Genomic DNA, 72,089 nt, shown 5'->3' with positions numbered 1-72,089 from the left:
GAGGGGGGAGGGAAGGAGATGGGAGGGTGGAACTCCCCACTGAAACAGGCCCTGCCTGGCGCCTGGGACACTATCCCGGAAGGGGGGACACCAGGAACTGCCTCTTCTTGGGGACCCAGAGGAGGGAACCCAGAAATCCAAGTCCTACCTCTGGCCTGGGCCTTCCTCCCCCATGGGAAATGAGGGGTGGGTAGGGTGTGCTCTGCCTCCTAACTCAGGGTCTGAGAACCAAGGAGCCACAGTTCCTAACTCTCGCACCACCGTCCCCACCCAATGGAGAGAGCCAAGGTCCTCACACTGCCCTGAAGAGGCAAAATGGCTCTTCTGAGCATGCTCAGAGCTGAGATGGGGGAGGGAACCATGGGATAAGTGCAGTGTGGGGGGAGGGGAGACTGGAGGGAGGGGCACTGGCTCCCTCAGCGCTCATACTTACTCACCCAGGGCCCCCTGCCTGGCCTCGGGGTCCACCCACCCAGCAGCAGCTCCAGACCCCCTGCCCCACCCTGCACAGGGACAACTCCTGGCATGACCCAGAACTGCATCTGGACCCGTGGGCCTGGCACCCAGGGCTGTCCCCTCAGCGCAGGAATCTGCCCCTGAAGCCACGCCCTTGAGGTCACCAAGCAGACCTCAGGTTCATAGGTCAGGGGCTCTCCAGGGTCCTGACTGCCCATTCCCCTGGCAAGCCTGCCCCTCTCCACGCATCCTAAGGAAAGCCACATCCTCCGCTGACCCCTGACTTCTGAGCCCTCCCCAGTTCCACACTGGTCTCATGCCCTATGCCCTTCCTGGTCCCCAAGGGTGACTGGCCTTCACCCACCCGCCCATCTGTTCCAGGAATCTAGCCCCGATGGCATCACCAGGAGATCATGGTCAGGGTCTCTGGTTTAGAGCCGGGGCTGAGGTCTACCTCTGGGCCTGCCCCCCCCCCCCCAACCAGTTCCAGGTTGACTGGCTGCACACCCCTCTCCCAGGTTCAGTTTCCTCATCCGTGATTGGGATATGGCAAGAGAGAAGGGGAGTGTAAGGGGCCACCAGACACAACCTCCAAGGGCCCTTGGCTCCCAAAATCCCATCTGTTCCCAGATGACACTCTTTCGCGGCTCACTTCCCTTGGTGTGAATTCTCTGGGGCCAGAGCCTGGGGTCATGGTGAGGAGGCCACTCCCACCAGGCGGGCCTTGGGGTACCAGAGACTGGACCCCAGGGCAAACCTACATGCCTACTTGGTAGAGGCTATCCTGAGTTGCTGGGGGGGGGGGGCGGGGGGGGGGGCAGGAGAGGGGGATGGATGACCCTGCGTGTCCCTGCAGCCCAGGTCAGTGCTGTTGACTGGAGGGTCAACGGGACCACTGCTTAGTTAAGGCCAAAGAGACAATTTGTCACCAAACAATAAAACCTATCCTTCAGTGGGGAGTTCCAACACCCAGTATGGTGCACATGTTTTCCACAGTGACACGCACATGTGTGCGCACACACAGGTAGACCAGTGGCCATGGCCTCCTATACCACCTGCCAGGGAAGTCCTGGCCGCCCAAGTCCCACCAAATCCAACCAGAGGGGCTTTCTCCCCACTCACAGAGGATAGAGGCAGCCCCTGGGGCTGAGGACGGCTGAAAAGGCAAAGACGTTGGTAATTAGGTCCTCACTTTCTAGAAACATCTAAAAACACACACAATACACAATACAAACCTTTTTTTACTCCTGAAACAAAACAGAAAGAAAACTCGTATTAAATGACATACTGGGCTTTGACATCATGGCCACCACAAAAATAAATAAACAAACAAACAAACAAACAAACACTCAAGACAAGCGTCTGATTACTCTGGACAACAGGCGCCCAGCACACAGGCCCGTGGTCATGCTAGACGTTGCCCAAAGGCACCATGACCACCTACCCTCCCCCCCCCCATTGCTGGCATCCACCAAGCTCTGGCACCCTGTGAGAGACAAGGGGGACTCTTGAGTTCCACCCCAGATGAGGCCATTGACCTCTTTCCCACCTCAGCCCACCCCTGCCCTGAGCTTAGGCTGCTGATGATACTCACCACTCAGATCAGATCTGCCCATCCCTCCTTCACGTGGCCGCTGGTCCAATTAGGGCTCAGGCACAGGCCCCATGTGAGGGGTGTGGTAGGAGCTGTGGAAGCTTGAAGCCCCTCCCTGCCACTGGGGCAGCCCTGGCCCACGCCTCGAGGGGGAAAGAGGAAACCACAGAGCCCATCTCCCACCCCCACCCTGCTGCTGGCTGATGGACACCACTAAGGGGATGGTGGACCCCATCCTGACCCCTGACAAGGTCTTCCAGAATAAATAGGATTTGTCTCTGATGTGCCTTCCACCTAACCCTAACCCTAATCCTAACCCTAACCGTAACCTACGACATCGCACAGCCACCCCGCAGCAGAACCCAGGCCTCCGCAGAGGTCAGTTTAGTTCCGCAAAAAGGAATCTTAGGAGAGAGGCCACACACTGTCCACTCCTCTTTTCATATCAAACATCATCACTGAGTGGAGTCAAGGCCTATCCTGAGCCAACAGCACTCCATGATGGCACCTCCATTCCCTTTGTCTCACACACACACTCACCAACCCACTTGCTCCAACCCACTCACCCAACAAATGCACACGCCACACATGCCCACTGCCCCATGAGGTCACCCGGCCTTTGTGCAAGCTGTGTCCTCCTCACAGGAAGGTCTTCCCGAAGGAACAACCACCTCCTGGCGTCATGAAGAACCAAAGTTGCAAAGGTGAGGAGGGAGCACGGGAGAGGGGGGTGTAGAGGAGGCAGGGGAGGAGAGTGCAAGGGGGGTAGGGCAGGAAAGGAGGAGGGAGCCATGACCCCTGTCCTACTCTAAGGGCCCTCTCCCCACCCCCTCCCACGCATGCGCCTGGGCTGGCTGCATGGCTGGTTAGTGGGTTAAGGATGCCACTAGCACAGGGGATGAGCACAGGTCACCTCCCACCAGGTACCCGAGTGAGTGAGGGACACAAACGACAGAGGCCATGGCCCAAGGGGACACTGGTCTAGTGCCCTTTGGGCACCCAGACTGGGCAGGGCTGGACAAGAGCAGAAGCAGGGCACCCGCTGGCAGCTTTCGTCTGAGGGAGGGGACACGGAGCTGGGAGTCCTGGGAAGCCGGACTGTCTCCAGACTGGGCTCCAGGGAGAGGAAGCAGCCGCCTGTGAGGGCCCTCAGCCTCCTGGTCATGGAAGAGCCCTGGGTAGAGGCTAAGGCCCCTCAAGGAGACCCTCCTCCTGTGGCAGCGAAGGGTCAGTCTGCTCAGAGCCCTGGCCCCCTCCAGAGTCCTGGGAGCAATGGGCATGGTCTCCCCAACCCCTGCCCCTCTTTCCTGGGAGCTACATCCCCTCAGAGTGCCCCCTTGCGAAAGCACAGCACAGTCCTGTCGGTGGGAGAGGCCCCAGACAGGCCCTGGTCTCCTTCTGGCCTGTCTGCTCTCAGCCACCCGGTCAGAGGGTGGCTCCGGGCCCAGCCCTGGGGAGTGTCCCACTGGGGACCATAGCCTTGCCCTCCAATGATGGGATCTCGGAAATGGCCCAGCCCCAGGGACCCCTCCAGGACCTCCAGAAGAGAAGGAGAAGAGCATGCTGGGAAGAGACTGGCAGGGCAGCACAAGCGTGAGGGCGTGTCCCATGCAGCCAGGGGTGCGGAGGAGGGTCCGGGGCTGCGCTGGTCGAAGGGGATGAAGAAAGGCATCATCTAGGCGCTGGATAACTGGGCATCAACTCCTGGATGAAGCCGTTCTCACCCCCCACTTACTGACTGTGGCCGCGACCCTCCTCCAGGAAGCACAGCGCAAGCGCCGTGATGGCAGCAGGTAGGACACCTGCTGCTAGCAGTTAGAGGAGCGACAGCAAGGGACAGCCAGCCCAGGTAGCATGATGCCACTGGGGCCCTGGGGCCCAGTGGTACAACCCATCTCGCCCTGCCGCTCCCTCTGCTGGCTAGGGCCTGGATCTCCAAGAGAAGCCCAGGAGACTGTGGGAAGGGACCAGATTGCAGAGGTAGGAAAAATGGAGGAAGGAGGGGGAGGACGGAGGGAGGCGCAGAAGCTGTGAGTGACATCAGAGGTCTGATCCCATCCCATCTGCCTCACCTTCTATGTCTGCAATGGGGCTCAGCAGGCACTTCTGGGGGCCTGTGAGGAGTCATTGAGCCCCACGGGAGCTCAGTCTCCCGCAGACAGAAAGCGGATGAGGGGCTGATTAGGGTTGGGTGAGCGGGTATGGGAGCATGGGGAGAAGCTCTAGCCTGTGGGGTTTCTTCTAGGGGGATGAAAATGTTCTAAAATCAAATGTGTGCATGGTCACACACACAACCATTGAATTGTGCACGTTAGTGATTGGATTATATGTTTCTAGAGATCCCAATAACATGTTGTCTTTAAAAAAAAAAAAAAAAGCTTCCTTTATTCCTACACATATTTCTTGCCCATTATGTCTGCCTTCCCCTGTGATGGCCTCACAGTACACTCACCCACCAACACCACATTCACACAGTCTGGCTCGGGTTTGGAGACCAGGAACTAGCAAAGGCCCGAAGGAGAACGGGGTGTGGAAAGGGGAAAGGGAACACAGATGAGGAGGAGCTCCATGTGATACATAGGTTGGGGCAGGGCTCCATGTGACACATGGGTAGAGGAGGAATTTAGCAGGACACATAAGTGAGGGGCCTCAGCATGACACATGGATAGAGAAAATCCATGTAATATGTGAGTGGGGGAGGAGCTCCATGTGACATATGAGTAGAGGAGGGGCACAGTGTGACATATCTGTAGAGGGTCTAAGTGTAACACATGATTGAAGGAGGAGCTCAGTGTGAAACATGAATAGAGGAGGAGCTCAATGTGATACATGTGTACAGGAGAAGCTCAGTGTGACAAATGAGCAAAGGAGGGGTTCAGTATGACACATGAGTAGAGGGGGTGCTCATTGTGACAAACGAGTGAAGGCAGAGCTCAGTGTGACTAAAAGCTCAATTTGACATGTGAGAAGATAAAGAGCTCGGTGTGACATATAAGTGAAGAGAAGCTCAGTGTGGCATATAAGTAGAGGAATGGATCGTTGTGACACATGAGTAGAGGAGAAGCTCAATGTAATATTTGCATGGAAGAGGGGCTCAGTGTGAAAAACAAGTAGAGGAGCTCAGTGTGACACTTCCATGAAGGAGCTCAGTGTAACACACGAGTAGGAGCTCAATGGGACACATGAGTAGAGGTTGGTTTTAGGAGCTCAATGTGACATGTACAGGAGGAGCTCAGTGTGACAAATGAGTAAAGGAGAAGCTAATTGTGAAACATGAATAGAGGAGGAGCTGATTGTGGCATGTGAGTGAGAAATTTGAGCAGAGAAGGGGCTAACTATAGGAGCTAAGTATGCCATATCAGTGAAAAAAAGGAGCTCAATATGAAACATGAATGGAGTAGGAGCTCAATGTGACACATGTGTACAGAAAGAGGTCAGTGTGACACATGAGCAAATGTGGGGATAAGTGTGACAAATGAGCGGAGGAGGGGCTCAATGTGTGGAGGAGAGGCTCCATATATGTCACAATCTGCTCTTCTTCGGTAGAAGAAGAGCAGATTGTGACATATATGGATGGACAAAGTTACGACATATATGGATGACACATAGATAAGGAAGGGTCTCAGTGCAACATTCAAGTAGAAGAAGAGTCCAGTGTGACATCAGAGTGAAGAAAGAGCACTTCACTCCAGTTGGACAAAGGAGCAGAAGAGAAGCTCAGTATGACATATGAGTAGAGAAGGGATTCGGTGAAACACATGAGTAGAGGAGGTGCTCAGTATAACACATGAGTGAAGGAAGAGTTCAGTATGACGCATGAGTGGAGAAGAGGCTCCATGAGAGATGAGTGGAGGTTAAGCAAAGTATGACATATGAGGAGAGGAGGGACCCAAGAGTGACCTATGGGCGATAAGAAGTTCAGTGTGATATGAGTACAGTAAAGGCACAGTGGATATATGAGAGAAGAAGGAGGTCAGTGTGACATATGAATAAAGGAGATCAGTGTGACATATGGGTAGAAAAGGGGCTCAGCATAACATATAAGTAGGGGCTCAGTATAACATATAAGTAGAGAAGGGGTTCAGTGTCACACATGAGTAGAGGAGCTCAGTGTGACATATGAGTAGAGAATGGTCTCTGTAACACATGAGATAAAGCTAAGTATGACATATAGGTGGAGAGGGGCTCCATGTGTCAATTGAATAAAGAAGTAGCTCAGTGTGACATATGAGTGGAGGAGTGGCTTAGTGTGACACATGAGGACAGGAGAGGCTCAGTGTAACATGAATAGAGGAGAGACACAGCATGACATATTAGTAGAGGAGACTCTTAGTGTGACGCATGAGTGAAGCAGAAGCTCAATGTGACACATGTACAGAAGGAGCTCTGTGTGACAAATGAGTGAAGGAGGAGCTAATTGTGAAACATGGGTAGAGGAGGCATGCAATTTGATGCATTAGAAGAGGAGGGGCTCATTGTGACATGTGAGTGGAGGAAAGGCTCAATGGGACATTTGAGCAGAGAAGGGCTCACTGTGAAACACAAGTGGCAGAGGAGCTAACTATGACAATCAATGAAAAAAAGAGCTCAGTATGAAACAGGAGTAGAGTAGGAGCTCAAGGTGACACATGTGTACAGAACGAGGTCAGTATGACACATGAGCAAAGGAGAGGATGTGTAACATATGAGTGGAGGTTCTATGTGTGACACATGAGTGAAGGAGAAGCTCAGGGAGAAACATAAGTAGAGGAGGAGCTCAATGGGGCACATACGTACAGGAGGAGATCCGTGTGACAAATGAGTGAAGGAGAAACTAATTGTGAAACATGAGTAGAGGAGGAGCTGACTGTGACATGTGAGAAATGTGAGCAGCGGAGGGGCTCACTATAGGAGGAGCTAAGTATGCCATATCAGTAGGAAAAAAAGTTCAATGTGAAACATGAATGGAGTAGGAGCTCAATGTGACACATGTGTACAGAAGGTCAGTGTGACGCATGAGTAGAAGAGGTGCTCAGTGTGACAAATGAGTAGAGGAGGGGCTCAGTGAGACAAATGAGTGAAGGCAGAGTCCAGTGTGACACATGAGAAAAGGAGGAGCTCAGTGTGACATATGAGTAGAGGAGGGGCTCACTGTGAGACAAAGTGGAGGAGGAGCTAAGTGTGACACATCAGTGAAGGAAGAGCTCAGGGTGAAACATGAGTAGAGCCGAAGCTCAATGGGACACGTGAGTAGAGGAGGAGCTCACTGTGATACATGAGTACAGGAGGACCTTGGTGTGACATATGAGTAGAGGAGGGGCTCTCTGTGAAGCACAAGTGGAAGAGGAGCTAAGTGTGACACATCAATGAATGAAGTGTACATGAGTAGAACAGAAGCTCAATGGGACATGTGAGTAGAGGAGGCCTCAGTATAATACATGGGTAGAGGGGGAGCACAGTGTGACACACAATTAGAGAAGGAGTTCAATTACACATAAGCACAGAGAAGAGCTCAGTGTGACACAAGTAGAGGAGGGGCTCACTGTAACACATGAGTAGAGGAGGAGCTCAGTATAACACAGCAATGAAGGAAGAGTTAGGTGTGATACATGAGTGGAGGCGGAGCAAAAGGTGACACGTGAGGAGAGGGGAAGCTCACTGTGAAATATGAGTGGAGGAGGAATTCAGTGTGACACATGAGTAAATAAAGGTATTTGTGACACATGAGATGAAGCGAAGTGTGACTTATAATAGAAACGTGGCTCAGTGTGACACATGAGGATGGGAGGTGTGACATATGAGTGGGGGTGGGGTATATATTACATGAGTAGAGAAGAGGTTCAATATATGCATGATTAGAGGAGAAGATCAGTGTGATATATGAGTGGAGGAGGTACTCAGAATGGCATATGAGTAGAGGAAGAGTCTAGTGTGACCTAAGAGTGAAGAGCTCAGTTGAAAGTAAAAGTAGGAGAAGAACTCAGTATGACAAAATTAGTGGAGTGGTCAGTGGACACAGGAGTAGAAAAGGAGCCCAGTGTGACATATGAGTAGAGAAGAAGCTCAATATGATACATGAGTGCATACAGGAGGGGCTCAGTGTGACATATGAGTAGAGAAGAGGCTCAGTATGACACGTGAGTGCATACAGGAGGGGCTCAGTGTGACATATGAGTAGAGAAGAGGCTCAATATGACACATGAGTGCATACAGGAGGGGCTCAGTGTGACATATGAGTAGAGGAAGTGCTTAGTTTGACACAATTAGAGGAGGGGCTCAGTGTGACATAGTAATGGAGGAAGAACTCAGTGTGATTTAAGAGTGGAGAAGTCCAGTGTGACATAAGAATAGAAAAGAGCTCAATGTGAAACGTGTGTAGAAGAGGAGCTCAATATAACATGAGTGAAGGGAGAGGTCAGTATGACACATGAGTTGAGAAGAAGCTAAGTGTGACCATGAGGAGAGGTGGAGCTCAGTGTACCATCTGAGTAGAGGAGGAGCTCAATGGGACACATGAGTAGAGAGCTCAGTGTGACAAATGAGTAGTGGAGAAGCTCAGTGTGACTCATGAGTACAGGAAAGGCTCAGTGGACATATGAAAGCAGGAGCTCAGTATGACATATGTACAAAGGAGGAGCTAATGTGACACATGAGTACAGAAGAAGCTCAGTATGACATATGAGTGAAGCCTGAGCCCAGCATGGCAGCTCAGTGGAGGAGGAACTCACTGGGACGCACGGGTAGAAGAAAGGCTTAGTGTACAAAACATGAATAGAGGAGTACTTCAATTGACATATGAGTAGAAGGTCTCTGTGATACTTGAGTAGAGAAGAATTTCAATGTGACACATGACTAGGGAAACTCAGTATGACACATGTGTGAAGGGTGGGCTCAGTGTGATAGGTGAATAGAGGAGAGGCTCAAGGTGATATATGAGTAGAGAAGGGGACTCATGTGACAGATGAATAGAGTGACATAAGAGTGAAGGAAAAGTTCAGAGGGACATAAGAATGGAATAGTACCTCAGTATGACATAAGAGTGGAGAAGGGGCTAAATGACATGTGAGTGGAAGATGGGCTCAGTAGGACACATGAGTAGAGGAGAGGTTCAGTGAGACATGAGTGATTGAGGGGCTCAGTGTGACATACCAACAGAGAAGGGTCTGAGTGTGACACACGAGTGAAGGAGGAATCCAATGTGACACATGAGCAAAGGAGGGGTTTATTGTGACAGATGAGTAGAGGAGGGCTCAGTGTGACACATGAGTGAAGGAGGAGCTCAATGTGACACACAGTGGAGGAGGCTTACTGTAAAACACAGTGGAGGAAGGAGCTCAATGTGACACGTCAGTGATGAAAGATCTCAGTGTGAAACATGAGTAGAGGATGGACACAGGGTAGCATATGGGTGAAAAAAAGAGCCCCATGTGACACTTTAGTAAAGGGCTCAGTGTAACATATGAGTGAAGGAAAGACTCAGGCCAACATATGAGTAAGAGGAGGAGTTCAGTGTGGCATAAGAGTAAAGGAAGATCTCTTAAGATCTTCCATAAGAGTGGAAAAGCTCAGTGGGACACATGAGATGAGGAAAAGCTAATTATGACATGAGTAGAGGAGGGGTTCAGTGTGACACATGATTAGAGATAGGACTTTGTATAACACATGAGTAGAGGCTGAACTCAGTTTGACATGAGCAGCATAGGGGCTCAGTGTAACACATGATTGGTGGAGAGGCCCAATGTGACAATGAGTAAAGAAAGAGCTCGGTGTGACATATGAATAGTGAAGGAGAAGTAGAAGAGGTCAGTGAAAAATTTGAGTGGAGGGGCAGCAAAATGAACACATGAGCAAAGGAAGACTCAGTGAGACACCTGAGTAGAGAACAAACTCAGTGTAACATATGAGAAGAGTTGGAGCTCAGTGTGACACATGAGTACAGTAGGTCAATTAGACACATGGGTAGAGGAGGAGTACAAGATGTGTTCAGTGTGACACATGAGTAGGGAAGGGGCTCAGACTGACATATGAATGGAGGAGGAGTTCAGTGAGACATAACAGTAAAGGAGGAGCTCAGTGTGACTTAAGAATGGAGTAGAAGCTCAGTTCGATACATAAGTAAAGGAGGAGCTCAGTATGAAACATGTGTAGAGGAGGCACTCAATGTAACACATGTGTACAGGAGGAGCTCAGTATGACACAAGAGCAAAGGAGGGGTTCACTGTGGCAGATGTGTAGAGGAGAAACTCAGTGTGAAAATCAGTGGAGGAGGAGCTCAGTGTGACACATGAGTGAAGGAGGAGCTCAATGTGACACAAGAGTGGAAGAGAAGCTCAGTGTGATAGACGTAGAGGATGCACTAGTGTGACATGTGAGTAGACGGGCTCACTGTGAAACACAGTGGAGGAGGAGCTCAGTGTGACACGTAAGTGAAGGAAGAACTCAGGGTAAAACATGAGTAGAGGAGGGACATATGGGTGGAAAAAGAGCCCGTGTGACACTTAAGTAAAGAAGGGGCTAAGTGTGATATATGAGTGGAGGAGAGACTAAGGACGACATATGAGTAGAGGAGGAGTTCAGTGTGGCATAAGGATAAAGGAAAATCTCAGTCTACCATAAGAGTGGAGAAACTCAGTGTGACACATGAGTGAAGTCATGGCTTAATGTCTCAATTGAGTAGAGGAAGGTCTCAATATAACATATGGGTAGAGGAGGGGCTCAGTGTGACATATGAATAGAGAATGAGCTCAGTGTGACATAAAAATGGAGTAGAATCTCAGTGTGACATATGAGTGAAGGAGGGGCTCAGTGTGACATATGAGAACAGGAAGGTCTCTGTGACAGGAGTAGAGAAGAATCTCAGTGGGACATATGAGTGGAGGGGCTCACTATGACATATGAGTACAAGAGAGAAGGTCAATGAGACACATGAGTAGAGAAGTATCTCCCTTTAATTACGAATGGAGAAAGGGCTCAACATGACACATTAGAGGAGGAGCATCTTGTTAATTATGAGTAGGGGAGGGTTCAGTGTGACATATCAATAAAGGAGGGGTCAGTGTGACAATTGAGTAGAGAAGGGGCTCAAGGTGACACATGAAGAGAGAATTGAGTTAGTATGACACAAAAGCAGAGGAGGGGCTCCCTGTTAATATGACTAGAGGAGGGGTCAGTGTGACCTATAATGGAGAGTGACCTTACTGTGACACAGGAGTGGAGGTGGAGCTCAGTGTGACACAGGAGTGGAGGTGGAGCTCAGTGTGACATATGAGTGGAGGAGGGGCCTAGTTGACACAGGAACCTAAGAGTGGTATCTGTCCTCAAAAACATCCCAGAGCTGCAGTCTCTACCACAATGCTGAGGTGAAGGTGGGACACCAAGGGTGCCACCACAACCCTACAGGTCCCGAGGCATTCTGTACACACCACCCGATTTCTGATTCATAATCAAATGGAAACAGGCAACTAAACAAGCCTAAACGTTCTAGAGCAGGGGTCTTCAAACTACGGCCCGCGGGCCACATGCAGCCCCCAGGGGAGTCTGATCCTGCCCGCCAGGTTTTTTGGGCAGTGAGCACAGCCAAGGTGTTACAGTAGAAATTAGTAGTTCATATAGTCCGGCCCTCCAGCTCTCTGAGGGACCGTGATCTGGCCCCCACTTTAAAAAGTTTGAGGACCCCTGTTCTAGAGGTTCATCTACCAAAGGTGGAGTTCCCAATTAGCAATCCTGAAACATCTGAAGACCACCAAGGTCCCTAAACTAAGTCCACCCCAATTATTAAAGGAGACCTGTAAGACATCTGAGCCAATACCTTACCCCACAAGTTCAGGCCCCCTCCCCCCAGAATATCTGCAAGGTCTTCATGTACAGAGTCCAAGATTGTCTCTCCAGGACCTAGAAACTTCAAAAATAGATATTTGACAGCCAAAGACATTAAAATCAATAGACAAAACACCATCATGAACACCATCATTTTAGATAACATTAAGTACATTGTAACGGCGCAAAGTAGCAAGGACATAGCTCAGAATTTTACAATAGAACAAATTTTGCTTTACAAACAATTCACAATCTAGTCTTCTATTTTCTGATTTTAGCCCAGAAGCATGACCAGTCCCATCACAGACTAGCCCACCCATCACCTCTAAAAAAACATCTCCCTCAACCAACCCACATTCCTATTCTTGAATTCTGCCTTACATAACTCCAGGGCTTTGCAAGGTCTGTCTCCCCCACAACTACCCCTACCATTCATGCATTTATTCATTCCACCAAATTCTTTGGTGGAAAGAATTTGATCCTTAACCCTCCATTTGAGTTCCTACATGTGACATCCAAGAAACCTGTGTGAGCATCAGGTTTACCATCTATCAGTAAACAAGCGAATGATGTAACCAACATCAAAGGATCTAGGTAGGATTGGCTAATCTCCAACAAAGTAGACAGCCAGGAGGCTTGGCCCAGAGAATGGGATGTGGAGTGAGAGAGAAGCCAAAGCTCATGGAGAGGTAGGAACCCTACCAGGGACCTGGGAGGGGGGCAGGGCTCCTGGCTCCATTTCTGAGATGTCAGCCACCAGCGGGAAAGAAGGCACACCTAATTTCTCCTTTCTGGGCCACCCCCCTCTCTCTGCCTCACAAATAAGTCAGGAGGGCCCTTCTCTGTACCACTTCCCCAAGCCACTTTGGCCCAGGCTCTCTGCCATCCGCCGACTCTTGTCCGTCTCCCCGAGGTGGGCACTGTTTCAAGGGCAACGTCCGTTTCCTCGATGTCTGGCACAGGGCCTGGCACACAGTAGACCTTCACCGAATGTGCAAACGAATGAATGAAAGCCTACCATGTACAAGGCCCTAGAGGCCAGATGAGCCTGAGGCGAGGATGATAGAGGTGAAGCAGATGATGGATGGGTGATGGCGAGGTCCACAGTGATGGAGATGAGGTGCTTCACCCAGGATGACAGCGGCCAAGTGGAGGGGAGGGGAGCCCCAGATGACCCACCCATGGGGAATGAGGGACCAGGCCCTGGGACCTGGTCGTTGTAGGTGACAGTAAGTGGTGCTGGGTGATGGGAGCCATGAGGATGAGCCCATGGGGACAGACATGTGTGAGATGGACCTCCAAAAGACTAGAGTGGGAGGAGGGAGAATCCAGGACCCACACACTCGGCCTGGAAACCTCTGAAGGTCAAGGTGAAACATAAAAAGGCTCTTGAAGGTCACAGTCCAACCCAGTGTCCCATTCAACACTCCATCCCGCCCCCTTGCATTATCACAATATCCATCATGTGCCAAGTTTGGAGAACAATTACCAAGCCCCAGAACCTTGCCAGTGAGGAAAAGTGGACGCCCTATAACGGGGGTGGGCAAACATTTTTGCTTGCATACCCCCTAGAGGAATTTTGAAAAGTCCCCCATCCCCCTCTCCTACAGCCCCTTTTTAATTGGCAAAAGTTTTCATGCCAATCTCTTTTTTTCTCTCTCTCTCTTCTTATAGCCATTTTCAGGGACCTTAACGACTTCAATGTCTTTAAGGCTCATAACATGGCATTACTGTTGCCAGCTTTCTCTAAATTTCTGCAGAACACATTCAAGTAAGCAGACTTATTGGCTGGCTTTTTCACACCAATCTTAAAGAGTTGCACCAATGCAGACTCCTGCATATAACATAACTTTCAAGTGACATACCTAGATAATTGTCAACCTCAGAGCTGCAAATGAAGCTCATTTGAGTTGTCCACTCCCTACGCACTGGCAAGCCAATCAGACAAAACATATTCTCATCAGAAAGTCTGATGTCATTTAGGGCAGTGGTCGGCAAACTACAGCTCATGAGCCATATGCGGCACTTTGGCCCTTTGAGTGTGGCTCTTCCGCAAAATACCACGTGCGGGCGCACACGTACAATGTGATTGAAACTTCGCGACCATGCACTGAAGTCAGTTTTCGGCTCTCAAAAGAAATGTCAATCATTGTACTGTTGATATTTGACTCTGTTGACTAATGAGTTTGCCGACCACTGATTGAGGGCACTTTGGAATCCAAGTCAATGTGTTCCTCTACCTCAGAGAGGACAACATTGGCCTCTGGAGTCTGAATTCCAGGTGGCAGTCACCGGAGTGACAAAGGGAAGGGGGTACCGTGGAGCATGGTGGGAACTGACCTGGACTGTGCAGCATCCGGTCCGAGTGCACAGTTGTTCTCCAGCTCTGAGGCTCCATTGAGGGTGTGGCACAGCAGCCAGTGTCTGGCTCGGAGGTAGCTGGCCAGCGCCCCCAGGTGGCAGACACCACCGGCAGCAGCTGGAGGAGCTGGGGAGACTGCAGAGGCTGGGCACAGGGACCCAGCCAAACTGCGCTCAACCCATCCATGAGGTGTCTCAATGTCTGTTGTCAGCTGCCCAGAAGGGCTGCTGGGAGGGGGGTTGGTCAAAACCCCAAGCAAGGGGGTAGGAGCTGGGGGGCTATGGGAGGGGAAGGCTCCATTCCAGAACACAGAAGGGAAAAGCTAGCTGGGTAGATTGGACAGAGCTGGTGAGGGAGTATTAGCAGCTCATGGGAGCAAGGCCCCACCAGAGCAGCACTGCCAGGAGCGGCAATGGGAGGGGGTGGGACAGTGAAGGGTAAGAGGCTGGGGACTGAGGTGCCCCTCTTCTGCCCACTGTGGCAGGACTAGAGATGCACAGATGGGCTAGTGGACAAAGCTCTGAGGGAAACGTGGCAGGGGTGACTGAGGGCAGGGGTCTTGGGGAGAAGCGGATGTGAAATCCAGGCTAGGGTGTCTGGGGTTAGGGAGAGACCCAATCTGTCTCTCACTTCCATTCACTCAACATCTGTTTCTCTCACACACATACACACAAGCTCACACATGTGCCACATATTCACACACACACACACACACTCACATGCACACAGAAGCACATGCTGCACGCTCATGCACACTCACACACACACACACACACATGCATACCCAGGTACACATGGAAACACACGCACAGGCTGCACATGCATATGCACACATTCATTCACACACACACACACACACACACACACACACACACACAACAACAACACCCAGGCAAGCACAGGCAAACATCTACCCCCAGGCCAGGGTTCCCTGCACACTGAGCCCTCCCTGGGCCAGGACAAAACTTGATTATAACTCAGAAAAATCACCCAACACCCACACTGGGTGCCTACCTGGTGGACGAGTAGAGCTATTACTGTGTTTCCCCGAAAATAAGACCTAGCGCATGGAAAGATAAAACATCCTCTGAAAATAAAACCTAGCGCAACTTTGGGAGAAAAAATTAATAAAAGTCACTGTCTTATTTTCGGGGAAACAGGGTAGTAATCCCCGACCGTGGCCCCGATGGCAGAAGCCCTCTGGGAGCGGCATGCTGGAAAACGCTGGGCACAGGCTGGGCGGAGGGGCAGGGGAGGGTAGGCTAAGGCCTGGCCCTTGGGGTCCTGGTCAGTTCGAAGCAGAGGGAGTTGAGTTCCAGCCTGGGTAATAATAGTTCCAAAAGGCCAGGTCTGGGGTGTCCCTAGGGGCTTTCCTCCTAGACCTACGGCCTTCTGACTCTGGGGCACATAGGCCTGTCGTATGTCACAGGAAAGGGCCCTCCTGACTACAGAAGGTTAACCCCATATCTCGGGAATTCACATGTGAGTCCACCCAGAGCAGCCTCTGCCCCGTCCAAGTCCAAGGTCCCACCCCTGACCTGGGGGACTGACACGCACACAGTCACTGGCAGACACACTCCTTTCATCTCCAGCCAACACCAAGCAAACAGATAAAGTGCTTTGTAAAGTGCAGGTATATAGGTAATAATCCACATCACCCTAGCAGCCCCACCCCCACCCACTCCCACCCCCACCCGCCCCCCACCCACTCCCCACCCCCCTCCCACTCCTCACCCCCCATTACCCACCCCCCACCCCCAGGACATTCTGCCTATAGTGGCCCCTCAGCTGCAACAGAGCTGACAGAGACCACTATGGGCCCTAAACTGAGACCACAGCCACACCCCCAGGAATTTGGTCTTTCCCACAATCCCATTAGTCTAATAACTGTCTCCCTGGGGTGAAAGGGACCCCCCTCCTTTGCAGACTAATCCAGTAGCATCTGGCCTGAATCTGGCCTCACTCTCTGTGCCCATTAGCTGCTGTCCTGCTCCCCACTGTGGTGCCCACTCATCTGCCCAAGCCACCTCCACCCGCCTATGGCTGGCTTCCCTGGAGGCCCTACTTGATAGCTGGGTGCCACGGTCTGGGGAAGGCCTAATGTGTCCCCTGAGTAGCACAGGGAGGGCAGTATGAGGAGAACTGCATCCCAGGTGGCTACTGTGAGGGGAGCTTGAGAGAAAGCTTTGCTGATACCTGACCCTACCACACGCCAGTCCACAGCGGGGTAATGGCGGCCACTGGTCAGGATGAGGGGAAAATTAGAGTCATTTAAAGGAAAGTGAAGCCATGGCATCCCCAGGCCCTGCTTGCTTCCTAAAGGCTGAGCTGGGAGTGTCAGTGAAACCTGAGGTCCAGCTTGGTCCCCTCTGAGAAGGAAGAAGGCTAGGACCTCCTCTCCCTCACTAACCACCACTCTCCCTGACACTGACCCATCCCGTCAAATGGCTGCTCCTTACAAAGTGTGAGTGCTGACTCCCACCAGAGAATGTCCCTCCAACAAACAGCAGCAAGACCAAGTGAGTGGTGGGGAAACTGAGGCCCTGAGGGGGAGAGGCAGAGACAAATTATGGCTGGGCCTGGTTCCCAGGACGCCCAGAGGAAGTTCCTCCCAGACCATCCTCGCGCCTTGTGGTCTGGTCTTCTAGCATGGCCCTGGGTACCAGCAAAGTGACTCTGCCCAAGTGGGTGGGAGATCTGGAGGCAAGCCTTCCTATGTCTGCTCTCTTGATGGGTGACTGAAGGTGATCCACTCAGGCTTCTGGGATCTTCCTAACTCTCAGTGAAATCAGATGCAGGCTGTGATAGGGTAGAGTGGTGCCATGGCCTCCAGAGAGAGGTCTGATCTTAATGAACATCAGGAACCAGCCTTTCTCTCGACCTCAGTGTCTTCATCTGTAAAATGGGGGAGTAAACTAGACCACTAGGGGCCCTATGCTGAGAACATGGCAGCACCATTTGGGATTTGACCTTTCCCACTTGGAGGGCAGGCTCTGAATTGCACTCATCTCTGCCCCCAGAGTCTCAGCACAATGCCTAGCACACGCCCCCAACATCTTGGAGTTTGATGACCTTCCTGGGAGAGGCTGTATAATAACCTCCAATCTATCTGACTCCAGTCAGGAGAGGCTCCACCCCTCCCTCCTGCCACTACTGCAATTCTACTGGGAGCCTGTCTCCCTGACACTAATGACTCTAGGGAGCAAATTTCACATCTTCTTCACATCATCACAAAACTGGCTCATCCGTTTTGCATTTGGCTTCGACTTTGCTGTCTGGACTTCTAGGAAATTAGTAATGAGTGGTTCTAATAATTGTTTGTTCTTAGAACTCTCCTAAAAATAACTCGGTCAAGTGAGGGTGGTGGTGGGGTGATTCAGTCCTCTAAAACATTTCTCTTTCAGTCCATCCGAAGTCTTGAGTTCCAATTACTCATAAATGTTTCTGTGAGCAGAGTTCCAAATTCTAATGAATTTCCAGGAAATGTCACAAAATGATGTTGGCATTGTCAAGATGTGCTCGTTTTGTTTTTTGTTTTTTTGTTTTTTTCAAAAACTCTTGCTAGCTGCTCCCTTTCGTGCAGACAACAACTGCATAAAATACGTCAGTTTCTGGGATATATTATTGGAGCTGTGTCTTAATGGCATAACTGATGATATCGGATTTTCAGAACCATCAGATCTTCAAATTTCAGAGTCAACATGCCCAGAATAATACTCAGCAGTCTCTCCTCGCAAAGTTGACACTTTTCATAGCTTCGCCTCAATGTCTATCCATGACATTCTATGGTTTCTGAGCAATTCAATATTCTGGGCCTTAAAATTTCTTTAATTGTCATCTCTTTCCAACTAAGTAAAGAGTCTGACGTCAACCAAGTTCCTGAAGGAACACAGCTATGGTCAAGGTGCTCAGGGCAAGGTCCCAGCTTAAAGAGCAGCTGCTCTGGAAAGCTGCCATCTTGTCCCCATGTAGCGGGGGAGTCTCCTTTGCCATCCACGCCATCTCATGCCCATCATGATGGTCCAGGCCTGTCCAAGTCCCAATTCTCAATAAACATCAGTTGCTGAAAAGAGCAACCAGATCTGACCAGCCCCAAGACTTCAGCTTCACGCCGGGAAGGCGAGTGGGCGTTTAGCACCTTCCCCTGGCAGAGCAGCTAAGCCGCAGAAATGAGCTTGGGTTACATTCTAGGTCCAGCCAACTTGGCAGCCCTATGAGTCAAGGTTGGTGTGTGGCCAGCTGTGAGTCTAGCACAACTAAAAGGCATGAAACCGTACTTTGATGCAGAGATACACACCCATGGGCGGGCTTTGTAGGCAGTTCCCCACACAGAGTCTTTGATTTCTGTCCCCAGGCTCTTCTTAACACCCATCCTCCTGCCAGGAGTCACCACTGCACATGTCTCTTGATGCATCTGGAACCCAGCTTCCCTCAGACTGAAATGCTTCCTCCAATGATGCTCATGAGGAGGGCCACAAGGCATGAGTGAAGGCCGAGTCTCCTCTGTCATCTCTGATCTCAAGTCAAACCTCAGCCACATCTACTCCTTCCCAGCAAGTCCATGGCTTTGAGGATTTCTCATCATTTCTGCATGTCAAAACTTCTTTGGAGACTGGAGCTAGGATCTTGACTCTAGAACATCAAGGGACTCCTCATCATGGATGTCTCAGCTTCATCAGAGGTCAGAGTTGAGGTCTCAGCTCTATCTACAACATCAAGAAGAGCCATCATCATGGACATCAAAGCTTCATCAGAGACTTGAGCTGGAGTCTGAGTTCTGGAACATCACGAGGGCCATCCATTGCTGACATCTGAATTCAATCAGAGGCTGGAGCTGGGGTCTCAGATCTGGAACATCAAGTAGACCCTTCATCATGGACATCTGAGCTTCATTAAAAGGGGGAGCTGGGATCTCAGTTCTGGAACATCATGACTGCCATTCATCATGGACATGTGAGTTATGTGAGTTTCATAGGAGGCTGGAGATGGGTCTCAGTTCTGAAACATTGAGATGGCCACTCATCATAGACATTTAAGCTTCATAAGAGGCTGGAACTGGAGTCTCAGATCTGGAACATCAAGAGGGCCATTCATTGTTGACATCTGAGCTCTGTCAGAGGCTGGAGCTGAAGTCCCAGATCTGAAAATCATGAGGGCCATTCATCGTGGACATTTGATCTCCATCTGAGGCTGGAGTTGAAGCTGGAATCTCAGATCTGGAACATCATGGGGCTACTCATTGTGGACATCTGAGCTACACTGGAGACTTGAGCTGGGTTATCAGGTCTTAAACATTGAGGTGGCCACTCATTTTGGGCATGTGAGCTTCATCAGAGACTGGAGCTCCAGTATCAGTCCTGGAACATCAAGATGGCCACTCATCATGAACATCTGAGGTCCATTGGAGACTTGAGCAGGGAACTTAGTTCTGAAACATTGAGATGGCCACTCATCATGGACATTTGAGCTTCATCAGAGACTGGAGCTGGGCTCTCAGATCTTAAACATCATGGGGCCACTCACTGTGGACATCTGAGCTCCATCAGAGGCTGGACCTGGGATTTCACATCTGTAACATCAAGAGGACCCTTCATCACGAACATCTGAGCTTCATTGGAGGCTGGAACTGGGTTCTCAGTTCTAGAACATCAAGAGGGCCACTCATCATAGATATCTAAGCTTCATCAGAGGCTACAGCTGGGTTCTCAGTTCTGGAACATCAAGAGGCCACTCATGGATATTTGGAGCTTCATCACAGGCTGGAGCTATGGTCTCAGTTCTAGAGCATATACTGGATTCTTCATCATGGACACCTGAACTTCATTGGAGGTTAGAACTGGGTTCTCAGTTCTGGACATATGATCTTCATCAGAGGCTGGAGCTGCAGTCTCAGTTCTGGAACATCAAGTGGACCCTTCCTCATGGACATCTGAGCTTCATCAGAGCTGGAACTGGGTTCTCAGTTCTAGAACATCAGGAGGGCCACTCTTCATTGACATTTGAGCTTCATCAGAGGCTACAAATGAGGTCTCAGTTCTAGAACATGAAAATGGCCACTCATCATGGACATTTGAGCTTCATCAGAGGCTACAGATGAGGTCTCAGTTCTGGAACATCAAGATGGCCACTCATCATTGACATATGAGCTTCATTGGAGGGTGGATCTGGGTTCTCAGTTCTGAAACATCAAGAGGGCCACTCATCAGAGACTGAAGCTGGGTTCTCAGATCTGAAACCTTAGGAGGACAACTCATCGTGGACATCTGGGCTTCATTGGAGACTTGAGCTGGGTTTTCAGTTCTGGAATATCAAGATGGCCACTCCTCAGAGGCTGGAGATGAAGTCTCAGATCTGGAACATCATGAGGGCCACTCATCATGTACCTCTGAGCTTCAATGGAGGCTGGAGCTATAGTCTCAGCTCTGGAACATCTAGGAGGCCCTCATTCTTAATGACTCAGCTTCATCAATGACTGCAGCTTTACCCATCACACACAGCATTCTCCGGGACTGCCTACCCTCTCTTGGTAGGGCATAGACTCATCCGTGTGGGGCATACACTGGAGGTTGTTTCCTCCTGGTTTCACTGATGCCTGGACCACCCCACTCAGGACCATCATGTATCCATTTCCATCAGGGACTGGGCTCAGGTCTTCTTGACTTAGCCAGGTGGCTCTTTCTCTTTGATGGCGACAATAGAGGTGATGGCAGTGAGCCTCTCCCTTCCCATGGGTTTTGTGTCCAGCTCATCTGCTTCAGCAATTCCAAGTGGGCCAGCCTGAGGACTCTGTGTAGATTTGAGTACAAAGTTCTCTTCCCTCATCCAGCCCCAGCCACAAGCTGCCGTCTGATAGCCTGAGGGACTGAGCTTGGCTTGAAGGCCCTGCCGTGGGGCAGAAGAGCATCTGAGGCTTGGCCTCTGCAGCTCCCTCAGGGTCTTGCTCAGTAACCATCTTGGAATGAGTCTTGGCTCAGATTGTACTTGCTTGAAACTGTGCCTGATTGGCCATCCACTTGCCATCAGTTCTGAAATGATAACTGCCTGGCCAGAGGCCACCCTCCACCACCACAATGTGTAATGAGGATAAGAGTTGTAGCCCTCTGAGGCTGAAGAAGCCAGGACAGTGAGCTCAACTCAGACTTCCTCTACCATCTCTCTATATCCCTTTCTAGAAAGAACCCTGGCATCCTATGACCATTAGAAGAAGGGGGACCAACAGGGTTAGTCATCCGAATGTGCATCAGTCCCAGAACCTCCACCAAACCAGCCCTGCTTCAGGACATCTTCTCTCACCCTTGAGTGCCAGATGGGTAGGGGACAGGTGGGGACTAGAGCTAGCTCCCCTGTCCCTCCCAACCCATCACACTGCCCAGAGAGAAGCCCCAGTGAGAGGCACATTTAACACTTACCTATCCTTAGATTAGTAGCATATCCATTACTGTGCTTGTTACGGCAAAAAAGACATTTATTGACGGCACAATAGGGTGTGCCAAGCCCCAGGTTGGGCACTTTCAGAGCACATCACAGGCTCCTCACAACAACCCTGTGAGGTAGGTTGCAGGGCCCATTTCACAGATGCGGATGTCGAAGGCATGGCCAGTCCCCTGAGTCTCAGGGCTCGTAAGGTGTGGGCAGGGGTCAAGCCCACGTGTCTGACCCTCAGCTCAGAGAAGTCCATCCGCAAAGGGTGGGCGGCTATCGCAGGGGGCAGTCGGGTCCAGAGTCTTTGGGTCCAGCCTGTCCCGAAGGAATGTGTGCAGGGCGTCCCCGTGGCTGTGGAGGCTGAGAGAGACACAGGTGCAGATGAAGGCCACCCACTCCTGGTCGCACTGGCTAACAAGAGTTCTCAAGCAGACAGGCAGGGCAAGAGCTCAGAGAGGACAGGAACCCCTCTGCTTACCAGTCGGGGCGCCTGAGAACATGGACATCGCAGGAAAGGCCCTGGCTCCCAGCAGCCGTGGGGTCGAGGGGAGCACCCAGCCTCCAGCTCCGGCCTGTCTACTTAGTGCCCTGCAGCCTCTGGTGTCCTGCACATCACCTGGGTCTCCTCCGCCCACACGGACTTCCAGAAGCACAACCCTCCCCGACTAGCCACCTCTCACAGTGCTCACCTCACTGACCCGAAATCCAGAACTCCTAGCCTTTCCAAAGACCACCCAGCTCTCCAACCCATTTCCAGTTAAACCTGAGTGTTGTCTAAAAGATCAGCCTCGCCCTACTCTGGGGGTTTCTAAAAATTCTCCCCGATCTCCCCATTTTGGCCTCTGTTTCCCAAACCTGTTAAATCTCTGTATGCAATTGTAAACCTTTCCCTCCCTTGCTGTCTCCCCGGAGTTGGCCAGGTGCTTCTCCCACGCCTCCACCCTGTCCAGTGGTCTCCTGGGCCAGAGTCCTCTGTGACCAAAGCCCACAGACTGCAGGACACATGGCCAGCCTCAAAGCCCACAGGAGGGCGAGGGCTTCTGTGTGCCAGGTAACAGTGCATTTATTTTCATATAAATAACCTCAGTGAAGCAAAAGCCATGTCAGGTATGTGACTAGTTCCAGGTTACAGGTAAGCAAGCTCACATAGCTCCCACCCACACTGCCACAAACACACATGTGTAAAAAGGTGCTGGGCCAGCCTCAAACCCAGATCTTTGATTCTTGGGAACCAGTACACGGGTGCACACAGGCACAGTCACCTTTCTCAGTGTCTACCAGAAAGAGGACACAGTTATGATGTACCCAATCTACAGATGGGAACGCCAAGACTCGGGTTGTTTAACCTTCCCAAAGACCACTTCACTGGCAAATAGTAACATCGCGACCAGAAATGAAATAGGCAAGACCTCTAGAGCTTCACCCCTCAACATCTGCCCTGCAAGGTGGGTGCTAGGTCCCCCCCACACACACACCCAAAGAAGATAGACTCAAGCAGTCACCTTAAGTTTAAGCGCCACACATTTGTCTAGCTCTAAGGTTCTTTGCCCAGTCTACTCCTCCTCAATGCAATAAATAAAATGGTGAATTCTCAATAGTGTTCCCAAGGCCCAAAGCTTGTCCCATGCTGGGAACAATGGGGCGAGGGGGGGTCTCACTGGGTCTGGGACCAGCATGGGTGCTGGGGCTGCATCTAGGGTTTGCAAAGTACCATGCGCCTTAGACACCCTGCCTCACTGATGAGTTGTTCCATAGAGACCCCTCGCAGAGCAGGGTCCTTGTCATCCACAAGAGCAATCATCTCCCCCAATTTTCTCTAAATAGAGCTGAGCATTAACTAATCTCAAATGGGGCGGGAATGGCTCTAAGATCTCCTCTGTGGCGCCAGACCAAGGTGCGCTAATGACTTGAAAGCCTCCTCGCGGCTGGAACCAGCCCTTCAACTCAGGCCCCCCGGCTCTCACTCGAGCCTCTTGAAAATATGGGCTGTGATTTCTGAGCACGCAGGGAACACAGTTTACTGATTACTAATCAACCTCGTTTTTGTCAGGAACAAAGTTGGAAAAGATAATCAAACTTTCAACAGAAGTCAGACTTGAAAGTGGCAGCTGAACAAGGGGCTCACCTGATGACTGACACACAAACACAGCCCCTGGCAAACTTGCTCAGCTCTCCTATAAAAGAGATGTCAGAATGAGTCCTTGTGAGCCGGCCCTAGTATAGCACTAGCTGATTTTTTAAATTGTGTGTTGACTGGGAGTGAAGGAATGAAGGAGTGAAGGAATGAAGGACTCGGCCCTCTGGTGAAGGAAGCTAAAAGGTGGAAGGCAAAGGTTATGATAGGGACCATGCACCACCAGACAGGGTGGCCTGGGGTGGATGTCTCCGCTGGGGGCCAGGGACCTCTCTCAGACCCCAGTCCTGGATCCATCACTGTGTGTGAAGCATGGGAAAGCACCATGCAGAAGGAAGCCATGTGGGTGATGATGGCAGATGAGATTCAACTGGGACTTGCGTACAGCAGTGATTGTGGAGGAAGAAGCTATAAATAAGATGTTTGCTATATGACCACAGCCCATGGCACTACACACCACACCCAAAGGAAAAGATTTGCTTTCATAAATGGGAGGGCCAAAGCACCACATCAAGAAATGAAGGATGAATTCAAGGATGGATGGGTTTATCAAATTGAGTTGGAAATCATAGCCAACCTCCCAAGAATATCACTGACAACTCATTATACATTCATTCACCCCTTCATCCTCTCATCCATCAGCCAGTCAATCACTCACTACACATTAATCCATCCTTCCATCCTCTCATCCAGTCACCCACTCACCAACTCACTACATCTAAAACCATCCATCCATCCATCCATCCATCCTGCCATCTTCTCTTCCATTAGCCAATCAATGACCAATCACAGCATATTCATCCATTCTCTAATTGACAGGCCAATCACTTACCCACTCACTCGCAACTTGATCATTTTATTATCTCATCCATTAGCCAATCATTGACCACATTACACCTTCCATTCATCCATTCATCCTTCCTTCCCTTCAATCATTCATTCACTCACTATACCTTCATCCAACTTTCCATATTCTCATCCATCTTTCTATCCTGATCCATTAGCCAACCACTCACCCACACACATCTTCTTCCATCCTTCCAACATTCCATCCTCTCATCCATTAACCAATCACCAAACCAATGTATAATCAGTTGTCACTCAATTGCTCACTATACCTTCATCCAACCTTACACTCACACTCATTCACATCTTCATCCATCCTTCCATCATTACATCTTGTCATCCATTAGCCAATACTGATTACGCCTACATCATAATCCATCTTTTCATATTCTCATCCATAATCCAATCACTCAGTCATTCACTATACCTTCATCTATCTTTCCAGATGTCTTATCCATCTGCCAAACAAAAACCCACTCACTACATCTTCATCCTTTCTTCCAGCCTCCCATCCATCAGCCAATCATTTATTTACTCATTATACAGTCATCCATCCTACCATCCTCAAACCCATCATCCTACCATTCACCCACTTATAATATCTTCATCCATCACCCATCTTATTATCCTTCCATCCTCTCATCATTAGCAATACACTGACCACTCATTACATCTTCATCTCTCCTTCCATTCTCTAATTCATCAAACACTCACCCATTCATTCACATCTTCATCCATCCTTCCATCATTACATCTTCTCATCCATTAGCCAATCGCCAATTACTCTACATCATAATCCATTTTTTCATATTCTCATCCATAATCCAATCACTTAGTCATTCACTACACCTTCATCTATCTTCCCACTGTCTTATCCATGAGCCTACCAAAACCCACTCATTATATCTTCATCATCCCTCCATCCTCTCATCAATCAGCCAACCACTCACTCAATCACTACACTTTCATCCATCGTTCTATCCTTCAATCCTCTCATCCATTAGTCATATACTGATAGCTCACATCTATATACATCCCTGTATCCTCTCATTCAATCACCAATCATTCATTCATTCACTACACCTTCATACATCTTTTCCTCATATATCAGCCAACTAAAAATCCACTCCCTAAATTTTCATCCATCCTTCTATTCTTCCATACTTTAATCCATCAGCCAATCATTAATTTACTCATTAGACCTTCATCCATTCTTCTATCATCATCTATCCATCAGCCATCACTACTTCTTCGTGTATCCTTCTAGCCTTCCATGCATTCTCATTTTCCAGTTGTTTACAACTCATTATACCTTCATCCATCCATCCACCATCTTATTCAGCCAACCAAAATCCCATTTACTACCTATGCACCAATCCTTCCATACTCTCATCCATCAGCTAATTTTCATTCACTCCCTACACTTTATACCATCCTTCCATCCTCTCATTGATGGACCAATCATTCACCAACTCACTACATCTCCATTTATCCTTCTGACCTTCCATCTGCTCATCCATTAGCAATTCACTGACTACTCACTACATCTGCACCCATTTCTTTATCATTTCATCTATCAGCCATCCACTCGTTTATTCACTACACTGTCATCCATTCTTCAATTGTCTCATCTATCAGCCAACCACTGACACACTCACATCTTCATCAATCCCTCCATCCTCTCATTCATCAACCAATCATTCACTTCCTCATTCATATCTTCATCCTTTCATCCTTGTTCCAATCACCCACTCACATCCTCTTCCTTCCATCCTCTCATCCTCTAAGCCAGTGGTTCTCAACCTTTCTAATGCCGTGACCCTTTAATATAGTTCCTCATGTTGTGGTGAACCGCAATCATAAAATTATTTTTGTTGCTATTTCCTAACTGTAATTTTGCTACTGTTATGAATCGTAATGTAAATATCTGTGTTTTCCGAAGGTCTTAGGCAACCCTGCTAGCAGGTTGAGAACCACAGGTTGGGAACCGCTGCTATAGAGCCTAGGACCATTGGAAAACACAGATATTTACATTACGATTCATTAACAGTAGCAAAATTACAGTTATGAAGTAGCAACGAAAATAACTTTATGGTTGGGGGTCAACACAACATGAGGAACTGTATTAAAGGGTCATGGCATTAGAAAGGTTGAGAAACACTGCTCTAATCTAACCACTCGTTTGCATCTTCAGCCATCCTTTTATCCTTCTATGCTCTCATCCATTCGCCAGTTGTTGACCACTTACTACATCTTCATTCATCCCTCCATCCTCTCATAAATCAGTGAATCACTCATTCACTCACTACAAATTCATCTTTCCTTCAATCAGACATACATCAGCCAACTATTGACCTACTCTCTACATCTTCATCCCTCCTTACATCCACTCAATCACATCTTCATCCATCCCTCCATCATCTCATCTTTCAGACACCCACTTACCCACTCAATCACATATTCATCAATCCTTCTATCTTTCAACCATAGCATCCATTAGCAAATCCCTAACCACTTATTACACCAGCATCCATGCTTCCATCCCCTCAGGCATCAGCCAACCAATCACCACTCACAATGTCTTCATCCATCCCTCAGTTCTCTAATCTGTCAGCCAATCACTCATTCACTCACTAAACTTCATCCATATTGCCAGCATCTGATACGTCAGTCAACGACTAAGCCATTTACTACATCTCAGTCCATCCTTCCATCCTCTCATCCTTCAGCCAAACACAGACCCACATTCCCATCCTCCTCCAACCCTCCATTCCATTAGTCAACCATTCATCTACTCATTCATATACTCATCCATCCTCCTGTTTATTAGCCAACCACTGATCCACTCAATACATCTTCACACTTTAGCCAGATGCTCACCCACTCATTACATTCTCATCCATCTTGACATCCTTCCATTTTCTCATCCATTACCCAATGACTTATGACTTACTACAACTTTATGCATTCCTCCATCTTGTCAATCCATCAAGAACCAATCACTAAATCTTCATCAATCCTTCCATCCTTTCATCCAGCAGCAAACCATTGACCCACTCAGAACATCTTCATCTCCCTTCCATGTTCTAATCCATCAGCCAACCACTAACCCATTTACACATCTTCATCCATCCTTTCATTCTTCATCTTTTCCATAAACAAACCACTCCTGTACTCATTCATAACTTCATTCATTCTTCCATCATTTCATTAGCCAGTTCTGAAAACTCACTACATCTTTATCCACTGCTCAGTTCTCTCCTTTATCAGCCAATACATGACCCACTCATTACATCATCCATCCTCTCATCCATGAGCCAACCACTAACCACTCATTCACATCTTCATCTATTCTCCCATCCTTCCATCCTCTCATCCATTACCCAATCACTCACCACTCACTACATCTTCATCAATCCTTTTGTCCTCTCACCCATCAGCCAATCATTCACTCACTACATTTTCATCCATCTTATCATCCTCTGACCCATTACCAAACCAATTACTCATTTACTACATCTTGATCCACCAGAAAATCACTCGCCTACCCACTCCATCTGTTTTTCCATCTTCACATCTATCAGCCAACCATGGATCCACATTCATATCTTTATCCATCCCTCCATCCACTCATTTATCAGCAAACTACTCAACCACTTCTACATCTTCAAACTGTCCTTCTATTCTCTTAACCATCAGGCAGATACTCACCCACTCATTCTATCTTCACTGATCATTCCATCCTTTTATTCTCTCAACCATTAGTCCATCACTGACCACTCACTAGACCTTCATCTATCTCTCCATCCTGTCATCCATCAGCCAATCACTGACCCACTAGTCACATCATCATCCATCCTTACTCCCTCTCAAGCAATAGCCAATCAATGATAACTAACTATACCTTCACACATCCTTTAATCTTCTCATCAATTAGCCAATCACTGACCACTTGCTACATCTTCATCCATTCCTCCATCCTCTCATTCTTAGCCAACACTCACTTGCTCACTACATTTTCATTGATCCTTCCATCTCTCATCCATTAGTCAACTACTGATCCACTCACTACATCTTCATCATCCTTCCATCCTCTCATCCAGCAGCCGACTACTCAACACAATCGTTCACATCTTCATCCACCTTTTTATTCTTTTATCCTCTCATCAATTAGCCAATCAATGACCACTTTCTACATCTTCATCCTTCCCTCAATACTCATTCATCAGCCAATCACTCATTCACTCACTGTACTTTCATCCATCCTTCCATCTTTCATCCCTCAGTCAAATACTGACCCACTCACTACATCTTCACCCATCTTCTCATCCATCAGCTAACCACTGACATAGTCTTTCACATATTCATCCTTCCATCCTCTCATCCATTAAGCAATCACTGACCTTTTACTGTGTCTTCATCAATCCTATCTTTCTATTCTCTAATCAATTAGCCAATCATTGACCATTCACTACATCTTTATCCATCCTTTAATCCTCTCTCCCATCAGTCAACTATTCATCCACAATCACATCTTCATCCACCCTGTTATTGTTCCATACATACTCTCATTCATCAGCCAATCACTCATTCACTACACTTTCATCTATCTTTCCATCTCTCATCCATCAGTAAACTATTGACCCACTCACTACATCTTCATCAAGTCTTTCATCTTCTGATCCATTAGGCAACCATTGACCCTGTCATTCACATCTTCATCCATCATTTCGACCCCTTATTCATTAGGCAATTACTCATCATTCACTACATCTTGACCCATTCTTCCATCCTCTCATTCATCAGCCAATCACTCATTCACTCACTGTATCTTCATCCATTCATCCATCCTCTCACCCATAAGCCAACCATTCACTGTCATTTAGTTCTTCACCCATTCTTCCATCCCCTCATTGGTTAGGCAATCATTGACCATTCACTACCTCTTTATCCACCATTCCATCCTCTCACCCATCAGCCCAGCTATTGACCTATACTCACATCTTCATGCAACCTTCACTCTCCTATCCATCAACCAACTACTACTCAACTACTCATTCACATCTTCATCTCCCCTTCCTTCCTTCCATCTTGTTCTCCATTAACATGTCACAGACCACTCACTACATCCTCACCCATGCCTCCATCCTCTTATTTATCAGCCAACCAATAATCCACTCATTACATCTTCATCCATCTTTCTACCCTGTTACCCATCAGTCAACCACTGACTTCTCATTCACATCTTCATTTATATCTACATTCTCATTAATCAATAATTATTCACCCACTCACTGCATCTTCATCCATCTTTCCATCCTCTCAGCCATCAACCAACTATAAACCCACAGACATATCTTTATTCATCCAACCATCAGTCATTCACTCACTACATCTTCATCCATAAGCCAACCAGAAAACCTACTCACTACATCTTCATCCATAAGCCAACCAGAAAACCTACTCACTACATCTTCATCCATCCTCCATCCTGTCATCCATCATCCATCAACTTACCCACTATTCAGGTCTTCACCCATTATTCCACACTTCCATTCTCTCATCCATTAGCCAATTGCTGGCTATTCAATACATTTTTATCCTTTCATTCATTCTCTCATCCATAAGACAATCAGACATTCCCTCAATACACATTCATCCATTGTTCCATTCTTCCACCTTTCACCCAACTCACTACAACTTCACCTATCCTCCATCCTCACCCATCCTCTATCCTGTCATCCATCATCCATCCACTTATCCACTATTCACATCTTCATCCATTCTTCCACACTTCCATCCTCTTATCCATTAGCCAGTCACCGATTGTTCACTACATCTTTATCCTTCTATCCATTCTCTCATCCATCAGTCAGTCATTCACTCAATACACACTCATCCATTCTTACATCCTCTCATCCATCAGGCAATCACTCAGTCATTCATATATTCATCCACCCTTTTATTCTTCCATCCTCTCATCAATTATCCAATGAAATCATTGACTACTTGCTACATCTTCATCCATCCCTCAATACTCTCATTCATCAGCCAATCACTCATTCACTCACACTTTCATTCATCCTTCCATATTTTATCCATCAGTCAACTACTGACCCACTCGCTACATCTTCATCCAGTCTTCCATCCTCTAATCCTGCAGCCAACCACTGACACAGTCAATCACATCCTCATCCTTCCATCCTCTTATCCATCAGCCAACCACTGACCCACTCACTACATCTTTATCCATCCTTCTATCTTTCCATCCTCTAATCCATTAGCCATTCACTGACCACTTGTTGCATATTCATCCATTCCTCCATCCTCTCATCCATCAGCCATTCACTGACATAGTCTTTCATATCTTCATCCTTCCATCATCTCATTCATTAGGCAATCACTGATCTTTCACTGCACCTTCATCCATCCTTCTATCTTTCTATCCTCTAATCCATTAGCCAATCAGTGACCATTCACTACATCTTTATCCATCCTCTCTCTCATCAGTCAGCTATTGACCCACACTCACATCTTCATCCACCCTTTTATTCTTCCATAGTCATAAATTAGCCAATCACTGATCACTTGCTACATCATCATCCATGCCTCCATTCTCTCATTCATCAGCCAATCACTCACTTTCATTCATCTTTCCATCTCTCACTCATCGTCAACTACTGACCCATTCACTACATCTTCAATCCAGTCTTCCATCCTCTGATCCATCAGGCAACCATTGACCCTGTCATTCACATCTTCATCCATCCACCCATCCCCTTATTCATTAGGATATCACTCATCATTCACTAAATCTTGGTCCATCCTTGCATCCTCTTACCCATCACTCTTACCCAATAATTAACCCACACTCACATCTACATCCAACCTTTCATTCTCCTATCCATCAACTAACCATTCACCTATTCATTCACATCTTTATCCACCCTTCCTTCCAAATTCTCCTTAATTAACCAAAGACCACTCATTACATCTTCATTCATCCCTCCATTCTCTTACTTATTAGCAAACCTATCACCCACTCATTACATCTTATCCATCTTTCCCTCCAATTATCCACTGAGCACAAATTCACATCTTCATTTATACTTCTATCCTCTTATGAATCAACTATGAATCTAGTTATATCTTCATCCATCCTTCCATACTGTCATCAGCCACCACTCACTCATCTACTACTAACATCTTCATCCATTCTTCCATGCTCCCATTCTCTCATCCAATAGTCCATCACTGATCACTTACAACATATTCACCAATCCCTCCATCAATCATCCAATAATTCATTTACTCATTACATCTTCATCCATATTTCCATCATCTCCTCCATCAGACAGCTACTCACCTAATCATTCACATCTTCATTCATTCATGCTCTTGATTTGTTAGCCAATCACTGACTACTCACTAGACATTCACCCATTCCTCCATCCTTCATCCATTAGCCAATCATACATTCACTACATCTCCATCATCCCTCCATCTTCTTATTTATTTGCCAACCAGTAACCTGCTCATTACATCTTCATCCTCTTTCAAAGCTTCATTTATACTTACATCCTCTCATTCATTAGAGAATTATTCACTCACTCACTGCATCTTCATCCATATTTCCATACTCTCAACCATCATCCAGCTTTAATCCCACAGTCACATCTTCATCTATCCCTCCATCCTCTCATCCACCAGTCAGTCATTCACTCACCACACTTTCATCCATATTGCCACCATCTCATTCATTAGCCAACCAAAAACCCACTCACTACATCTTCATCCATCCTCCATCCTATCATTCATCATCCATCCACTTACCCACTATTCAGGTCTTCAGCCATTTTTCCACACATCCATTCTCTCAGCCATTAGCCAGTCACTGAATATTCACTACATCTTTATCCTTTCATCCATTCTCTCATTCATCAGTCAATCAGATAGTCATTCAATACACATTCATCCAGCCTTCCATTCATCCATCCTTTCATCCATTAGGCAATACCTGACCATTCACTACATCTTTATCTATCCTTCCATCCTTTCATCCATTAAACAACCACTCACCCACTCACTACATCTTCACCCACCCTTCCATCCTCTCTTCAATCAGAAAACTACTCCATCAGTCATTTATATCATCATCCACTTTTTTATTATTCTATCATCTCATCAATTAGCCAATCATTGACCACTTGCTACATATTCATCCCTCCCTCAATACTCTCATTCATCAGCCAATCACTCATTCACTCACTACACTTTCATCCATTCTTCCATCTTTTATCCATCAGTCAACTACTGACCCACTCACTACATCTTCATCCAGTCTTCCATCTTCTGATCTATTAGGCAACCACTGTTACAATCATTCACATCTTCACCCTTCATCCTCTCATCCATCAGCCAACCAGTCATCCACTTACAACATCTTCATCCATCCTTCTATCTTTCCATCCTCTAACCCATTAGCCAATCACTGATCACCTGTTACATTTTTATTCATCCCTCCATCATCTCATCCATCAGCTAACCATTGACAAAGTCTTTCACATTTTGATCTTTCCATCTTCTCATCAATTAGGAAATAACTCTCATTTCACTGCACCTTCATCCATCCTTCTTTCGATCCTATCCTCTAATCCATTAGCCAATCACTGACCATTCACTACATTTTTATCCTTCCTTCCATCCTCTCTCCCATCAGTCAGCTATTGACCCACCCTCACATCTTCATCCAACCTTCATTCTCCTATCCATCAATCAACTACTACTCAACTACTCATTCACATCATCTCCCCTTTCTTCCTTCCATCTTTTTCTCCATTAACCTATCACAGACCACTCACTACATCCTCATCCATGTCTCCATCCTCTTATTTATCAGTCAACCAATAACCCATTCATTATATCTTCATCTAGCTTTTCATCCTACTATCCTTCAGTCAACCACTGACCTCTCATTCACATCTTCATTTATATCTACATCCTCTCATTCATCAACCAATTATTCAACCACTCACTGCATCTTCAACCATCCTTCCATCCTCTCAGCCATCAACCAACTATAAACCCACAGTCACATCTTCATCCATTCCTCCATCCTCTCATCCATCAGTCAGTCATTCACTACACCTTCATTCATATTTCCATCATCTTATCCATCAGCCAACCAAAAACCCACTCACTACATCTTCACCCATACTCCATCCTGTCATCCATCATCCACCCACTTATCCACTATTCAGGTCTTCACCCATTCATCCACATGTCCATTCTCTCATCCATTAGCCAATTGCTGACTATTCCTACACCTTTATCCTTCTATCCATTCTCTCATCCATCAGTCAATTAGACATTCCCTCAATACACATTCATCCATTCTTCCATCTTTTCATCCATTAGACAATTACTCACCCCACTCACTACACCTTCACCCACCCTTCCATCCTCTCATCAATGAGCCAAGCACTGACCACTTACTACATCTTCATCAATCTTTCCATCTTCTCATCCAACAGCCAACCACTCACTCATTCACATCTTCATCCATCCTTTTATTCTTCCATACTCCCATCACCTAGCCAATCACTGATCACTTGCTACATCTTCATCCATCCCTCCATGCTCTTATCATTAACCAATCACTCATTCATTACACTTTCATTCATTTTTCCATATCTCATCCATTAATCAACTACTGACCTACTCACTACATCTTCATCCAGTCTTCCATCCTCTGATCTTTTCATCCTTCCATCCTTTCACTCTCCTGCCCATCAAACTACCATTCACCTACTCATTTACATATTCATCTACCCTTCCTTTCATCTTCTCCTTCACTAACCAATCACAAACCATTCACTACATTCTTCATCCAGTCCTCCATTCTCTTATTTATTGGCAAATCAATCACCCACTCATTACATCTTCATCCTTCTTCCTTCCAATTATCCAGTCAACCACTGAGCACTCATTCACATCTTCATTTATACTTCTATCCTCTCATCCATGAATCAACTATGAACCACAGTCACATCTTCACCCATCTTTCCATCCTGTCATCCATCAGCCATCACTCCCCCACTATTCACAACTTCTCCCAGTCTCCCATGCTTCCATCCTCTCATCCAATAACCTGATCACTTATTACATGTTCATCAATACTTCCCATCCTCTCCTCATCCATTCATTCACTCACTCACTACAACTTCATCCATATTTCCATCATCTCATCCATCAGCCAACTGCTCACCCACTCATTCACATATTCATCCATACATGCCATTATCTGTTAGCCAAACACTGACCACCCACTAAACCTTCATCCAAACATCCATCCTGTCATGCATCAGCCAAACAATCATGCACTCACTACATCTTCATCTATTCCTCCATCCTGTCATCTATCAGTCAACCACTCACCCTCTCACTACATCTTATTCCCTTCATCAATCCTCTCATCCAAAAGACAGACACCCACTCATATCTTTATCCATCTTTCCCTCTCAATTATCTCATCCATTAGCCAATTACTGACCTCTCACTGCACCTTCATCCATTCCTCCATTCTGTTATTGAATAAACAATCATCCACTCACTATATCTTCATCCATCCTTCTATCCTCTCATCCATTATTCAACCACTGATGCACACTCACATCTTAAATTCTTTTCTCCATCAACTAGCCACTCACCTATTCATTCACATCTTCATCCATCCTTTCATCCTTCCAACCTGTCACTCCTAAGTCAATCACTTGCCACTCAATACATCTTCATTCATCCCTCCATCCTCTCATTTTTCAGACAAGCAATCACCCAGCCATTACATCTTCATCCATTCTTCCATCCTCTCATCCATCAGCCAATGACTTACTATTCATTCCTATCTTCATTTATACTTACAACCTATAATCAATCAGCCAACCAGTCATCTACTCACTACATTCATCCATCCTTCTATCCTCTTATCCATCAGTCAACCACTCACCCACTCACTGCAGCTTCATTTCCCTTTCATCCTCTCATCCTCTCAACCAATCACCCGTTCACTACATCTTTTTTTAATCCTCACCCAAAGAGTAAAGATATTTTTTACATCGATTTTCAGAAAGAGTGGAAGGGATAGTGGAGGGAGGAGTGAGGGAGAGAGAAAGAGAAACATCAATGTGAGAGAGACACATCAATTGGATGCCCCCTGCACACACCTCAACCATGGCAGGGATAGTCTGCAACCTAGGTACATGCCCTTCACCCAGGAATGGAACCTGTGATAACTAGTTGTGTAGGCTGACACTCTAAACACTGAAACATGACAGCCAGGGCCCATCCAACCTTTCATCCTCTCATCCATCACCCCACCATTTATCTTCTCATTCAAATTTTCACCCATCTTTCCATCTAATCATGCAACAAAGCAATTTTTAGTGTCTGTAACATGTTGGACATTGGAGATGCAAAGATCAATTCAATGTTCTGATGCCCTTAGGGGCTCACAGTCTAGCAAGAGAAACTGACAGGCCTATGAAGCAGTGATCATTTCTGAGTGTAGGAAGATAATTCATAAGAATGAGAGAAAGTGGGTGTGCGAAGCCATTAGCTGTGACATAATTTATAACATTAAAAGGAAAGATGCTATGCATAACAATAGCAAGTAGGGGTTGTGAATAAGAAGACACAATGCATCTAGTGAGGTGATGAAGACTATGCAAGCAAGAAAATTGTTGATGACAGCATATTAATGGAAAAGGCAGGGCATAAAACAGTGTATGTGGTGAGGAATGGCAGTTAGGTCATTTAAAAAAAGATGTTCATTTTTTTTAAAGTGTGCATTAGACAAGAATTTGAAGGGAATCAAGAAAAATAGGCGCTATGTCAGGTTTGATGGATGACCTCATTCTCTAGGTCATGTGCCATTCCCACTGTTTATATTAGGAACACAAGAGGCCCTTGGCTTGTCTTACCCAGAGGCCCAACCTCTATCCTCCATCCTCATCCTCACAGGTGACCCGTGCCCAAGGAGGGGCCAAGACACCCACCTGGCCCAACACCCCTTGCTCATGCAACCTTCTGCAGGGCCTCGCCTATCTAGGTCACAGAGCACTGCCAATAGGCATATGAGCATCTGCGACTCCCCGCCCATCAATCCAAGTGGGAAGCTGATGCCATTCCAAGGCCACAGATGGAAAAACTGAGGATGAGAAAGCTGAAGTAAAATGGAGTGCACACCAAGCAATGGCGACCACTTGGCACTCCCTGAGCCAGCGCCTCCCTGCCAGGTACAGTGTGGGGAACAGGCACATGACTTGCCGAGAGACATCCTCCCCAGTCCCCACCTTCTTCTGGATCACAGGAAGCCCGAAACAGGAAGGAAGGTTCCCTCCTCCCTTTCTTCCTCCTATCCCCTCCCTCCCTTCCTGTTTCCTCTTTCTTTTCCTTCCTTCAGTCACTCATTCATTCACTCATTTGAATCAAATCACATTGGATTATTTCATTTATGGACTTCAGAAGCACAGCTTTAAATGAATCACAGCCCTTAGTTCATAAGCCCTCCTTTCACAAGTCCTCTGTATTCATTAATGTATAATTTTTATTCCTCATTATATTTTTGTATTTATTCCCAAATGCCATCTTTCTCCCTTCCTCTCACTTTCCTATACATTCTCTCATTCTTATAAACTCAGGTGCATAAGATGCACCAAAGTCCTACATGCAATATCCTCATCCTTGGTCTATGCAACTCCAGCCCTCATTCATTCATTCATTCACTCACTCATTCATTCTCTTGTGGAATTGCATCAGTCAAAACCCCATGTGTGAAAAGAACCTCACTGGTCCACATATTTATTTTCCCTCGCAATTTTTCTTCCCTGCATTTAGTCACTTTTTACGTTCAGTATTTATTATTTTATTTATATTCCTCGAGTGCATATATTTTACTGCAGTGGCTGGTGTCTTTTGGTTTTGGGGGGTTGTGTTTTTTGTGTGTGTGTTTTACTTTTTGTTTTTTGGGTTTTTTCTGGCCACTGCTTCCTCCATTTTTCATTTATTTTTTTTTGAAAGGTGTAATGTGTTTTTCTATGTAAGGAGTGTGTATGTAAACCAATTACAATCCCTGTTCAGACAACCTCTTAACTAGCCATTTATCACTTCGGTTTGTTTATTTATTGTTTTCTTTTTTTTTTTTTTTTCTCTCATTTTTCCTTGCCCTGGACACAGGATTGGATGAGCTCCTCCATCTTGAGGACTAACAATGACACATTACCAGCCCCAACAGGCTTTTCTGTTTGAGACCCTCCCATGTTACCTTTCACAAGGGTTTTTTTGTTTTGTGTGTGTGTGGGGGGGGGGGGGGTTCCCTTCTTTTTCACTTAATTTCATCTTGCTTTCCTTGTCTCTTTAACTCTGATGCTTTTTTCTTACATCTGTTCATGTTTAGGGAACACAGGTGAAATGCTCCCTAGAGTGACATGAGTATCCATCCCACGTGCAGCACTAACCTGGCTGCTGCTGGCACAGCCGTTTCTAAGGCAGCCGCTCAGATATCCGTTCATCCTTCCTGTCACTCCTTTATTTCAATATTTATCCTTTTATCTAGGGGCCTCAGGTGCCCAGAATTGGATTAACCATCATCTGTGGTTCCTGGCGCCTTCTCGGCACCTGTCCGGGGCCGCCCTTTTGCTTGTTAATTTCCTGTCCTGGTGCTTTGCTTTAGGGTTTATTTAATCACATCAAGAGCCCAGCTTTCAATCAGTCATCATTTGGGGATCAAGATATTGTCTCATTTATTTGTTCTAGCATGGCCCCCTCTCTCTCTTTCTCATATGTGTGTGTGTATACATACATATCTACATATATATTCACTTAATGTTTTTATTGCTTATATTCATCTTGTCATAATGGAGGCATTGTCTATGCCTCGTAGTCCCTGTTTTCTCAAATCATCATTTCTTATTCATTTATTCACACAGACATTCCTCTGCTAATTCCTTCTTTCTTTTTAGCCACTTGGGTTTTGTTTGTTTTGTTTTTTTGTTTTGTTTTGTTTTTACTGCGGAAACTCACTTTTTATTACGAATTATATTTAATGAATATTTGTTCATTATATTTAAATACTTATCTAGCAAGTGCCTTCCCCCTCACCATAAGTCTATTTTAATTTCTTTTCCTACATATTTTTTTCTCCCAGTCTTTCCTTTTATTTTCAAACTCTTTCTTGCTCTCTCCTGGAACACATGGATTCTTCGCTGTGTCTTTTGTGCATGATATTGTTTTTATTATTTATAAACTTCGGGGCGTAAGATTTGAATTAATGTGGAAGATCAGTGTTAAACCAGTCCTCTCTCTCATACATGTAGTTGTTCAGCCTACTTACTTATTATCTTTCTTACTTCTTTTGTTTACGTTGATTTTTTCCCCATCTTAATTGGTTTTCCTACCAGTCTTTCATTCTTTCTTTCTTACTGCCTTTCATTCTTTTGGAGACGAGGCACCAGGGCTTGGCTGAACCCTAACCCCCTCTGCAACCCCCTCCTCATCAGTCAATGCAAATCTTTTCCCTCATTCTTTCCCTCATTCATGCCTTCATGCATCCATTTAGTCTTTCTCCCTAAACGGTTGTTTTTCCGCTTCGGGATGACAGATGCAGCTAATTGGCCTCATGATAATCTGTGGTCAATGGGTCCTCCCTCCCTGGCCTCACGGTGGTCCTCCCTCATGTGTCAGCTTTGAACTGTTTCCTGGGTGGGTGGTTGCCCATGTCAGAAGCACAGATGTGAATTAATCAGTGTTTGGTTCACGCACCCTCATTCTTATTCCGAGAATGGCTCTCTCTTCTATACGTATGTATTTATTTGTTACCTAATTACCTTCTTCTTTTTACATTTCTCTCCAACACTCATTATTCCTCCCTTTCACTCTTCCTTTCTTTCTTTCATTCTTGGAGCTCAGCTGCCATGGCCAGCTAAATCCCAATGCCACCTGCAAACACCCACCATGGCCCCCACAGCTCCAGCCTCATTAATTCCTTCTGTGCTTCCTTCAACCACTCGCCCATTCATTCTTCCTTCCTGTTTTCTTTCTTTTCATTAGGTATTTACTCCTGTTCTAGTGAATGGGGGGCTCAGATTTGGACCAATTTGTGAGGGCCCCTCATTACCAGTCCTAGCCTAACCCTCTCCTGAGGATCTACCCGCTTGTTCTTCCTATATCTTTGTTAGAGCTTTCTCTATCCCCTCTTTCTCACTTGACTTCTTTCATTCTCCTGGAGCTTCTGTCCAGAGGGAATTCATCACACACACACACACACAAACCCCCAACCAACCTCTCATCAGAAGTGCTATGGCCGTGCCTCCCCCACGCCACCTTTGTTTCCTTAGAGTCTCCTCCACTTGTTTGCTTATATGCTTATTATTTTATTGACAGTGCTGCAGTTTTAGACTTCGATTCACCCTAACCCTTGGTTCGGGACAGTCTTTTAGCTCTCCTCTTAGCATCAATACACCCATTAATGTACTTCTGTGCCTAACACCTGCTACTTTTTCTCCCCTCTTTCTGGTCCTGCATGTAGATGTTTTATTTATCCCCTTGTTCTTTCATCATTTCATGCAACGGACACCTCAGCTCCCGGGGACTGACGACTCCAAGCCCCACACACCACATTCCCAAGCCAGGGCCGCGTAGCTCACTGCTCACTCAGCCATTCTATTTCTCCTTCTCTTTGGCTTTCTTTCATTTCCGTATTTATTTATTTATATGTGCCCAGAGTTAAAAAATAAAACAACAAAAAAAAAAACCCTTTTGGTTAAAGTTATTTCTCATCTTTGGTCCCCTGAATACTCTTTCCTCTTTAACTATTCTTTTAACTTTCCCTGTTGTTTATTTTTTCTATGCCAGGAGCAACTACTAGAATTAATCAGATTAAAATAGCCCGACATAGTCCTCCTTATTTATTTACTCATCTCCTAGTTTTTAGAAGTTCTATTTCTTCCTTTTCTTTATTTAATTTTGCTCCCTGCCATTTTCTTTCTCCCTTTCCATCACCTGTCCTTCCTCTCCGGCATCTTTCCCCCCTGGATGGGTCTCAGAACCGCGCCACTGGTTTGTGGGGTTTTCCGCAGTAATTTTCTCTTTAATTTTTACTTTTCTGACAACGAGCTGCACAATAAATGTATGCATGCACATCAGAATCTGGAGGTAAGTGTGCACTGGGAAACCATCACTACAGCCTGTCCCGCCGCCTGGAAAAGTTCCCTCTCACCCTTTTATGTATTATTCCCATTTCTGATAAGAACGCTTTACATAAAGTCCACCCCCTTAGCAAGCTTTTACACAGAATAATACAGGACAGTCACCATTGCTGTATGCATTTCTTACTTACTTCTTCTTTTCTTTATGTACCTTTTATTGAACAACTTTATATTTGCTCTATATTTGAATGACACATATTCCTTGGTCCATGATGACCTGATACCAGTTTGTGTGCGACCTTATTTACACATTGATTCAATATTTTATTGACTTACATATTGATCTCCGGGCATCGCATTGGATCTTGTTCAGCATACACTCTCATCTGGCTGGTCGCTTTTTTTACCCATTTATTTATTAATTCCTTCATCGAACCAATAAAATCACCATACCTTAGGACCTTTTGTTTTTTTCCCTTACCAACTTAACCACCGAGACCAAGGTGTGCACAACCCCTTAACACATTCACATGGCAAAAGCAGGCACAGGTACAGGCAGAGTTCGTGTACCCCATTCACTTCCCCCGGGCCCTGTGAATGGCTATCCCCATGAGAAAGCAGTTTGAGGCCCCCGGGGGGTACACAGAGAACACACACACGTCCTACACGGTCTCCCCGGTGGGAAACACAGATACGAAGTTCATTTGTAAATAGGCAGCTTTGTGTGCAGCAATATAACAATATTTTGGCCTTTCAAGGCGAGTACAAAAGGAATGAGCCATTACCATTGCTGAGTGTCTCAGTTCTCCACAATAGAGAACTTGGAGAGGTTTAGCGGGACACCATGAAGACAGAAAAATCTGCCCATTCTGTTTTCCAGACAATTTCGAGGGGGTGAGCGGGGTCACTGGGGCTGCAAGCCCGTTTGAAAGGCGGGTCCCCAGGCCCAGGCGCTTTCAGTGGCCCGCGAAGGCCCCCGCTCAAAGGGGTGCTGCCATCGTGGGCTGCCCCGCAGCACGGGAGCCGAGGGGACCCTGGGTAATGAAAGGGCCATTCATCTCGGGGCTGAAAGGGATTCTTTTAGGGTCTGGCCCCCGAAGCCGCCTATAGAATTCTCTGCCACAACACGGGAGGCTGGAGGGCCTGCCTTAGAACTTGAGCCCCCCGAGGTCCTCATTCCACTCGCCAGCTGGGCACCCACCTCCCTGTGCTCGGCAGCGCCCCCACAGGGCGCGCCCGGCGGAGTGCAGGGGCGGCCCCCCACCCTCCGTGTCCAGGCCACAGGTGTGTGTGCGCGGCGCTCTCGGGAACTTACGGTTTTCCGGGTGGAGGATGCGGGGGCGCTTGTCCGAGGTCCCACGACGAGTTCCGGGCGATGGCTTCGTCTGGAGACACAAGGCACTAGTCACACACGGAATGGGGCAGGGGCTCCCCAGGGCCTGGCTAGCAGGGCACTGGAGACACCCAGCATCTATCTCTTTTCCATCCCCTGGGTCATGCCCTCACCCACCTGCCAAGCTCCCTACCCCAGCTTCAGCCACCGACGGAGAGGAAGGCAGGGGACAGCATGGAACACAGCTCCTACGGTGGGTGCTACCCGTGTGTTACGTCCCGTTTGCTGAAACCCAGAAGTTCAGGGCCCCTGCGCAAACGAGAGCTGTGCTGGATCCCTGGAAGGGCATTCTGCCTGGCTGGAAGGGCACCGCGGCCATCAGTGTGTGCTCAGGGAGAGGGCAGGTGGCCCGCAGAGCGGCTGGCCCCGGATGACACAGAGACGTGGGCTGTGGGGGACACTAAGGGTCACGCAGTCTTTAACAGGCAGTGTTACCTACAGGGCTGCAGTGTTGGCGTGTCTCCCCTGCACTCCCTCCCGCACACTGGAAATCACCTCTGGTTGCCTGTCACGCCTCATACCGTGTAAACGCCGTGTAAGGGGTTGTTAGAAGGGGTTGTTTGGGGAATGGCGACAAGAAAAAGCCTGTGTGTTGAGTACAGAGGCAGCCAGCAGCCTCGGGAGGCCTCACGACACAACACACCTTGTCAGCAGCAACGTGACTCTTTTCCCAAATATTCCCAGTCCACGCTGGGTTGAATTCATGGACGCAGAGCCCATGGATCCAGAGAGCCAACCGCAGATTGGCTCATGGACTGTAACAATGGGCCACCCTGAGGCAGGATGCTCATGCCAGGGGAAATGGGGGGCGTAGGGGTGAAAGGGGAGTTCTTTGGTTTCACCACTGACTTTTTCTGTAACCCTGAGACTACTCAGAAGAAATAGTCTCTTCATGACACATGTTTAAGTGAGTGGGTTTTGAACACACATGTAGTAGAGTCTAGTGAAGGTAAGGAGGCGTGGCCAGCAGGTGGTCTGCCATGGCTGAGGTTTGAACAGGAAGGTAGGGGAGAGGGCGGAGCAGAGGCTGGAGAGAATGAGAGGGCACAGGCTGCCCTGGCCCTCTAGGGAACCCCAAGGAAAGGGCTCTCGCCCACTCCCCTGCCCTGATGGGGGCTCTTGGGGTCCCCCCTGCTGCCTTTGCCTCTCCATCCCCCGCTGCCTCACTCCCTGGGGCTCCCCACACCTGCACGGGGCACTGGGGATACACCTTTGACCTCTTAACCCTCCTCCTTCTCCAACTTCCTTCCCTGGCCTTGAGCTTGCCAAGCACTGTTTTTCCCTAAGTGGTTGCTTTCTATCCAAAAAACAGACTTTTAAAAATAAGTGCTGATGAAGCAGTGGCAGCTCGTGAGTGGCCGGGGGCAGACTGGTTACCTAAGGGTGCCGGGACCTCCGTCTGTGGGGGATACCTACCCCCTGAGATGTGCCCAGCCCTCCCCAGGAGCCTGAGACACCTGCGGTGGCCCCGTCACCACTCTCAGGGCCCTAAGAGGACAAAGGGACTCCGGAGCCTGAAACTGCAGCGGGACTGGCCACGGCCACAGCCACGGGATAGGAGCGGGGAAGCATTTGGGGGCTTGTTCTGGTCTCTTAGGTAGTTTAATGGGACCTGTCTGTTGGGAGCGGGGGGACCCTGCACCCCGAGTTCTTGGTTGCCCCGGGGGAACTTGTGTGCAGACCCCTGGGAAGACGCAGCCCCGGATTTGCGTGTTATCCTAACAACATGGCCGTGGGCTGTCATCTTAACAAATGTCAAAGGAGAGCCAGTGTCTGGGGCCACAGGAAAACTCAAGTTCCCCTTACGGGGTCCAGAGGGGCAACTGTCACACACTGGTGCTGGGAAACCTCACAAAGGGGGTGCTGAGCTCCGGACCCACCCAGGAAGCTCCGTGGACCCACCCCCCTCCCCCCTCCCCGGCTTAATGGGGTTAGAACAGTCCAGTCCAGCATTCCAAGATTTCTAAACTCGCTCTCTCCCGGAGGTACTCAGAACCTAAGTGATCTGACCCGCCTTTGGGGACAAATAATTGGATGGTTAGAGCCCGCGCTGCGACTCGGGTCTGCAGCACTCATCTCCTGGACCTTTGTGAGGGCCAGGGCCCCGTGCATCACGGGCCCATTTACAGAAATGAGAGCGGTAATTGGAACATCTTTTGAAATCCGGTCCCCTCTCCCCCTGTCGCCGGCCCCCTCGGCCGCCTCGCTCGCCTTGGCGGGCGGCGAAGGATGTTTACATATGCCTCTTCCTGGAATTTCGCTCTTTGCTCCAGGAGTGGGCAATTAGAGAGAATTAGGGCCTATTTGGCGAATGGGCACCGTTAATGGATAGAATGGCAGAGGCAGCCTTGGGAAGGCGGTCTGCTGGTCTAATTGAAGCTGGCAATTTTTTGATTCCTTGTTTCAGCTCGCAGGTATTGTCGTAACCAAGGTCACCAAACAAAGCCGCAGCCCACCCTGGTACCGCCGGGTGCAGCCTGACCGAGGCCTCGGAGCTGCTTATTAGCGCCCACTGAAGCACAAAGAGACGGCTGGGAATGTTTGCAAAGCCGGGGCTGGGGCGGGCGGGCGGCACAGGGCCGCTGCTGATCGCTTTTCCAGAACTTGCCACCCCGGCGGCTCCTTCTGGAAGTTCTCGGTGGCGTGGGCCAGGGTGCCAACGGGGGTGTCGTGTGTTGCCAAGAGGTCTGGTGACCCGAAGGCACAGGGGGAGCCACAGGGGAGGTGTGGCCGCCGCGCCCTCCTGGGGCTGCAGCGGGGGGCCGGTCTCCTTACACAGGGACCGCTCCGCTGCCCAGAGGTTTCCCGGAACTGGCCGGCGCCCACAGAGTTTGGAAAAGTGTCCACAGGACACAGTCCCCGGGAACTAGTGCGGGCCGTGGGCGCGGTTAGCATCTGTGTTCGCGAGGAGATGAGCGGGAGGCCGGCTGCAGCCCCACTGGCCAGGCTGGTCAAGCGGAGCCAGCGGCGCCGACAGGTTTGCAGCCAGGCCTGCCACCTGGGCTCTGGTTCACGTGTCCCTACGGCACACCTCTTGGAAGGTCATGGGCCCATGATCCCAGCCCCTGATGCTAAAGACCCAGCAAAAACAAACCAACAGGCCACAGAGGACCACAGAGGAAGCTGGAAGGGTCCCAAAGCAACAGGGGCATTCAGATCATGGTGTCTAGGCACCGGCCCATTTCACAGATGGGAACACTGAGTCCCAGAGGGCTGGAGACAGGGGCCCACTAGAGCTAGTGCTATGCATAGGCTGGAACCAGGCATCCTAAAGGCCTCTGAGGGCTGCTGCAGGACCCTGGGTCCCAAGAAGCTCTCCTCGGACCCCTGGCCAGTCCCAAGTAGCAGGGGTGTGCCTTCATCCCAGTGCCCAGCTAGGAGACTTGTGGGGACCCCATTCTGGACACTTGGCACCTCTGCCCCCTCCTCCTCTGGTAAAGCAGAGCCTGGCCTGGCCAATACTGGTGCCCGGGCTCCTCCTTCTGCCTCAAGGGTTATGCATACCTGACAGGCCACTGCCTCACTTGACAGATGGGGAAACTGAGGTCCCGAAGCCAGTGGTCACAGACACCAGCCAAGACTGAGACCGGGGACTCCCTCCTCTCTTTCAGGGACTTTGTTCTGTCCCAAGGGAGGGGACTCCAGCCCTCGGGGCAGTCTGGGGCAATGGTGGCTCAGTTTTCCCTCCATCTCAGCGGGCCCCCTTGTTCCGGGCTGTCCCTGCTCCCGGGGTCCCTGCTGACGCTCCCCCATCTTTCCTGATCCCCAGCAGAGTTCCATGGATCCCCCAACTTCTTAGCCTGGCAGGAAGGACTCTCTCCACCCAGGACAGGCGGCGGCGGGAGGCAGGCAGCTGCGGCCCCGGGCGGCCGGCAGACATGCGGTCAGCCTCTGGCCCCCGGACTGTCCTCCTTCCCCAACTTTCCATCCCGGAGCTCTGTCCTTGGCCCCATTCTGTCTCCCTGGCTGTCTCTCGGGCGTCGGGCCCAGTTTGATCAAATTCTTGTTTATGGGATTCTTCCTCCTGAGAAACTCGCAAAGGGAAAGCCCTAGAATGCGGAGCGCGGGCAGGGCCGGGGTCACGCGGCCGGCATGGCTGGCTAAGCACGCCTTTGTGTGGCCCCTTGTCTGCGTCTCCGAAGACACACACACACAGGGGCGCGGGGGCAGAGGGGACACACACACACTCCCACACCCTCCTCCTCCTCCTCCTGGGGGAAGGTAATTGAGGTTTTCGTCTTTTCATCCGAAGAAAAGGCACCTTCTATTGAAAGAATGCATTCAGGGACCTGGGAAAACTCATCTGCACTCAGCCCTCCCAATTACCCCAGGTGGCTGTGCTCCGCGGGCCCCCCCACATTCCTTTCTGCCCGCGCCTTTGTTCCGGCTGAACCGGCCCCCAGGAGCTCCCCGGCTAAGAGTCTCCTCCTTAAGCCCCTGCCAAAGGCCCTATTCACCGCGCGGAGCCCAGTGGTGGGGAGCCCTCCCCGGCCCCGGCCCCCGGGGTGGGGGATTTACCAAGTCTCCATCTGGATTTTTTTTTCTAAGCCCAAAGAAATTGGAGAGCAATTAAGAGAGTCACGTCTATACCCTCCGCCATCCTCTCCCTTAATTAACTCCTCTCTCACACACATCCCCCCCAAGGTGGGGCCACCCTGGCCTCAGCCACCCAGCACCTGCTCCGCTCCCGGGTCCCCGTGACCAGCGAGGACGTGGGCGGGCAGGAGGCCCGGGAGACAATGAGAGACATGTCCCGAGGCTTTCTAACCACCCTGAGCTCCCCAACAATGGCCCGCTTTCCAGGGGAGACTGGGATAGGAGTTCGAGTGTCTACAAGGCACCAAGGAGGCGCTGGAAACTGCAGGGTGTCTGGGCACCTCCAGGAGGCGCCTCTTAGAGATGGGGCAGCTTGCCTTGGCAAAAGTAGGGGGTCCCCCCACCTCTATGGGGCCCAAAGGAACTGGGGACCCCCTCTCCCCGTCCTTCCTGTCCTGCTGCAGTGCCTGGGGACCAGAGGGGACCAGAGGGGACCCCTCCTCCAGACCTTTCCTGACTCGGAAACCCTGAGCCAACCCTGCTGGTTTCCACATCGGCCACGGCCCTGTAACCCTCTGGAACCTGAACTCAGGTCAGTGCTGTGGAAGCCCACCTTCCTTTTGCCTTTCCAAGGGAAAGTGTGCAAGTTCTATGCAAAGCCATCTTCCTGTTTTCAAGGAAAAATTCATTAGCAAGCTCATCAGAGATGGACAGATTCGCCTTTTCTCTCTGGAAGTCAAACGGCACGTAAAAACCACATCTATGTTTCGGCATGTTCATGAGTGAATAAGGAGCACGTGCATCGAGCGGCCCTTGGCCTGGCCGGGTTTGGACGTTGCTTGGAGAAAGGTGCTTGGAAAAGCATTTTGGGGTTTGCATCACAAGTCAGGGGGGGCACAAGGGCGGAGACCCCGGAGGCTGCCATTCAACAGGTCGAACTTCTCTAACTGAGAATTTGATCTATTATTACCTATTTTGTTTTTATGCCACACAAACCCCAAAATGTGCATTTGCCTGGAATTGACCATTCTCAAGGGTACCTGAAATGCAGGGAGGCCCAAAGCCCGACCACCCCACCCAAACTACGGAGCAGGGTGAGGGCCAAAGTCTGGAGCTGGCTGGGCACTTGCTCTCATCTTGACTCTGCCCCTCGACTCAGCCCACCTTGAAGGAGACCTGGATAGCCCTAAGGAAGAGTCTAGAAGCCCTGGGCCTCTGGCTCAGACTGGCTCCCCGGATCTCTGGGATAAGATCCAGATGGAGCCCCCCGGGGGTTCTGTGTAAAGTTCCCGCCCAGCCCGCCTTCCTCGGCCCCCTGTCTGCAGGTGGCTTGGCAAATGCCAGCCTCGGGGTAAATATCACAGGGCACATCTTCCTGGGGCTTAGCCCTGGGCACACACACACACCCCACCTCTCTCCAGCCTGCGGGCTCCCCCAGGAGCGAGAACTAGCACACACGGGCAGCAGTGCCCATGCCCGCAGCCCTCAGCCCCTCTCTGCCTGCACGGATGGGTTTTATTTCAATATCCGCACCCCGTTTCCATTGGGGGGAGGAGGCGGGGCTAGGAAGGAGCTGCTCTGAAAATGCCCTCAAAAAAAAAAAAAGCATTCGGGGATTGTGGGTGCTGCGTGGGACCCCAAGGACCCATCTCAAATAGCAGGGAGTGTTGGCATCTGGGGGACGGAATCAGATTCCCCCCGGCCTACAGGTCTCCCTCATCCTTCACCCAGCAGCTCAGCCGTCACCAGGACGGCCCCCCTGGGCCGAAAACCCCCAGGCTCCCCGACCCATGGGACTCAGGCTTGCCCCCCTCCTGAACGTGGCCACCAGGACCCCAGAAGCCTCTTCTCCTCCTGTCACCTTGCTCAGCTGTCCCCACCGTGGTGTGGGGCCTCCCGGGACACCCACGTGGACCCTCTGGGCCTGAAGGATGATCTCATCTCCACCCCAGCCGAGGGACCCCACCCTGAGCGCCCGGGATGGCAGGAGCGGGTGAACCGCAGAGAAAAGGGGTGACACCCGGGCTGGCGTGTGGCTGCGACCCGCCTTCTCCTCCTTGCCCGCCATCGCTGATGGTGTGTAAACAAGCACTGTAAACATCCCCGTCCCGCTGCCATTTCGGGGGAAGGGAACGAGGCCAAGAGAAGACCTCGCTCAAAACCACCGTCTGATGAAAGGACATTATCATTATCAAAGCCTCGTGGGCGAGGGGCCGGCCTTCTCCCAGGGACGGGTTGCCATGGCGTGGGGCAGAAATGTTTTTCGAGCTGCGGAGCAGACAGGCTTTCCTCCTGCTCCGTCTCCCAAAGTGTGTGTGTGGGGGGGGGGGGGCAGCTCGAGAGAGCAGATGCACCGTATTCATCTCATGGACATGCTCAGTGAGGCTTTGTGGAGGCCTATTATGTGCCTGACCCACCCAGTGCTCTTCTCGGGGCCCAGGCCAGAGCTGGGCGCCTCACTTACCGTGCAGGGGGGCCCACAGCGTCCGGTCATCCAGGGCGGCCCCGCCTCACGCTGGTTTGGTGGGGCTCCAGGCAGCAGCCAGGTCCCCAGGCCCCGAGTTGGAGTAGAAGGGAGTGACCCCCAGCCCCCCAAGCTAAATGTGTACCTAAATGTGAGGTGGACTGAATGCAATCGTGGTGTTTGAAAAAAAAGCAAAAACACTCACCCAGGACGGAGGCTGCTGGGAAGGAGGGCTTGGTCCAGGGCGCTGTCCTCGGGGGCTCTTCAGTCAGGTCTTCAGCTGACCCGGCCCCGGGTCAACCTTGGGGAGAGACAGGAAGTTAGGATACAGCGAGGCCAGCCCCCCAGGAAAGCCACACCTCAAGAAGACGCAGAGCCCCGTCTCACCAGAAGTCTGGGTCTCATGGAGGGAGGTGGCTCGTGGGAGTGAGCGGCGATGGGAAAAGCCAAAGGCCTGGGTGGCAGCTCCCAACCCAACTGGAGACTCGGGGTGGCGTGAGGGGAGCAGGGCCAGGGACTCCCGGGGGCGGGGCGGGCCATGGGTCACCTGCTTGGGTACAACAAGGGAGCGGTGAGGGAAGGAGACAGGACCGAAGGTCAGGCAGACCCTGGGCAGCCAGGCAAAGGGGAGTGGGCATTTGAGGATGTTTGCGGGAGGTAGCATGCCAGCAGGGGCTTGTCCCATAGGCTCTGGGGGCCTGTTAGCAACCTGGGCAGCAGGGGGCAGAAATGGCTCCTTGGGCGGAGGGGTGTCTGGACCCCAGCAGCAGGGCCAGAGGTGAAAGGTGGGCGGCGGAGCAGCAGGGGCAGGTAGCTACCATGTAAGTCAGGGGGCGAGCAGCCGAGGCCCACAGGGGGAGGCGGGCACAGAGAAGGGGCAAAGCAGAACTCAAGTGGGCAACAGAGCAGGGGAGGAGCCGCCAGGTAGAGCAGACAGGTAGGCAGCCAAGCAGAGGCAGCGCCTGCGGAGCTCCCTGGAGGTTCCCAGCCAAAGAAAGGAGCTAGAGTTAGCTCCAGGCTGGAGGCAGGTATCATGGAGGGAGGGGTCCAGCTCAGGGACGCCCAACTCAAGAGGGAGACCATGTGGCCAGAGCCCAAGGGTACACATACCACATTCCGGGGTGCATTCAGCTACTGCTGAACGGGGGCGGCAGAGAGGGCAGGAGGGACTGGCTACGTCAAGGTCACCGGCCACGTGGCCCAACGGCAAACCAGGCCAGCCCCTCACACAGTCCCCCTGTTCTGCCTTCTACAGAGCTGTCTCGATGCCAGTATGGTAGGCCAAAGGCCGCCCTTGGCAGTGACACCCCCCGGCTCGCCCTCCCGAGGGCAGAGGCCATCAAGGGACCCGCTATCGTGGCGGGTGCTAGGACCGGCCGGGCGATGGGCTAACTCAGCAACGATCAACTGTGGATGAAGGGTTGGCCGCGTGAGTGAATGAAGGGGCAAGACTGGCAAGGCCCCTGCTCAAGCTGGGGTGCCCGCCCCCCCCTAAATCGAAATCCGCTCTCCGCCCTTTGGATCTAGATGTGACCTCCTAGCGTCCCTGCGACTCCGCTAGCACAGCCGAGGTCCTTCATTGACTCACCTGACCAAGCAAAACCGACATCCCACATACTTTTACCGAGCCCCACGTATGCCAGGCGGGTGCTGGGACACCCAAAGGAGATGTGGGCTGGCCTAGGGCACACCCCCAGAACACTGGGTTAGGGAGTGGCGGGGGAGGGGGGAGGGGAGAGGGGAGGGAGGAGAGAAGGTGGCATGAAGAACAGAGGTGGGAACAAGTGAAAATAGAAAACAGAGCGGAGAACAGCTGGAGAAGGGGGAGCATCTCTAGATCCTACTCATCCTCTAGTTTCCCGCCAAGGCTGACTGAAGGAGGGATGCAAGAGTGGGCTCTGGAGGTCAGGGGTCAACCCAGAGAGTCACCCAAGACCTCTGAGCTGGAAGAGTGGGACGGAGGGTCCCACTGGCCCCCTACACTCAAGGGAGCCATGAGCTCGGACCCTTTTGCTGGTGAAAAGCCGAAGACCAGTTGGCCAGGAGGGGATGTGGGAGCCAGTTTCCCCGAGGGCCAGGCGGTCGGGGCTCCAGGAATAACACAAACCCCCAAGATCCTGGCCAACCAATGCCTCCCACCCCTCCTCAGGCGCGCCAATGCTGAACTACTGGTGACCTTGGGCTCGTGTGTGAATGACCAGTATGAATTTGAGGTGGGAGGAGTCCTCTGGATTTTTCCCTCTCTCTTTAAAATGTATCCTCTCCTGTAGAAACCCCAGAAATTGTTCTATTCTTTTCCTCTAGTTTTATTCTGTTCCCCTAGTGGGGCACCTCTAAGGCAGGGCCTCACCCTTTTAATTGGGGGGCTAGAGGAGAGCTGGTTTTGCTAACTTGGGAAGAGGGGAAAGTTTTCTACTAATCAAAATGGGACCAACATGTGAACCCCAAACCATGCCCTCCGGGGGGGGAGGGGGTGCCTTTGTGTGAATCCCACGGGTCCTACACCTGTGACGTGGCATGCTTTTCCTGTCCAGTGGATGCTGAAACCAGTGGCATGCTGGGAGTGGGAGCCCTGCACCCCGGGGTCCTCCTCTGAGAGTGAATCCCGCAGGCAGGCAGCCCCCAGCCCCATGCAGCTGAGCTGCCCGCAGGGCCCAACAGAGGAACTTTCTGCAAAGCAGGCCTGTCCCCACAGCCGCCTCCTTCCACGGTCTGCCCAGCTCCCTGGGCCTTGCCAAGGCTTCAACGAGGAGCAAAGGAAACCTGGGCCCCGGCCCCCGAAATTACGAGGGTGGCCCTGGGACCCCCGCCTCTGCCCCGCAGACGCTGGTTCACCTCATTATGATAATCAGAGTGTTTTTCCTCCTCAGACAAAGAAGGCCCCTTCGGAGGAACCCTGGAGCCCAGCAGCTCCCTCATTAGCGTCCGCAGCCTCTTCCTTGACAAGGTCCAAGCCCAGGCCCGTGTTCATTAGGGGAAAAGGGCGGAAAGTGCAAGGAGACTGAAAAACACAGCTGGGGGAGGGGCAGGGCCCTTTCTGCGGGCCATTCAATTCTCTGAAAGGCCATGTGTACCTTCAGGACTTAATCACCAGCTAAGGGGCCAGGGGGGGTTCAGCCGGGATGAAGGCGGGTAAAAGAGGTTAAACTCGATAGGAGTTAAAACCCCCCAAAACGGGGCAATTTGATTTGAAAGCTTCCTGGGACGTGTCACTGGGACCATTCATTTAAAACCCTTTTCCTGTTTATTTTAGCCCAACCCCAACCCTGCAGGAAACCCTCCCGTGGATGTGTTTTCCGTCCGTGTTAATATTTTCTAAGTCCCCTTCCCTGCTTGCATTGTCTTCGGGGCCTTTTCTCATTCTTTTCTTTCTCTCCCCACCCAGCTAACCCTCCTCCCCCTTCCCCTCCACCTCTTTCTCCTCTGTGGTCCTCCCCATGGGAACGCTACCTGTAAGAAAATCTGATGGTGACTCTAATTGAATTTTCTCACCAATACTTTCATGAGCTTATTTCAAGTCCCTCCGAGAGAGTCTGGTTCTTACCTGCGAGACGGTTCTCTCGGACCTGCCAGGTGAACATGATTGATCCTATTTTGCAACTGAGAAAAAGTGGCTCGCAGAAACTAACCTACCGCGGGAACTCAGCTTAACTAACCAGGTGGGTTAAGCCAGGACTCAACCCCAAGGGGAGATGGATGAGAGGCAAGTTCCAGAAGCCCGGGGCTCTGGCTACGTGAGGTCCTACGAGAAGGGATGTGCCCCTGTCGTGTCTAGAGGGAGTGCGTGTCAAGAGGAAGCCTGAAATGTGTCGGTGCCTGTGAGCTGGAACTGTCCAGGTGTGAGCTACAGAAAACTCATTACCTTAAGTCGGAGGCCGCTCGGCGGAGTGAAGGCGGGAAGCAGTGGGCTGGAGAGGAAATTGGAGGTGAGGAAGGAAGACAGCAAGTGGAGACAGGCCTTTGGAGAAGCTTGGCTGCGAAAGGAAAGAGAGAGAGAGACGGTAGTGGCCAGACAGGCGGACAGGAGGAGCCGGAGGCCCAGGCTGCGGAGAGAGCAGTGAGGAAGCTGGAGGGGGTCACGGGAGGAGGCTGGAGGTGAGACGGAGTGACCAGTGCAGAGGACACCTCTTCGTTTACATCGCAAGAGGCAAGGGGGGTGCAAATGGGGTAAAAACCCCAATCTTTAGGGCCCCTTGACAGCCTCAGTCCCCTGAGAGGCCCGAGGCCAGCCCCGGGTCGGGACAGGGAGTTGTGAGTTTCAAATGAATCGACAAATGCCGAAAGAAGTCAATGTCCACTGGGAGTGGGGGGCCTGAGCTCACAGCCCACTCAATCTCACTGGGGCCTGGATTTCTCTGACCACAAATTATGCGTCCTTACATGAAAAGGACGTCCAAGGCGGTGGCAAAAGCCTCCGGAAGACAAAGGGGTGCCCCCTAATAGCCCGGATTAACTCAGGCGGGGCTCCGCCCCCTTCATTCGTCACCTTCCGAGCCACCCTTCCACCTCCATTTGCCGTATAATCCAATCAGGCCCTTTCAGAGGCCCGGGAGCCATTGTCCACGCAGCGCCGGGCTCCTCAAAGCGGCCTGGACTGGTTTTGTCTTGTCTGGACAAAACTGCGTGGCTTAAAAGGGGACGAAAAAAAAGTGCTGGTCAAACGAGGACCCCAATTAGCTTCCGAGAGGCTGTTTGCATCATCTCTGGGTCACGTACCAGGCCTGGGGTGCTGGGCATGTTTGTCGGTGTTCAGCAAAGGTTTGTCGAACTAATTCTGTTTCTATTCATTTTGAAATTTATTTACGGAGCGCACACACTCGCAGCACCTACTGGGTGCTAGCCCGGTTATGAGGGCATGCGAACAATCCAGAGTGTTAAGGACCTTAATTGTCACAGCAATTTACAAAGCACTTTCCTAGCCGTTACATCATTTGGTCTTCAAAAGCACGAGTGCTGTGGATAAAGGTGGGTGGGGGTTTTTTGTTTTGTTTTGTTTTTTAAATCCTCATTTAGACCGTGAAAGGAACTGAGACCTGGAGAAAGTTAAGTGTAACTTGTGAAAGGTCACCCCATTATGGAGGTGCAGCCAGCACATGGTAGCAGCATTGGGGCCACCCCAGACCCCCCCAAGACCACCCTAGGCAGCCGGGATTTCAAGCAGACCGTCCCGCTGTCAAATGTTTGATTAGAAATTAAGAACTCTTCATCTAAACTCCAGGCCAGGGGGGGTCAGAGGTAGCTACAATGTCACCCAGGGTCCAACTCGGACCCCTCGCCTTGCCAGCAGGAGGACAACATACTTAACGTTCCTCCAGCCTCAGGGCCCTCGCTGTACATGGGAACACACCCTGTCCCCTCGAAGGGCGTTCAACCCTCACCCGCCTTCATACAGTGACTCAAGCCAAGACCAAATTCATTCTTATCTGTAGATGGTCATCACCTATGTGTCTGACATGGAAATAACATGTTCAAAGATCACATGAAAGTGCTCTGCAAATGACTGCCTGCATCATGGATGTTCCTGTCCGGGTCGGCCCGTCACCCTTCCTGGCGGCGCCCTACCTGTGCCGCAGAGCCCCGCGGGCAGGGGCTGTCGGAGCGCTGCGGGAAAATAAACAAGAGACGTTAAGACAGGTGACACTGGTGAGGAGGGACTGACCTACCAGACTTTCAACAAACGCTGGCTGAACACCCCTCTGCGCCCGGCGAATTTGGCTCATTGAATACTCACAACGGCCCTAGGAGGCTGCTCTTCTCATGCTGTTCCCCCAAAAAAAAACAGGGCAGGGACGCCCATGACGTCAGGGCTCATGCGCATTCCACAAGCCCACCACGGCTTGGGAATTCCAGGGAGATGCTGGCGGAGCCCTTGGCCCAGGTCCCCCTCCTGAGAAGTTCCCAAAGGGATCCTTCTAATTCAGGACATCGTCCGGGCAACAATAGGGTCAGCGGAGAAACGCTGACACCTCCTTGGGGAGGGGAACACTCCAGGTCGCTGGCGTATTAACACAAGCAGAGACTTACAGGAAATTATTCGTAAGCAATAGGCACAAGCATAGCAGAGGTCAGGGGTTAACGCCCAATGCCCCCTCACTAGGGCATTGGACTAAGTCTTTCGCCGAGAGGAGCAGCTGGTTGGTCCGTTCTGGTCCTCTTGGGCCTCAGTGGTCCTGGTCCTGGGGGGTCTCGGTCAGGGGCTGCTTGGTGTGCAGGTGGGATCCAAAAATGGCTGCTCCTGATGTCTTCTGCAATTGATCAAAGGTTAAAAGCATCACGTAAAAGCCCAATTCGATGTATTAATTAAAATTTAAATGAGTTAATTATAACTAAAACTAATTAGTTAAAAGTTAAAATTGTCCTTTAATTGCTTGTGGGTCTGGGGGAGTGGGAGGAGGGGGGCAGGGTGGGCTTGGCCGCCATGTTGTACATAAACCGCCATGAGGAGTTGCATACCATTCGGTGGAGATGAGTGAGCAGCGAGCACCTTGGCATCAGCTGGGCATCCACAGGTGGTCCTTGAAGACGGAGGTGAATGGTGATGTCATCCTGAAGAGAGAACCTATGGCGTGGGAGGGGGCCAGGTTAGAATCCATCTTGATGACCTCTAATGGCCAGCGAGGGAACAGCAGAGAGAGGGAGGGGGCAGTCGGAGGGAAAGGAAGGGGCAGTGGAAGAGAAAGGAAGAGGGAGGGGTGAGGAGGGAGGAGGGAGGAGTGAGGAGGGAGGTGGGAGGGGTACAGAGGGAGGGAGGAATCTGAGAGAGGAGGGGTAAAAGGGGGGGGATGAGGGAAAGGGGAGGGGAGGGGGAAGGGGAGAAATGGGAGGGGTCAGAGAGGCGGGAGAAATGGGAGGGGGAGGAGGGAGAGCAGAAATGGGAGGGGGAGGAGGGAGAGAAGTGGGAGGGGAGGAGGGAGAGAAGTGGGAGGGGAGGAGGGAGAGAAGTGGGAGGGGAGGAGGGAGAGAAGTGGGAGGGGGTAAGGAGGACTTGATTGACAGGACACAAGTGTTAACTGTGTGCGCACGCGCAAACTCCAGCCCGGTTTGGCGGGCTGAGACCATTTGCAGGCGCGGACCGCTAGGGGGCGCACAGTCAGCTCCAGAGCCCAAGAGCACAGCCACCTGCGGAGGGCGCCTCTCGCCCCTCCCCTCCCTGGCCCGCAGCTGCCAGGGCAACAGCTGGCACAGGATGGGCGGGAGCGCGCCAACAGGTCTCAGGCTGGGAGGGTGGGCACTGCAGCCCACCCCAGCTCACCAACAAGACCGCTAAGTCCCCTCAAACGCAGGCGCGCCATCACCAGCCAGCATCCACCTGTAGGCATGCGGCAGCACCCTCACTCCCGCTGCAGTGGGGGGGTCACCAAAAAAAAGGCATGAGGATACCAAGAAAACACTCGCCAAAAGGGTCTTTCCAGAACACAATTCCACTTTTAATAAGTAAAAACGCAGAAAGCTTCGCCCCGACCTTCCGTAGGTCCAATTAAACGAATTAAAACGTAAAAGACCCGCTTCTCGATACAACACTCTCACTCTTTTCAGCGGTCTCTGGACACAAAAAAATATGGTATTGCTACAAAATAATATAAAGGCGGCCAGAACCACCGAAACTCGTCCAAACCACCCACTGCCCCCCTCCCCATCTCGCCTCCCGACTCCCCCGCAAGAATCCCAAGACCCCGCACCATGGCGCCTCATGGACAACTGCATGGCCTCTTCATCCCACTCAAAGGAGCCACACCTTTCCCGAGATCCTCAAACCGAAAAAGAAAAAAAATACCAAATGCAATAAACGAATCCGCGTCCACGCATTTCCACGACCCCCGAGGCACGCCACCAGCGCGCGTGGATCGGGGCGTCTCCTCCCGGCGGCCGTTTTACGGGAATCTTAAAACATCGCCCACGTAGGTATAATGAATGCAGAATTCTCCAGAAAAAACCTCACGCCTGACCCCCTCCAGCAGAAGAACAAAGGCCACCTCCCCTCCCCACCCCGCCCCCCAAAATTCCGCAGTGCCGCCAGCGCCCTCTGGCGGCCGCCGAGGAAACATTCCAGAAACCTGCCACGTAGCAACCCGCTAGCGCCCCCCCACACACACACGCATGCACACACACATACACACACACTCTCACACACACTCACATACAGCCCGCCATCCCTGAGTGGGGAGGGGGCGGCATTGGGGGGGCTTGACAGGGACAAAGGAAACGGCAAACGGCGACTTTAGCAAAAATCAAAAGCCCGCAACATGTCAGAACCTTCCAGAGACCATCCGCGCAATGCCGAAAGCACCCCCGGACCCCCCCGCAACCCAGACCTCCCAAACACACCCCCTTTTCCGTTTTTTTTTTTTCCTCTCTCTCTCCCCTCTTGCTTCCCAGACCCAAAGACACAGCCTTCTCTCCACGCCAGCCCCCCACCCCTTTTTTTTCTTACTCCGCCAGTGACCCCCGTTACATGGCCCTCCCTCCACCCGCCTTCCTGCAGAACGGACCACCGGGGGGCTTCGGGCAGGTTTTCACTTGGGCGCCATCTCTCTCTACCGTTACCAAGGAGGTTTATCGGGGCGAAAAAACCACATGATTTCCGTTAGAAATTTTACCCTTTTTTTCTTTTCTTTTCTTTTTTTTTTTCTTTTTTCTTTTTGCACCAAAGCGGGCCCTGCACTAAAATCTGTGTGTTTGCATCGGGAACCCCTCCCGGGCAAGAACCTCGACTCCTCACACCCACCGGCCACCAACATGCTCCCCAGAAACCGGGGGGAGGCCTTTTTCTTCGGGTGCTTTTCCCCCCTAATCCGCGGGGCATGCAGAATGCGTCGGCCGCCATATCTCCCACCCTTGGGGGTGCTCACGGGAGCTTTCAAGACAGAAAAATCGGGGTTTTTGGACCCCGGTGACTACGGGACACGGGATTCTGACATCGGTATGGGTCCGATTCCTCCCTCTCCTCTTCATTTCAGCCCCCTCCACCCTCCCTAACCTTCATGAGCTGGACGAAAAAAAATGGGGCCCTGATTCCCCCCCAAAAAAAAAATGTGCCTCGAGATTCCCCTTCCTGACAGCGTTGGGTGGCCGATGCTCGGGACCGGGCGCGGCGGCCACCTTCGGGAGCAGGTCCCGGCGGCCGTGTCCTTCGGCGTGTCCAGGAGGACAGCGGCCGGCCCGGATGGAGGGACGCGGGTGGAGGGTGTGAGGCTCTGATTTTGCACATCCTTTCCGCCAAGGATGGCCCACGACTCACCTGGCTGGGGAGGTTCTCGCGTGGGCGCCCCGGAGTCTTCGGGGGAGCGGCGGCCCAGGCCGCGGAGGCCAGGCGCGCTCCAGCCCGCTCGTCGCCGTCTGCGCTAGGGGCCGGCTGGGTGGGGTTTATATGGAGGCGCAGGAGGGGTGGTCTCTGACGTCAGCGCATTCTGCTGCAATGCGCTCATTTCTCCGAGAGCGATTGGCTGGAAAAATGAGCCCCCCAGATGCGATGACAAATTGCTCCGGCCGCACCCAGATTGCAGCAAAGAAGGGAGGAAAAAATTCTGCCGCAGTGCCCCTCGCCGCCATGACCAACACCCAAGGCTCACGGTGGTTTTTCCTTTTTTTCCCCTTCGCGAGCCCCCCGATCGCCACCAGGGCCGTGGGTGGGCACCATTTTTCATTTTCTGAGATGCGGGTGGGCCAGGGGTATTATTTTCTTTTTTTTTCTCGGGTGGGCAGAGGGTGAGAGCGGGGTGCTCCAGGGGTAGCGGGGCAATGCACCTGGCTTTTTCGGAACCTCCGTGAGAGGAGGCATCTCCGGGAAAGAAAAGGACGCTGTCCGCGGATTTGTCCTGGAAAATAAAACCCCGGGCACGATGACCGATTCCCGAATGGACATCGGCGCCTGTCAGCCCACCCACCCGTTTCCGATGGGTCCCCTTAGGCGCGGAACGCTAGGCGCAGCGCCTTCGACTCAGAAAAATAAAATAAGATAAGATGATAAAATAAAATAAGATAAAATATAAAATAAAATAAGCCCAAAAGAGGGGAAAAACGGGTTTTGAGTCGAGGCTCTGCCGCTTTACAGCCCGCGTACCCAGAGCCTGCAGTACCCGGTCCTCTGCTAGGGGGCACATTTCTCCACGTTCGCAAGGCGGTCGTCCCCCCCTAAGTAACGGGATTGTAATGAGGATTCGAAGCAGGGAGCTTTGTCCCTCTGGGGACAGTACTTTCCGAGGTCTGTGTCCCACCTGGACATGAATGGGGTAACCCCCCAAAAATAAATGGGGTAACCCCCCCAAAAAAATTCGAGATGACATGCCCATACGTTCACTTTGGCAGGCAGCACCCCCTCCACCACCACCACCACCACCACCACCACCACCCCCCCCCCCGCACAGCCCCGGGAGACGGGCAGGGACACATGTTGCCGCAGAGCAGGGCTCGCACGCCCCGCGCCGGGACCTGGCACCGGAGATCCGATCCCGAACAGGTGGCCGCGGCGCTCGGCGGCAGCTCGGCCGGACATCGAGGGGCCCCGCGGGCAGGGCCGTCAATCAAATGTCCTCCCGCAAAGGTCAGAACGCTGTTGAAAGGGACTAAGGATCTATCTTAGGGTGACAGGTGGGTGCCAGCCGGGAGGGCAAGGACGGGAGCGCCTGGTGACAGAAGAGGGGTGAGCGTGAGTGATGGGTCCCTAAGGGGGGCGAGGGAGGGGGGCCCCGCGGAGGGGTCGGGTTGGAACAGCGGCGCCCGTCCCGGAATGGGTGGGGAGCAGCTTCAGAGAGCGCCCCCCACCCCACCGCACCCCTCCCAGGCCCCGCGGTCCTTCGGGCGGCTGTTGCACAGACGGGGGTGTCCTGGGGCAGAGATTTAGGGGCACGGCTGTTTGGAAAAGCAACGGCTGGTGACAGGGGCGGCGACCAGGGGCCACCAGGCCACGAGAGACCCCGCACCCCGGGCTCGTGCACAGATCCACGGGCTCCGGGGACAAAGTGGGCTTTGGGGGCTCACGGCGGGGGGGTGGAGGGGGGAGCCCCAACATGTCAGATACTGTACGGGAGACAAGAACACCCCACTGATAGCTCGGGGAGCGTGCACGGCGCCCCAGATTCGGGAGCCCCCCAACAGGAGGACCCGCAGCAACCAGGGACGTCAAGAAAGCCTCAAAAAATCATGGCTGCGAGCATCCCCGTCCACAGGAGAACGTTTATTAGCCTCGGTCTTCATAGCTAGGAAACAGCCCGAGCGGCCCGGGCCAATCAGCGGCCAGGAGCCCCCGTCGCCAAGCCCGCTCGGCCAATCAGGCGCCAGCAGGCCGAGTTGCTAGCCTTCCCGGGCAGAGGAGAGGGGCTTGCATTGTCACGGGGGCTCCAGCTCGCCCCCCACGCGTGGGGGGCCAGTGTGGGGGCCCAGGCTGCCACGGGAGAGCGTCCGTCGTCACGCACTCGGGGTCCCAGGAGCCTGTCTTAGCGGCAGGGCCTCCTGGCATGAGTTCCGCAGCCCCCAGGATCATGAGCTGACTCTCTGGGTGGAGCCCCCAGCCTGGGTTGGGGTGCCTCAGGGAGGCCCAGTGGAAGGAGAAACTCCAGACATGCAATGCGCATCTCTGTCCAACAGGCTGGGCCCCACAAGGGAAAGCAGGGCCTCCCAGCGCCAAGTCAGCCTCTCTGCTTTTTTTTTTTTTTTTTTTTTTGCTTTTTGCTTTTTTTTTCTGAGCTCTCTGGCTCCTCGCCTGCTGCTCTGAGGTTCCCAGTAAAACCCTGCTCCTCTTTTTCAGGGTCTGAACTGACAGGCCAAGCCAAAGGACCCTGGAAACGATGTGTTTCTGACAAAAGTATGGCGGGCTTGAATCCCAGCTCTGTCCCCCTCCCTATCTCGGGGAGGCTGGAGTCCAGGCCCTTCTCTCTCAAGGCCCCTATGTCCTCATCTGGAAATAAAAAAATTAAAAAAAAAGAGTTGGACAAGATGGTCCCCAAGGAGCTTTGCAGTCCTGCTTTGCTTGATTTGAATGTATACATCAGGCGAGTCAAATGTCTTCCAGAACATTGTGCCTGACAGTAATTAGTATCAGGTGTGCCCCGCAGCCCATGTGGTTACTTCATCACGCTGCTTTTCTTTCCATTGTATTTTATTTTAAACAGAACTCCATGGCAACATGTGTATTCTTCTGGCTTCCTCGAAGAAAGGGAGAAAGAAAGAAAGAAAGAAAGAAAGAAAGAAAGAAAGAAAGAAAGAAAGAAAGAAAGAAAGAAAGAAAGAAAGAAAGAAAGATAGAAAAAAGAAAGAGGCTGCTGTAAACGGATCTTTGCTGAGTGTGGTTTAACCACACTACAAAAAAAAAAAAATTTTTTTTTTAAATCAAAAATCAAAAATCCATATGTTTAAGTGTTTTGGTTGGCTTTTCTGAAGCTCAGAACCTAACTTTTAAAACATTTTATTGGTCTAAAGCAATGGGAGAAGTAGCTTCAAAGAAGCCCCTCTATCAGAATCTCTGGGTCCCGAGACCGTTCCTCAATGTGAGCGATATTCGGCATGCTTTTTTCACTCAAAAAAAAAAAGACCTTGGAGGGCTCAGATTCATATCTATAGGGCAGAGCAGACGAGGAAATCCAGGCTGAGGAGCGGCCCGCTGCCTTTGCCGTGCATGCTGAAACCCAGCTCTCCTGACGGGCCCTGGAGGAAAGCCACGTCCCAGAGGCGCGGCTGAGCCTGCTGCCTTGTTTTTTTTCCTCCCCTTCTTCACGTAGATCTAATTCAAAGCACACATTTTTCTTCTCTTTTTTTAAATTCATACTTGGGAGCCCTCAAAAGCCATGTGAGCGGTCTCCTACCCACATGTACATACTTGTGGGCAAAGTGCACAGCCGTCCCAAGATTCCGCCAGGAGCCGAGGACAAGGTCCTTCTCTATCCGTCTCCCGGGCGTGGGTCAACACGCGCTCCTGTCCACAGGAATACTGAGAGCTTTCACAGAACAGCAGCCCCTCTAAGAAGGCCTTCTAGGTACTCTCACCCTTCACCTCCCCCCAGGAAAAATAAACTTAAAAAGTTGTGTTCCATAGAGATCTCCCTGGGCCCTCCTCCTCAATGCCTTTCAGTTGCTGAGCTGGGGGTCAAACAGCGGTCCCATCCATGTCCCGGGGTCCTGGGGTTGGTGGGGTCTTCTGGAACACACACGCATGCACACAGCCCTTCAGGGACGCCATTTTGCTTTCAAAATAGAGGCTCACCTCTTCGGTTTGACATCTCAGGACTCGTGTGAGGGGTTCTTTTTACTTCTTTTGGCTTATCCAAACTCAACTCGCACCCAGATTCCCTTCCAGCTGTGTATTTGGGGCGGGGGGCCGTGGGGGGTGGTCCCTGCTATGTGTTCTATGAGATCCTGGGGCTGGGGAGTGAGGAGCACCATGGCTGCCCGCACCCTTCCCGACTTCTACCCAGGACCCCGCTACCAGGAGCCCTCTGCTCCCCCGAAACCTGGATTCTGGAGGCAGCGCCAACCTTTGCACAGAGGAGTGTGCCAACTTGTAGATATTAAAAGACAAATAAGACCCGGCCTTTTGCAAAAGGCCAAGGATAAAGCTCACTTCTCGGCAGACCTCTGGGCTTCGAGGCAGGGCGCGGCGTGTTGACTCTCGGGTCCGAGTACGTGGGAGAACGTAGGCTCTGCTCCTCGGGGACACCTGTCATGGCCACGGACAGAGAAAAAGAGCACCCCACATGGCCCCCTAAGACCCCTCTAAACCATGGGTTGTTCCGGACAATAGATTCTGGCCATTTTTCTTTTTCCTACTTTTATGGATTTTCTCTATTGGCGTCTATTGTGCTTTTGTAATGTCCTTTTTCTTTTTTCTTTTTTAATGTAGCAATCCAAGAAGACTGGCCGTTTGAACCCCTTCCTTAGGGTCCTCAAATAGGTCACATTTTCCTTTTTTCTTTCTTTAAATGTCTTTATTGATTAAGGTATCACACAATGGTCCCTATTTTTCTAATAAGTAAAGAAGAATAAGTAATATTTTTTCTAATAATTAAATATTTTCCTACTAAGTAAGTAAAAATCAAGACCCTCAGGCTCCCCTGCCTGAGTAGCTCGAGGCACAGTCCCCACGGGGGGCCCAGTTTCGGGGTGTGGACCGCAGGGGCCTGGAGCCGGCCCCACAGCCACGTCAGTCCTCTGGAAGGCCTCTCTTGAACCCGCCACAGAGGCGATCAATTCCAAGCTGGGAACAACAACAGCAGAAAAAAAAAAAAAAAAATGAGCTCCATCGGTTTCATTCCTGCAGGAGGGTCCAGAAACTTCGATTTCCTCGGGAAGGAGAAAGGCCAAAAATGGGGTCTTGGCGAGGCAGGCCGCCGCCATGGGTTGGACTGGAGAAGCAGTCCCATCCCGACACTAGGAAAAACGCGGCCACATGGCTCAGCCTCGCCCCCACAGGGCCCCCCTGGCTTTGGGCGTGGGCCAGCCCCGGATTCAAGCTAGGGGTTTTCTTGGCCCAACTCCATGGAAATATTTCCTTCGCGGAGCAAAGAACTGCTCTATTCAACTGCCTGCGGCTAGGGAGGGGGCTGGCGGTGCGGTGCCGTGTTGACAGAGGAGGCAGGGGCCTGGGGAGGGGCCCCGGAGGAGAAAATGTATTCCAGGTAGAGCAAGACTGGAAAGTTTGCTTTAAAAAAAAAAAAAAAAAATTTTCAATAAAAAAACGCAAAGATTGCTGACAGTTGAAAAACTGCCACCCCACCCAAGAGGCTCCGAGAAGACATTTGTTTGTACTAGATTTCAGCGAGGACTACAGCAGGGACCTGTCTTCTTAACGGCCAAGGGAAGGGGGCCAATTCCGGGCATGCTTTCAGCTTAAACATTCGAGGTCTGGATGTCTGGATCCTTCCAGAGCTCACAGGAGCCTCCCTGGCCGGGCCTGCTGATCGCTGTGTCAGCACTGGCCCAGAAGACACCAGCTCCCGAGTGGAGGAGGGTCGGGGGCGCCCAGGGGGCCCCCACCATTGGATGCCTGTGCACAAAGAGGCTGGGGGCAGGTTCCCGGGGGCCCTAGGTCTGTGAGACCCAGCTCCTCAGCAAATGATGGGAACAGGGTGTATCTTCCCCAAGAGATGGGGTGGCTCATTCTACCGCCTTGTGCCACCCAGAGGGTACAAAAAGATGAGAAACACAAGATGCAAAAAAAAAAATTCAAAGAGCGTGGCAGGTAGGCAGGTGCCGCTCCGTGCGGTGGCCTGTGCCGCCTTGAGTTGCTGGCACTTGGCACCTAATGGAAGAGATGGCTTCAGGAAATCACAAGGGAGACCACTGGCTTTCTCCCAGCTCCAGGCAGACCCCTCATCCTGCCTGACGGCCCTGCCACCGGCTGCCTGTGTGGCTTCGGGTTAGTTGTTTCACCTCTCTGATCTTCACTGTCATGATCTCTAGAATGGGGATAAGTGCCTCCTTCCGGCAAGAAGATTAAACGGGGGGAATCGTGTGGTCTACGGAGATGTCAAGTTCTGCGCGAGGAATACAGTCAATAATACTGTGATAGCGGTGCATGGCGGCAGAGTGGGTACTAGACTTTTACGGGGAGGAATCCCTTTGTGAAGGGGATAATTGGTTAGCCACAGTGCCGGACACCTGAAACTAGTACACAATAACATCAAATGGCAACTGTGATTGAAAATGAAATAAAGTAAGAGAAATAAATAAAAGCAAAAGGAGTCCTTTTATTATTGTGCTCAAAGCTCCCTTGTCCCGTCCTTCTCCCCATAAAAGCCCTCCACTTGTACAGCTCCTAGGAGGGCCCTTCTGGTTGTTAGATGAGATGCCGCCCAATAAGACAGCCAATTCGATCTTTAAAAATAAAAAAAAATGGTGTGTCGCGTTCGCCGTGTATGCCCAGCCATCTGCCGGGGGGGTGGGGTGGGGGGGGGTGGGTGAGGAGCCTCTGGTTTTCAGTGCTGTTTGCATTTATTTTAAAGAAGCCTTACATTTATTCTGTAATTAAAAAACAAAGAAGTCTATTAAATCCACGGTGACTGCTAGGTCAAAGGGCAAAGACACCCTCCCCCAGGCACATAGGTGCCCTTCTCGTGTAGAGGGGGCAGCCTGGCACCCCGCTCTCCAGAATGTCCAGGCTGCTGTACCCTGCACTTTGGGGGCCGGTGAGGAGGTTAAATCACATAGAGCCTGGGTACCCCGTAGATGCTCAGCACTGAGGTGGCACCTCCCACCCACCCATGCAGCTAGCCGGGCCACCCTGGGGAGAGCAGATCTGGCAAAGCCACGGTGCCCACAGGAATGCAGAACCCAAAACCTCCACCACAGCCTCCGGACTGAGGAGGAGCAGATCTGGGCCCGGCAGAGGGGAGCTGTGAGCCTCTGGGTCCTGAGAGGCCCAGGACAGGGGTGGAGGCAGCGCTGCTGGGGTGGCCAGGCACCCCCAGGCCTGCCTCTGCCCAGCATGAAGTGTTGTCCCCCCCTTTTGGGGTAACTTCACCGTCCAGGTCAGGGGGTGACTACGGGTCACGGGGTGCCTGTCTTCCTCTCGTCTACCAGCTCACTCAGGCTTATGCTCCGCAAACGCTTGGCCCAGGGAGGCGCGGGCTCAATGTTCAACATACCCTTTAGGTGTTTGCCGAAAGGATGAGCTTAGAGGCGCCTGCCTTTAGGTAAACGGAGCTGCCCTGGTACATTTAATGATAAAGCAAAGCAAACAGCTGCCTTTCCGGGCCTGCCGGCTCCCACCGCCTCCCAGACAGAAGACACCCCTGCCTTTCGGAACTGTTGGAGGGTGAGGGGCTTCAGGAGGGCTGCTGGGACCCCCTAGCCCTCTTCCCCCCACCGCGCCTCCGTTTCTCCTCTGCAAAAACATGAACAGCACCGCTGGTTTGCTCTGAACACAGAACAAGACAGGCTTACAGACGGTGAAAAGCAAAAAGCAAAAAGCCTGCTGAGTCACCGGGCAGGACCAGGAGGCTGACTTTATGGGGTTGGAGGTGGCACACTGAGCCCAGACACACGTAAAACTGGCTGTGTGAACCCCCGCCCCCCACTATGCTGTATCCCTGAAGCTAATATAATATGTTGAGGACAAATTAGAAAATAATAACATAAAATATGGCTGCCATCAAAGAGTCTACAAGTGCTAGCGAGCATGTGGAGAAAAGGAACCCTCGTGCCCTGCTGGTGGGAATGCAGACTGGTGCAGCCACTGGGGAAAACAGGGTGGAGTCTCCTCAAAAAAACTAAAAATGGAACTCCCATTTGACCCAGTGATCCCACTTCAAGGTAGATGTCCTAAGAACCCTGAAACACCAGCCAGGAAGAATATGGGCACCCCTAAGTTCACAGCAGCACTATTTACCACAGCCAGGATCTGGAGACGGCTCACGTGCCCATCGGTAGACGCGTGGATGAGAAAGAGTATCCCACTTACCCGGTGGAATACTCTGCGGCTGTGAAAAAGAGGGCCTGTTGCCCTTGGAGACAGCATGGGGGAGATGACCAACAATCCAACAAGAGAAAAACAAACATCACATCATCTCATTTCTATGTGGAATCCAATGAACAAAACACACGGGTGAATGAAATGGAACCGGAGGCATGGAAGGATGGAACGGACAGGTAAACCTCAGAGGGAAGGGAGAGAAGCGGGAAGAGATTAACCAAAGAACTTACTTAAATGCCTCTATGCATTGCACATGGACACAGACAACAGGATGGGGAAGGACTGGGCAGGGTGAAGGTCAGGTGGAGGAGTGCAGTGGAGAAAAGGGGACATTTGCCTACTCTCAGCAATAAAAAATTTTACATTAAATTACACACACACACACACACACACACACACAGATCTATTAGAACATAAACTTAAACTAGATTTCAATAAAAAGCTGAAAGAAAGAAAGAAAGAAAGAAAGAAAGGAAGGAAGGAAGGAAGGAAGGGGCCCTGGGTGCCTAGGGCAGGGCTGGCACCGTTTCCGGGGTTAGGGATAAATGACAAGTTGGGGGAACAAGCTCCCTGCCACCACCTCAGGTGCACAAGGAGCTCAGTCCGGGCCCCGAGAGCAGTGAGGGCCCCCCACCCGCCCCGGGAGGGGACCAACAAGGGGGGAATTGTCTGTGGAGCGGGGAGGGCCGGCGGAGGGGGAGCTGGGACGCCATGGAAAGCTGGCACCCCCGCCTGCTGGCTCCCGGAGTATCAGGAATGCTGGGCCCACGTCCTTTCCCGACAGTCTGGCTTTTAGGTATGTTTCCCAGAAATCTCACTGTTTACTCTGAGGGGCCTCCCACAGCAGAGGCCTCCAGATCCAGCTCGGGGCCGTAAGTCACTTTCTGGCTGGATCCCGGCACAGGCATCTCGGAGCGTGGAACGTATGGCCACGTGGCCGCCCCACAGATCCAAGCAAAACTGTCTGGCTGCCCGGCCCGGCCTCCTGAAAGGCTGCAGTGTACACCCCGGTCCTTGCTTTGGGGGTTCGCTCGGGGCCCGCACACACACACACACACACACACACACACACGCACACGCACACACGCACACATACACACACACACACGCACACGCACACATACACACACACACGCACACACACACACGCCCTGAGCAGCCAGCTCAGACCCAGGCCGGACCGATGGCTGGTTTCGGCAGCCCAAACCAGGGCCCTCCCTTGGAGAAACCCGCGTGGACCTGGGCTGAGGGGTCAGGAAGGGCAGAGCTGCCTGCCCTCCCTCCCCCCAGGCTGGAAAGGAAGCCAGGAGCCCGTGGGGGCAGAAAGTACAGAGAGGACGGACGATAAGGCCAAGGACAGAGGGGTCAACACCACAAGCAAGCTCCCCCGGAGCCCCCTGGGGAGGGGGCTTCCCCAGGGAAGAACAAACACAGGAGGCAGGAAGGCCCCTGACCCCGGGACCTTGTGTGGAGGGCGGACGTGCAGACCGGCAGCACCGGGGAGGGGCAGAGGCCGCAGAAATGTGGACCAACAAGCAGGACCAGGTCAGGCCCCGCCGCCTAAGCCCTTCCACTTCCGGGCTCAGGCCCTGCAGGCTCTGGTCAAAGCGCAGGGTCACCGGGGTCTTTCCCACAGAGAGGAGCGCTCCCGGGAGAACAAAGGCTCAAAAATAAAACCAAAGGAAGCCCAAATAAATAAATAAATAAGCAGAAGACAGGTGGCCAGGAGCCTGGGGGGCACGCTACCCCTGTGTGTGCCACGCCCCATCCAATGGGCAACATCGGCTGGCCTCCCCAGGGTCCTTTCATTTTATTTTATTATTTTGTTTTATTTTATTTTATTTAAGAAAATCTTTACTGTTGAAAGTATTAAATATGTTCCCTTTCCCTCCCCACATCGACCCCCTCCAGCCCACCCAGGCCCTCACCACGCCACTGTCTGCATCCACACACCCTTTTTTTAGATGTTATTTATTTAACGGATTGAGGTGACATTGGTGAATGACATTATGTAAATTTCAGCGCTAAAACGTTATAATCCAACGTCTGTATGGTCTAGGGCCGGTAGTCTCCACCAGCAGACTTGTTTTTCTTCTGGTGCGATCTATGGGGCCCCCTTCCCCCAGTTCATGCCCCCACCCCCCGCCTCCCTCCCCTCTGGTACCACCGTCCTGCCTGCCGCCTGTATCTATGAGGTTGTTGTGAATTAAGAGCCTGGTTTGGGGTCCAGGAAGGCGGCAGCCCGCAAGGCTGTGCCCCTCCCGCTCAAGCAATGTGTGAGGGTCTGTGCTGGCGCCGAAGACACTGCGGCCTTTCAGGGACACCCCTGGGCGGCCCCCGCCTCCTGGCAGGTCTCCGGAAGGGGGGCTGGGCGCTCGGCAGACGCTGTCGCCGCGCTCCCATATGTGAAAGACTACCCTGGGCCTGCATCTCCAGCCCCAGGGGGAGGCAGAAACAAGATGGGAAGAACTTGAGCATCTGCTTGGGGGCTGCCGGAGTCGAGTCACGGCAGCCTCAGCCTGAAGGCTACCTTCCCGGCGGACTGGGCACCCAGCTGGGCAGTCCACGCTCAGCAGAGTCCAGATGCAGGGCGGCGTTCCTGAGATGTGGATTTAAACCCATATTCCCTCTCAATAAAGGGGGAAGAAACAGGGCCCCCTGTTCCCCCCCCCCCCCCCCCCGGGAGCCAGGATCCTCTTGTCCCCAGCAAGGCTGTGCTCGGGCTGACCTCTGCTCAGTCAGGTTCCGCCCTGGGGCTCTCCCAGCACCCAGGGGTGATGGCCGTGGGAGCCCACGTCCAGAAGCCACCATCCCCCCCGGAGGGCCTGCAGACAGTAGAAAGGAATGCTTTCTCAAGACCCTGTCAGGATATCCCCAGAGGACTGCTGTTTATTTAAGATTTACATTCTTTTACTAAACTCCTGGGAGACTTACCAACCGTTTAAAAATGCCACCCTCATCCCCCCAGCCCCCCTCCCACACACACACAGAACTTCTGCACAGGCTCGCCATCTATGCGAGGCCACGTCTGTGGTCTGAATGAGCAGGACTTCCTGCAGGGCAGCACAGAACAAACGGCTCGCCAGGAGCCCAGCCCGGCCATTTCCTCCAGAAACAGCTCCTGCAGACACGTCTGTGCCCGCCCTGGTGGGAAGGTGCCGGGCGCAGGGTCCTGGGGGCTCTTTGTACCTCTGAGCAGCTCCCGTAATCCTCCCCCGGGAGGTGTGCGCTTTCGCGTGCCTGTGCTCACAGATGGGGAAACCGAGGCACAGAGCAGCCCTAGCACTTGGGCCGAGCGAGAGGCCCTTCTCCCTGCTGCATTGCGGTCACACCTCACCCATTTCCCTCAGGCCCAGGAATGCTGGACGGAGTTCTTGGCCCCCGGGTGACAGAGAACCTCAAAGGCGGCAGAAGGTCATGGGAGAGCCATTTTCCAGCCCGGGCGTTATCTGTGCCTCCCCCTCCTGATGGGATAAGCCTTCGAGGCTCCTTTCCCGGCACCGGATGGATGGGGATGGGCTGTGTCTGGCTGGCACCTGGCCAGCACCGGGGTGCAGGGAGCTCCTTGCAGAGATGAGTTGGCGTTGACCTTCCAGAGAGTTCCTCTGGGGAGCTCGGGAGGAAGGGAGGCCTGCAGTGTCCACGCCGACCCCTCAGCACTCTCAGGAGGGGGTGATGCCGCCCGGGGTCCGCCTGTCCCACCACAGGGAGTCGCGGTGAAGTGCTAGGAGCGCCAGCCCCAGGACGTGCCCCATGCCATGCGTGAGTGTCAGCCATCGGGGTGTGCACAAGCCCTAGGCCGAGTGGGACCCGGGCACGGCGGTGAACCCGGCTGGGCCACGGGGCAGCGAGCCTCGGTGTGCCGGTCAGGGACTCTGGCAGGCCCACAAATGGTTCGAAATCGCTAGCCCATCCAACCTATCCCATACTCAAAGTCACCACGCAGCCCAGGGACGCGTCTGCACAGCCCAAAGTCATCTTTCCACTCGTTCAAGGATAAGGGTGGCCGGCCAGAAGTGCCCAAAAGGCTTCTGACAGTTTGGGGGTGAACCTCTGGGGTGCTTGCTACACCTCCTCTGAGACTCACTAATCCGGAATCTCAGTCCTCAGGGCTGAGCCGGGGTGTGTGTGTGTGTGTGTGTGTGTGTGAGTGAGGGGGATGGGCAGCCTTCAGCCTCACCCCTCCTCCCAGAGCAGACACAGTAATTTGCAAACTAGCAAGTCCAGGCTGGGGCGCTGAGAACTCCGGGCTTCATGGCCTCTTGGCCTTCTTAAGGGAGCAGTGAGCAAGGCCAGCTGGAAGCAGCCTGGCCCCAAGACCCCCCTCCCTCAGGGCAGCTATTATAGTTCTGTTCACTTCCTGGGCTCAGTCACACCACCTCCAGCTCCAGGCTGGGAGGAGGGGCCCCCCAGGTTCCGTGGGTGTTCCTGGTTGCCTCCTGGGGCCTGGGAAGGGGCTGCACCCCATCCAACACTCCCCAGGAGGGCTCTTTGGGGACCCCCAGGGAACCTCAGGCCTCCTCTTTATTACAACTTATCGTGACTTCGGGGATTGTGGTCCAGGTTTCTGGTCTCGTTTGTATCCTCAGACTCTGCCCAGCAGAGATTACAGAAGCCTCAGCTGGCGTGTCCCTGGGCCCCAGAGACGTGCCTCGACTCCAGCTCCGACGTGGCAGCGCTAAGGAGGGGAGGTGGGGGCAAGGCGATGGGCCGCAGAGCACTTCTCGTCCCTGCCCCAGGGAAATCGCTGACCGGGGAGCTACGTGAGACTGGGAGACTGTCCGGGCCCGCCATGCGGGTTCCCACGTCATCGTCCCTCCTGGCATCCCTAGCGACGGGCCAATGTCAAGGGCCAATGTCTGAAGGAAAAGGGCACCACACCGGCTGCCTGGGGCGCTTCCTGTGCAAGTCAGAACGACACAGCAAAGCCCCGTGCAGTGAGCCAGGGTCCGAGCATTGGCCAGGGTGAGGCTCCACTGAAAGCCCCAATTGTCGTGGGAACCGTATCCCGGTGAGACAGGCACTCCAGGGGGTGCAGAAGCTCTCCCCGGTGAACCCCAGTCTTTATGTGCACCAGCCCTCTGTCTCCTGGCGGCCTGGTTGCCCTCCCTTCTGGAAAAGCAGGGCCCAGGGCTCGGTGGAGTGCTGGGAAACAAGAATCGGCCCTCCTGAGACTAGCACAGGGCCTGAGACCCAGCAGCGTGGTGTCTAGGAAATGGTGAAGGTCCACCTCACCGGATGGTGTGGCCCACACGGGAGCGTGGGTGTGCGGGACGTGCGTGTGCCCCTGATCACGCGTGCGTGGGTCATAGTGACGCTGGCCACGGCACATGACATGGCTCAGCCTGCTGCTCGCCAGAGTCACATGCCCTTTGGCATCGTACCCAAGCACCATCACCAGCAGCGCCAGGACGCACCACCTCTGCTCAGGCAGCTCCGAGGGTGGAGGTCGGCCTGGGAACGGGAGGGGAGGCCGAGCCACCC

The 72,089-nt window shown here is 51.4% G+C and overlaps 1 long non-coding RNA gene across 2 annotated transcripts; it reads right to left on the bottom strand.

Annotated features, from left to right (window-relative positions):
* Positions 1-21,651: 21,651 nt before the first annotated feature.
* Positions 21,652-58,565, bottom strand: LOC311625680. 2 transcript variants are annotated; one of them, XR_014795554.1, is made up of 7 exons: positions 58,443-58,565; positions 55,658-55,763; positions 54,767-55,449; positions 49,592-53,178; positions 49,410-49,505; positions 42,127-42,196; positions 21,652-21,989 (listed from the first exon to the last, which is right to left on the bottom strand). It is a non-coding gene; the product is annotated as an uncharacterized lncRNA (long non-coding RNA). The 2 variants fall into 2 exon arrangements; XR_014795553.1 differs by having other exon boundaries at positions 49,592-55,449.
* Positions 58,566-72,089: the final 13,524 nt, after the last annotated feature.

Source organism: Pipistrellus hanaki, assembly GCF_964339955.1.
Source record: "Pipistrellus hanaki genome assembly, chromosome: 1".
Taxonomy (NCBI): domain Eukaryota; kingdom Metazoa; phylum Chordata; class Mammalia; order Chiroptera; family Vespertilionidae; genus Pipistrellus; species Pipistrellus hanaki.
Note: the sequence above shows the minus strand (reverse complement) of the source record. Positions and strands in the feature narration are given on the sequence as shown.